This window comes from Papaver somniferum, chromosome 3, assembly GCF_003573695.1.
Source record: "Papaver somniferum cultivar HN1 chromosome 3, ASM357369v1, whole genome shotgun sequence".
Lineage (NCBI taxonomy): Eukaryota > Viridiplantae > Streptophyta > Magnoliopsida > Ranunculales > Papaveraceae > Papaver > Papaver somniferum.
This window is the reverse complement of record NC_039360.1, coordinates 124,280,842-124,348,262: the sequence shown is the minus strand read 5'-3', so window position 1 is coordinate 124,348,262 and position 67,421 is coordinate 124,280,842. Positions and strand designations below refer to the sequence as shown.

At 36.1% G+C, this 67,421-nt stretch overlaps 6 protein-coding genes and 1 long non-coding RNA gene across 13 annotated transcripts; 3 read left to right on the top strand and 4 right to left on the bottom strand.

Moving 5' to 3' along the window:
* Window positions 1–18,121: 18,121 nt before the first annotated feature.
* On the top strand, window positions 18,122–25,915 carry LOC113357269 (stress enhanced protein 2, chloroplastic-like). The gene is made up of 4 exons (XM_026600625.1): window positions 18,122–18,548; window positions 18,780–18,933; window positions 22,219–22,409; window positions 25,649–25,915. Exons 1-3 carry the CDS (start codon window positions 18,216–18,218, stop codon window positions 22,362–22,364), a joined length of 633 nt encoding a protein of 210 aa, XP_026456410.1. The 5' UTR covers window positions 18,122–18,215; the 3' UTR covers window positions 22,365–22,409; window positions 25,649–25,915.
* Window positions 20,390–22,211, bottom strand: LOC113357268 (glucan endo-1,3-beta-glucosidase 8-like). The gene is made up of 2 exons (XM_026600624.1): window positions 21,675–22,211; window positions 20,390–21,539 (listed from the first exon to the last, which is right to left on the bottom strand). Exons 1-2 carry the CDS (start codon window positions 22,031–22,033, stop codon window positions 20,408–20,410), a joined length of 1,491 nt encoding a protein of 496 aa, XP_026456409.1. The 5' UTR covers window positions 22,034–22,211; the 3' UTR covers window positions 20,390–20,407.
* On the bottom strand, window positions 22,538–30,123 carry LOC113357267 (tRNA (guanine(37)-N1)-methyltransferase 2-like). 3 transcript variants are annotated; one of them, XM_026600623.1, is made up of 12 exons: window positions 30,027–30,123; window positions 29,737–29,864; window positions 29,518–29,615; window positions 29,305–29,409; window positions 29,038–29,100; window positions 28,818–28,891; window positions 27,729–28,254; window positions 27,406–27,657; window positions 27,080–27,186; window positions 26,799–26,873; window positions 26,121–26,272; window positions 22,538–22,850 (listed from the first exon to the last, which is right to left on the bottom strand). In XM_026600623.1, exons 2-11 carry the CDS (start codon window positions 29,832–29,834, stop codon window positions 26,153–26,155), a joined length of 1,518 nt encoding a protein of 505 aa, XP_026456408.1. In that variant the 5' UTR covers window positions 29,835–29,864; window positions 30,027–30,123; the 3' UTR covers window positions 22,538–22,850; window positions 26,121–26,152. The 3 variants fall into 3 exon arrangements, with proteins under 3 accessions (XP_026456408.1, XP_026456407.1, XP_026456406.1); XM_026600622.1 differs by lacking the exon at window positions 22,538–22,850 and adding an exon at window positions 23,406–23,721 and having other exon boundaries at window positions 26,128–26,272; XM_026600621.1 differs by lacking the exon at window positions 22,538–22,850 and having other exon boundaries at window positions 26,060–26,272.
* Window positions 30,124–30,300: 177 nt separating this feature from the next.
* On the top strand, window positions 30,301–32,286 carry LOC113357266 (fatty-acid-binding protein 1-like). The gene is made up of 4 exons (XM_026600620.1): window positions 30,301–30,695; window positions 30,847–31,093; window positions 31,186–31,277; window positions 31,842–32,286. The coding sequence occupies exons 1-4, from the start codon at window positions 30,317–30,319 to the stop codon at window positions 31,979–31,981; spliced, it is 858 nt and encodes a 285-aa protein (XP_026456405.1). The 5' UTR covers window positions 30,301–30,316; the 3' UTR covers window positions 31,982–32,286.
* A 2,273-nt stretch (window positions 32,287–34,559) lies between these two features.
* LOC113357265 (uncharacterized oxidoreductase At4g09670-like) lies at window positions 34,560–38,512 on the bottom strand. The gene is made up of 2 exons (XM_026600619.1): window positions 37,974–38,512; window positions 34,560–35,334 (listed from the first exon to the last, which is right to left on the bottom strand). The coding sequence occupies exons 1-2, from the start codon at window positions 38,442–38,444 to the stop codon at window positions 34,714–34,716; spliced, it is 1,092 nt and encodes a 363-aa protein (XP_026456404.1). The 5' UTR covers window positions 38,445–38,512; the 3' UTR covers window positions 34,560–34,713.
* Window positions 38,513–47,287: 8,775 nt separating this feature from the next.
* Window positions 47,288–48,480, bottom strand: LOC113359928. Its single transcript, XM_026603489.1, has 2 exons — window positions 48,439–48,480; window positions 47,288–47,632 (listed from the first exon to the last, which is right to left on the bottom strand). Exons 1-2 carry the CDS (start codon window positions 48,478–48,480, stop codon window positions 47,288–47,290), a joined length of 387 nt encoding a protein of 128 aa, XP_026459274.1.
* A 962-nt stretch (window positions 48,481–49,442) lies between these two features.
* LOC113357262 lies at window positions 49,443–56,681 on the top strand. 5 transcript variants are annotated; one of them, XR_003363549.1, is made up of 8 exons: window positions 49,632–49,809; window positions 49,971–50,719; window positions 50,850–51,472; window positions 51,592–51,677; window positions 51,837–52,179; window positions 53,870–53,923; window positions 54,555–55,054; window positions 55,441–56,680. It is a non-coding gene; the product is annotated as an uncharacterized LOC113357262 (long non-coding RNA). The 5 variants fall into 5 exon arrangements; XR_003363546.1 differs by adding an exon at window positions 49,443–49,514 and having other exon boundaries at window positions 49,689–49,809; window positions 50,850–52,179; window positions 55,441–56,681; XR_003363548.1 differs by having other exon boundaries at window positions 50,850–51,677.
* Window positions 56,682–67,421: the final 10,740 nt, after the last annotated feature.

Sequence of the window (67,421 nt, the reverse complement as noted above, 5' to 3'; positions counted from 1 at the left end):
TCACATTTTGACGTATATGATATGTACATAGGAAATTTTGTGCATCCGGGAAGACGTCGGATATTGCATTCATTAATGCGTCATCTTGATCGGTTATGATGACCCTCGGAAGATGATTTTCCCGGAAGAGTAATTTCAATTGTCGTAATGCCCAAATATAATTGTAATCCCTCTCGTTTTCCATTAAACACCAAGCCAGCGTGAGTGATACCTTGTCCGATGTTTGCCCCACGATGTTGAACAACGACATATTGTATTTGTTTGTCTTGTAGGTACAATCTATCATAAGAACACCATAACATGCATGAGCCAATTTTGCAAGCAAAGGATGCGAAATGAATATTTGAAGGGGCTTGTTGTCTGACCCTCTTTTAATGATATGCGTGTTGTTGTGATCCCAAGCAATCTTCTCAAATTCTTGCATAACGCTCGTCCCTTCCCATTCCACCCTTCTAATACTTGCTTGTGCGCTATAAATTGTATTTAGAGAAGACACGTTCGTGTCATCCTTTTCCTTGAAGCCTCTGAGAATTTGTCTTGGTATGATACATGCTTTGGTCAATCTCTTCACATCCTCCAATTCATGAGGTTTTAGCTTCGCAACTAGGGAGTGACCAACAAAATCTTTCGGATCCGGGTGGTTATGACGGACGAACCACACAATACAATCCCATTCATTATCTTGTCTCTTAAATGGAATACAAGCTTAAAGGGGCAATTATCCTTCCTCGTACGAGTCTTGTATACCCTATTAGTCTTCTTTGGATATACATAACCCTTTATCTTGTGTCTATTTTTATCCTTGTATACCCCACTTCTCTCGCAAGCCATCTCAAAATGGAACTTTGAACCTTGGGTATTCCTCACCAACACACACATGTTCTTAAGAGCCGTCTTTTTAGCCCAAGCAATTGCTTCCTGTTTAGATTTTATTCCCTACATAAGGACAACAAGGGGAGATTATAAGGAGGTTCATTACAACCAATCCATTAATAGATTTCAATATACTAGGTGAAAGTATACTTTGGTAACATACCAGAGGAATTTTATAGTATTCCGACGTATTCCGACCAAGCGGCCTTGCATTTGTTGGATCAATATATGTCACAACCTAAGGATCAAACGAAAAGAAAATAAATTAGTTCCAAAAAAAATTAAAACACTATGCCGGAGGAATTTTATAGTATTCCGACGTATCCCGACCGAGCGGTCTTGTATTTGTTGGATCAATATATGTCACAACCTAAGGATCGAATGAAAAGAAAATAAATTAGTTCCACAAAAAATTAAAACACTATGCCGGACCTCAGTTCCGACATGGTCGAACTGAAGACCAAATGTGAAACTCTTCCCGGCATTCGAATTTCATTTGAAATCAATGCCGGAAATGTAGGTGCCGGCATGTACGTTATCTATGGTTCCAAGCCAGTGCATAGTTCCGGCGTAGACCATAATTAAAATACCATGCCGGTATTTAGATTTCGAAAACTAATTGGTTCCTGTATGTTTTTTGGGTGGTACCGACATGGTAACGTTAGAATTAAACCATGCCGATACTTGTGCCGGCATGCTTGTTATCTATGATTCTACGTCGGTACACGGTTACGGCGTCGTAGTTAATTAATTTACCATTCCGGTATTTAGCTTTGGAAGACACTGCTTCCTGTATGTTTTTCATGCAGTACCGGCATGGTAACTTTAGGATTAATCCATGCCGGTAGCATATTCCATAGAATATTCCGTGGTAGGTAAAAAGTAACTTTATTACCGACATAGTTTTTTGGTTGAGTACTATGCCGGATTGAATTTCAAAATGGGGGATATCGGGCTGCTGGCATGGCCGTAGTATGAATACTATGACGGTATCAGTGCTGCCGGCATTGTATTCATACCACGTCCATGCCGGTAACGAGCTTTTTCAGCTGCAAAAATGGTGGATTCAAAGAAAAAAAATCAAATTTTCAACCTCTTACCAGCTTTACCTGTGTATTGGGTGTGCAAGTTTACTTTCTTGTGTAGGTTCTTCAAAAACTCTCCAGGCTCGTAAAACTCATCATTCAAGGTATTGGCTCAACAAAGAGTTGCAATTGTGAGTTGTTTTCATTAGCTGAAGATTCAAGATATACTCCTTGTTGTAGTTGATCTAAAGATTCAGCAGCATCAATTCTCTCTTCACAATCATCCTCCATTTTCCCCAAAAAAAGTTCCCTCTCAAATATTTTTTCCCTCCTTCGACTCTCACCTCACTCCCCAAATACAAATAAAAACACACACTAATATTTTATCAAATAATCTTATGAATTTACTAATTATAATTAAGCACTAATCCGATTAGTGAGGGGTAAATTAGGTATTAAGTAAAATACTTAGATAAGGGGTGACCCTGGTTTGATATTTGGATCCAGTTTTTGTCCCTTTCCTCTATCTCCCAATTAGTTTTAGTATCCCCAATCGCGCGTTCTTAAATTATTAATTTTTTTTATTTTCCCTATTTGATAAACCCATGTAATTGGATAACACAGAAGAAAATAGAAATCTAATACTGCATTTTTTTATAATAAGGATATTTAAGTCCAAAATTACAGTTTAAGGAGGCAAGTTGCACCTATTAATAATTAAAGGGGGAAAAGCTCAAACACCATTTTATTTAGGAAGAAAGCTCAAAAACCCCTTCAGTGTTAGTGCTCAAGTGATATCCCCTCCGTTTCGAAAAAAATAGACTGGTTATAATATAATTAATAACTTAATTATTAAAAGACCGTTTCTTCCGTTTGTTTTTTTAAGCATGGACTTTTTTTTCTATGTAGGGAGCGGATCTCCTAACTTAACTTTGTAACTTAATTTTTGACTTAACTTTCTAGCCGCAGATCAAATCATATCTCTATGTTATATATATAAGCCATAATACACTTACATTTTAATTTAGCTTGGCTTAAGCCGAGCCGATATTAGCTTATAATCTCTTACGGAGTATAATCTTTTCAATCCTGGAAAAATATATTACGAAATATCTTGGTCTTCGATGTAGAGAAAACATCGAAAAAATATCCAAATGGTGCTCATATATATTGGCATGGGTAAAGTGTTAAAATCAACTATTTTGTAATATGTAACTCAAGAAGCAAGAACAACAAGTCCTTTTTCTACAAGGAAGTAATGGATATCTCAGACTTCAATTTTTGTTTCATCCTGGGATTGATCTAACTTCCATATTTATCAAGACACCATAATCGTCTTTCATGAAATCCATGTTCTGAAACGATCCAAGCAAGAGAAAGAATATTTAATAGATCTTTGTTTCGATGTTTCATGTAACAAAATTATTCTCTCAAAATATCCTGGCTAATATGGGGCCTAGGGTGATTATTTTGGGCCTACGACTACAAGACAAAAAATATATTTTGAAGTAAAATAGATAACTCCTTATCCAACTATTTTACTTAATGGCAAATCTTGTAATACCATGTATTTTTAGATACTGTTTTGGGTCGGGTTATATCCGGATTAGACCTTGTGGCTTAGGTTGTTGTTCATTAACCTTAGCCTAGGTGGGTGGATTGAACTAGAAAGGCTACAAGTTATGGTGGAAATATAATAATCAATAATAAATAAAATTAAGAGAAAATGAAAAGATAATTAAAATAGTTGAGAAAAATAATAGTTAATATATAGGTTTTCTATTCATCTAAATGGAAATAATTTTGGAAGTTGGAAAAGAAAGGCTATAAGAAAACAAGGAGATGGAGATAGGTTTATTTTAGAGAATAGAGTATGGAGAATCAAGAGTATCAAAGGAGTTGAGGTAGAATGCGAAACCCTTTCTCTTTAGGTGTGTTTCTTTGGTGTTTATTTTATATGATTTTGTATTGTTATGATTCAGTAATTTATTTGAATAAATATATACCTCTTGTTGATGATCAGGATTCTCTTATTGATAACAAACATGGTTAGGTATCTCTTGTTAAAATTTGAGAATTTTCCTACACAAATTCATTGTTGAATGTTCCTTGTAATTTGGATTATGATTTCTGAAATCCTGGACAGTTTCGTTTTGCTGTTGTTTTAATGTTCTTAGAAAGTCTTAATGATGTTAAAACGATTTTAGGTCTTAACAAAAGTTGTAGATAAATGTCTTATCTTTCATTGTGATTTGGGTTTGATTAATTTCAGGTTTTTATGAATTTATCATGAATTGTTTGGTAAAGACATGTAATCTGTCAAGTTTTTGGGATGTCGTTGTAAATTCATTATCTTTTGATTGAGCCGTAATTTTAATATGAAATTTGGATATGTTATACATGATAGTGTCAGGAATGTTCAACAAAATTTTGAGGTAGATCGGACAAATTTATCACTTGAAATACATAATGTATTATGACTGCAGTTAACTTGTTTAAATAAATGCTTAAAAGAAATTCATGTTGTTAAGCCATGGTTGCTTGTGTTGTTTGTGAAAATGATTTATAAAAGGAATTGAGTTCATGTTTTACCGTTATATGAAAAACAATTCGTGTTAACGGCGGGTAATGATCCCCGAGAGTTAAATGGGTAATGATCCCCATGGGAACTTGTGTTTCCCGACCATCGATGGAGGTTGTCCGTGCCGATAAACGATAGGTGGGTGTACGAACCAAGGTTTTCGTACCGTAAACTCATGGCTTCTCTGTGACTATATTAATACATGAAAATATGTGTTGAATCATTGATGAATGACTTGTTGACAATTACTTCGGTATTGTAAACTTATGGCTTGTTGTGAAAATATCAATTTGTGAATCATTTGTTGAAATCTAGAATGATTTGTTGGAAACATAATCGGTGTTATGAACTCATGCGTTGAAACTTAAATGGATGAATTGTGAATTGATGTGTAAAATTCAAATGGATGAATTGTGTTACTATCAATGATGTAATGAATCGTAAATTGGATTATTTGTTTGAAGTATTATTGACATTGTGAGCTTGTTAATTGAACATATAATTTAATCCTCGAAGTTGTGCAAAGTCTCCTGTTGTATGCTCTCTTTGATTGATTGATATTTATTTTCACATCTTTAGAGAATGGGGTGCATTCTATTGAGATGTCATCTCACCCCAATTGACATCCTTGCAGATTTATCAGAGTGGCACAACGAAAGCTAGGAAATGATTAGCTTAGGGATTGAATTGTTTTATTGTATTGCTTGAAATGTAATTTGAAATAATATGTTTGTTGAAAATGTTGTTATAGATGATTATCGAATTCATATGTTTAAATTCATGTTAGGAAAGTTAAATTACGTTTGTTGTACTAAATAGAAGAGTTATATGCATAAGTCTCTTTCCGTCCAGTAACGCTTCGAGTTCGGATCTCCATACGGGTTTGACCCTGGTCTGGAACTTGGGGTGTTACAAATCTACCCCCGATTAATTAGTGCTAATTTGGATGTTAACCCTAAAGTCAAATACCACTAATTAATCATCAAAACTTGAAAAAGAAGTCATTATTTTTTTTTCAAAAACTCGAGCCAGAATCGGTGGATGTTAGTGCAGTTGTAAACCTATTCTGGGTTGAGTTTTTGAAAATCACAATGTAAACCCAGAATCGGGTTTTTTCAAAACTAACATAAACCGATTGTCAGAATCAGTATTTAGGGATGTCCACATAATCCGATCCGATTATACATTACTTTTAAAAACAAAATATTCATTACATAATTTAGGGAATTAGCGCATTACATATATAGGATTCAGTACGGGAATTCTCGAATTTGACACATCAAATGTTCGTCAATGAACCTCCGAGCACGTCGGTACAACGTCGTATATTCTTTATGGTGAATGAACTTAGTTTCCCCGTTACGAATTCTCCAGATCCCATTGAAACATTCCAACTGAAATTCAATGAATTCTTATATGTTAGTATGCGAACTTCTACCGATGACATAAGTATATATATTATCGGATTACTCATTTTTTCCCTAAGAGGATCTTGTGGATGATGTTGGTACACCATATTTCTAACTTTAACATACTCTCACATTGTACTTTTTATGTAGTTGAATCGAAATGCTAAGTCTCTCCATTTGCGGCTATTGGGATTCCCGGTACGCCCGTAAAAAAACTCTTTAACTCTCTTCCAAATCATTGAATAAATTTCATTCGTACGTTCACGGAACGTATTAGTAAACGATTCATCGAGACAAAAATCTTCATACGGTTCCCATTCCGTTTTCTAGGCTAAGTGTGTGATGCGGGTGTGGCTCAAAGAGATTGTCCTTATATAGATAAAGACTCAACGAATATTTTTTCAAATTTAATTCACACAATCGGATCTTAGGGATGTCCACATAGTCCGATTGTGTCCTTGAAAAATCATATAAAATGTGCCTCTCAATAATCGGTTTTTAAGATTGCACATGTAATCCGATTCTTGGCAAAAAAATTTACAGAAAAACTGCCACTTTTCCTTGCAAGAATCGAATTACATGTGATGCCAACATAGACCAATTATAAAGGTTATCAAAATTCGCCTCTTAACAATCGGTTTTTAATATTTCACTTGCAATCCGATTCTTATCAAAAAAAAAGATACAGAAACATTGTCACTTTTCCTCACAGGAATTGGATTACATTTGATGCCCACATAGAACGATTCTTATGGTTATCTAAACCCTACATTATTTTGTTTTATCAGAATCGTACTTTAAAATTTTATTTATAAACCGATTCTGAACACCTACAAACCAGGTGAAGGAAATTTTCAGAATCCGTTTATGTGGCGCACCTTCAAAACCAGATTCTGAAATTATATCCCTGGAAAACTGTCAGAATCGGATTTTATAAAGGTATATATATACCAATGTTGACAGAAAAACAGCCAGAATCCTGTATTTTTTGCACACACATTGTAGTTGGTTCTTTTGTCGCGTCTTAAACAAACACATAAAATTTTCACAAGAAACCAGATTCAGTCATTCATAAACTAGAAATATAAGCAAACATAATTCGACAATAAGTTTAAGACATAAGTTTCTTGACTCCATAATTATCCATAGTTAAAGACATAAGTTTGAAACCATCCGTTCATGAACATCCCCACCACGACCACGTCCACGACCACCTCGTCCTCGTTTAGCAGGTTGGGCGCTGCTCAATGCACCTTCGGAATTCCTTTTTGTGGCGATTCTCTTCCTATATTTCACATATAATCAATTTACTCGATACACAAATAAATCCCGATTCCTAACATAACACATCAACAATCGGTTTATTTAAGTGTAATCCGATTCTAACAAAAAAAAGATACAGAGAAATTGGGCATTTTTTCTTACAAGAATCGGTTTACTCGACACACATGTAAAATCCGATTCTAGCATTACACATCAATAATCGGGTTTTATAAGTGCTCGTGTAATCCGATTAAGTGCTTAGCATATAATAAATCAAAGGCTACACAATCGGTTTTTGTGGACACATATGTAATCCGATTCTAACGAAAAAAAGTTCCAGAAAGACGGTTATCCCTACAGTTACTAAATCGGGCCATGTGGACATTAACATTGACCGATTCTGGTCCAAATTTCTCGAACCAGAAAATACATGCAGCACAATCGGGGTATGTGGACATGATCATCAACTGTTTCTAAACACAATCGGTTCACAAGTACATTAACATCGTTCGATTCTGGGAAACCAGGATAATTTTGATTTCAAAATTTTTTATTTTTGAGCGATTGCATGTTACTAAAACCTAGTTTAGAGGATTGGGTTGATAGAAAAGTACCTGATTTGACTCATTTCCTCCTCTTGTGCGATCAAAGATGGTTTTTCCTCAACCATTTTCTTATTCGGTTTGTTTCCAATCGCTTGAACAATTCCTGGATTACTCGCACTATGATAGTTCTGGTTAGTAGCATGCTTCATTCGTGGTTGTTTCGTCATTATATAGAAGAAAAAAACGCCGATTAATCGTTTTCGGATCGTCCATGATCGACGATGTTTTGGTTTCAAAAAAAAAGGGAGAAGAAGAGAAGAAGAATCGGTTTTTAAGTTAGAATTGAAACTGATTTTAGTCTTAAGTTTTATTATTAAGAGTTAATGGGGATAAATTGGTAGTATTAAAAAAAATTTGAGGGTAAATTGGTAGTTTCATCAGCAAATCAATTTAGACACCCCTTATCATTTCTTATTAGGTGGATGATAATATATAGGCCCAAAATAATCACCCTAAGCCCCAAATTAGCCAGGCAAAATATCCTACCATAATTTTTTGACCATGGATAAAGATTCGCGAGATAATTAACATAATGGAAAGCAAGCCTCGGCTTGGCTTGAGCCATGAGTTACATCAACAATTTTAGATTCTTAAGGGTTTTAAATTGTATGGTGAGATCTTAAAAGATCAATGGTCAAAAACATGTTTTTTAAAAGCGTACGCTTCGCTTCAAATTTCAGCATTTCGCTCCAAAGCGGTCATGTGAAGCGCATCTTTCATAAAGCGTACGCTTCACGCTTCAGAGAGTGCGTTTCTCTTCAAATTTCATCATTTCGCTCTGAAGCAGTCATGTGAAGCGCATTTTTCATGAAGCTTTAAAAATTTCGCTGCTTCAAATTTCAGCATTTCGCTAAATTTCGCCTAATTTTTAAAGATTTGAAAAGAAAAATATGAATGTTTTAAGGGGAAATTAAACACCCACCTCCCACTCGTCTGGAGTAGGTTGAATTGGTGTACACGCATTTTGTTTTTGATAAAAATTAGACTTATATAAAATTTATATAGATATTATCTTCCTAATAAATTTATAATTACTAGTTATGACTAATTTATTTATAAAAAAAATATGTTTCAAACATCAACCATGAAGCGACGCTTCACGCTTCGACATACGCATCGCTTCCTAAAACTGAAAAACGCTTCACGCTTTCAATACCTTGGTCAAAAATTTAAGTTAGGGGATCCATTCCCTTTTTGTATTGGACTACTTCCATCACTATATTATCATATTCAATTCTCTGACGAGTGATAAACATTTTTTACTATAATTCCTAAGTTGTGCCTCTGTTAGTGTACTATACTTTTTTTTTTGCTAGGAAACAAACGATTCATTGACAAAGAAGATGTTTACAAGCTTCCACAATGTTTTTATCCCTTTCACAGAAGTTCAAAAAAAGGGGGAAGAGAAGGGCAAGAAGCTTTAATACACAACTTTCGAGCACGGCATGCAAGACGGTCTGCCATTTTATTCTTAACACGCCTAATATAAACAAGCTTACAGACACTACTACTAGACATAAAATTTCTGCAGTCAGCAAGAAGATCACCACATCTCCACCCGGCCGAGCAACTACCTCCATTCACAAAATCTACCACTTGAATACAGTCACTAACAAAAAGAACTTTGGACAAGTTCAACTCCCTGACCCAGGAAATCGCCAAAATTAGTGTAGTAGCTTCCGCACAAACTGCATCTGGAACTATCCCAAAATCCGAACGAGAACTCTTTATTCTTCCTGTAACATCACAAAGAATCATTCCAATACCCATGTTGAAAATTTTAAAAGAACCATCTAAGAAGAGAACATGTGGGACTTCATTAATAGGAGTTTTAATATCCTTTCTAACAACATGCTCAGTGGGAGGAGCTATATATGTATTAATCATTCTTCTAGTATTGAAAATTACTCTATCCCAGTTTACAACTACTTTTTGAAACACTACTTCACAATGCAGCTTCCAAATGCACCACATGACAATTGCCCCAATACTAGGCCATCCGACTGGAAAAGGAGAGGGACCAATCCTAATATCAAACCATCTAAGAAAATAGTCATCAGGCCAAGGGAAATCTATCGAGATTAAATGTTGCAGAGTGATAGACGCATTTATGTGTCTAATTTGACCTCAATGTTTCGTATTGTTAGTACTCTTTTTCGTCCTTATTATGGTGTTTTGTGTGTTTGTAGGTATTTTTTGAAATAAATATTGTTGGAAAATTCGGCTCGAAAAGTTGCTCGGAGCACCCCGGGAGGACATTTGCTATACGGACCCCCACTTTTGCTATGTGTCATCCACGGCTATGTGTAGCCCATTTGTCCACATCACCCATTTGTTATTTGGCACCCAGGACGTTGGATAAGGGCTAACCATCTTCTTCATTTCAAAATTTATGTTTTGGCGGGAAATTTTTGGTTTCAATGTCAGAACTAGGGTTGTGAATTTGAGCTTGTTTCAGTGAGACTAAAGAGCTGGAATAGTTTGGCTATCTTCTTTTGAGCCTAACTGGATTGTTTTGGGTCTTTGGTTCGATGGATTTTGGCTAGAACTCGAGTTAGAAGAAATCAGGGAGTTACGGGTTTTGCATGAGAAAACCCGAGAGTTGTTGTTTTTGATCTTGGAGACTTATGAAGTGATTCAATCACTCAAATGGATTGATATGGTCCTGTTACATCTAAACAGGACTGGTAAGTCCATAAGAACCGGTGAAACTGGGCTGTAATTGTGGATAGAAGAAAACAGGGAGGTTTGTTTGGCCGAGAAGACATTCACGGGAAATAACGTGAAGATAATGTTCTTGCATGAGTTTTACTTCACCAGGGACTCATTCTAAGCGTGTTTGGAGCATGACTGAGATTAACAAGGAAGGTCGGACAGCTGCAGATGCATGATTGTGAAAGAAAGGAAAGAAAATATCTCCAAAATATTTTCTTTTACTGCCGAATATTGAAAGGATTTTCCGGAGTAATGAGCGAATATTCTTGTCCCTGTTGAGTATAAATAGCCTATTAGGGTATCACTGAAGGGAACGGAGAGAGTTGGGACGATTTAGAACATCTCAAAGGCGAGAAATTGAAAGTTGCAGAGAGTCACCATTTCTGCTGCTGCATAGCTGAAGAACACGAAGAACATCGTTTTTCTACAGTGATAACGACTCACAGGTGAGGGTCGTACATCAGAGGAAGACTTACTCGCTACAGTATCAGTGACACATACCGTGTATCGTTCTGGTTTGAAACACATATAACTGTTACAAACCCGGTTTTCATTATATTTCTCCCTTTTCATCATTTGTAAACCATTTTTGAGCAATAATAATGAATTTCGAGCGTGTTTCCAACATGATGATGTGTTAATTCTCTCACAACCAAGGCAATGAGGAAGCTATTTACGCATGAATAATTTGGTAACTATTATATTTTCTCTAATATTTAATTATAATTCACTCAATCACTGCTTTTGCAGAGTTTTTAATTGTTTGCATAATTTTCTTCATTAGTTGTGATTCAATTAGATAGGTTATGCTTTGATTAGATAATCTATGCTTAGGGGATACAATTAATTTTTGAGAATTTGCCTGATTATTTGTGAGTTAAGAAAATAAGGGACTTAAAGATAATTAGAGTTTTGGGTTATTTACCATCATTCATTCATATGTAATAGTGGAATCAGTGTCTTGGTTATTTTCTCATATCTTGAAATCAAATTTTTAGTTAAGTTTTCTTTATTTTAAGTTTTATTAAGTCTAGAATCTTTTGCTTTCACAAGCCTCAACGAACCTATTACTACAACTCAATTGAAAATCCCATCACAGAGATAAAGCAAACCAAATGTGAGTGGCCACAGGACACTGAAAGAAAAGGTGGAGAACTGTTTTCGAGTCATTATTGCAGAGAGGGCAGGAAGAATCAATGGAGTTATTATAAACATGCATAGTGGAGTTAACAGGCAACATATAAGCAAACACCTTTCACATAAAAAAACCTGATCTTAGGGAGACAGTCAATAGCCCAAACCTTATTCCAGAAAGAAGATTCCTCAGCAGAACAAAAGTCATTATTATAAACTTTATAAACATACTTAATGGTAAAGTTACCTTCATAGAGTAAATTCAGATGAATAGTTCTAATCTTAACTACATCTTAAGGACAAAAAAAATTATTCAGAAGATCAATATCCCAAGTACCATGATGTTGATCAATAAGCTCACTAACAAAAGTACAATTAAGAAAATTAGGATTATTAGACAAAGGGGGGGCATCTAAGTACGGCAACCAGTTAGATAACCAGATCTGAGTAGATTTTCCATTATTTATCTTGTAAACAATGTTCCTCTTTAAGAAGCTAATACTTTTAACTATTCCTTTCCAAATCCAAGAAGAGGAATCAGCTGTTTTATCAATTTCTAGCAAGTTTTGGTTCGGAAAGTATTTGTCTTTCAAGAACACAGAGATTAAATGATCTGGATACTGAGAAATTCTCCAAGCTATTTTAGTAATAAAAACCCGATTCAGAGCAAAAGATTTGCGAATACCCAATCCTTCAAACCTTTTAGACTTACCTATGTCAAGCCAGGAACGAAAGTAAGCCGCTTTGCGGGGGTTTTTCTTTGACCACCAAAAAGTTCTTTGTATGGAATTGAATTTAAAGTAAGCTGTTTAGGAAAAGGAAAACAAGACATATGATAAGTAGCGAGGCTAGACAAAACATGCTTCGTAACAACTGTTCGACCGTCACCATTCAGATTGTTTTTTTTTCATATTACCCAGTCTGGCATAGAATTTGTCAGTCAGAAATTGAAAAGATCTCGTCCTATCTCTATTGATAAACAGGGGAATTCATAAATACTTTTCAGTACTAGATAGGTATTTGATCCCTAGTGACCTAGATAATAACTTGATGTGTTTATGATGCATATTATTACTGGTAAAAAAACCTGATTTATCGAAATTAATGGTCTGCCTAGAAGCTCGAGCAAACTTGTTTAGAATCTGCACAAGATTACGAGCATAAGCGATAGAAGCCCTAGAGGAAAGCATACAGTCGTCTGCAAAAAATAAGTGAGTGATAGAGGGACTATTATTTATAATCTTAAAGCCCTGAATAATTTTATCAGATTCCTCTTTTAGAAGCATTTGTGACAGGACTTCCATACAAAGAATGAAAATATAAGGGGAAAGGCAATCCCCCTGCCGAATGCCTCTAGAAGGAGCGAAAACCTCACTTGGTGAGCCGTTGATAAGGACTGAGTAAGTGTCAGTGCTAATACATTGAAAGATGATCTGACACCAGTCTAATGAAATCCTAGTTTCTTAAAAACTTCCATAACAAAGGTCCATTCTAATATGTCGAAGGCTTTCGATAGATCAAGTTTAATTTCCATATAACCTTTCTTAGCTCCTTTTTTTATTCTTTTAAAAGAGTGCAAAATTTCGTGACTAATAATAATGTTATCTTGTATCTGCCTATTAGAAACAAAGGCCGACTGGAAAGGAGAGATGATAGAGCTAAGCAATGGCTTAAGACGATTTGTTAAAATCTTAGAGATGATTTTATATACTGAGTTTGCTAAACTGATGGGTCTAAAATCATTAGTTGTCGAAGGATTATTCACCTTCGGAATAAGAGCTATGAAGGAGTAATTTCTGATGCAATAAAAACTTAGTTTTGAAGAAATTTTGAATATGCTCAATTACCTCTTGAGACATAATGTCCAAATTATCACGAAAACCCCCCGCCGGGAAACTGTCAGGACCGGGAGAGTTCTAGGGTTCCATATCCTTGATAGTAGAGTAGATTTCCTCAGGGTAGGGATAACCACAAGAGAAAGATTTAACTCATCAGAGATAATGGGCTGGACATCTTTCAGAACATCATGAATATCATCAATATTAGGGTTTGAAGAGTGAAAAACTTTCTTGAAAATACTTTCAAAATGTGTAACAACCTGCTCTCTGGACTCTAACTAATTACCCTGCTCATCACGAACTGTGTGTATAGTGTTATACATATTTCTGAGCTTGATTGAGTTATGAAAGAACTGAGTGTTCTTGTCATAGTGAACTAAATACTTAATTCTCGATTTTTGCTTATAGAAAGATTTCTCAATTTCATACCAAAAGTCTAGCTGCTTAGAATAATTTAAAATGAAATTGCCTAGAGCAGGAGAGTATAACATGGATTGAAGTTTCTCGATTTCAGTGTTCAGCTTATGAATAATATTTTTAATGTGTCCAAAAGAGTTGACATTCCAATGGCAGAGGTCAACTTTAACATTACGAAGTTTGCCCGCCACTACGTAACTAGGAGAACCCTTTAGACTTTTGGACCAGGAGTTAGACAGAACCTCTTTAAAATCTGGACTCAATTGCCAACATTTGAAAAATTTATAAGGAATATGAAGCTTTTTTTCCAGATGAAAACAGTTCACAAGGATTGGGCTGTGATCCGAATAAATTCTGCCTAAATTGGTGACTCTAGTTTGTGGCAGGAGAGACACCCACTTATCATTCATAAACCCTCTATCAAGTTTTTCAAAGATCAATTCCACCGGGTTCCTAAATCTACTATTGCACCAGGTAAAAGGATTTCCAAAAGAGAAGATTTCATTAAAGATTAAGATCAATTATTTTGGATCTAATGAAGTCAGGTACCAATGAGTTTGCAGCAATACCACCTTGATTTTCAGATTCATGCATAATAATATTGAAATCGCCTAACAACATCCAAGGACGGTTAACATCATCACTAATACTACTTAAGATATTCCATTGAGCTCTCATACCAGAAGTATTCAAAGAACCATACACAAAAGAAATCAGACAATTTTTGATCCTAGGAGTGATATCACAGACAATGTGGATCATATTAAGAGAAGAACTAATAACTTCTAGATTTAATTTATCAAAATACCCAAGAGCAAGACCTCCCGATTTCCCCACCGTAGGAACAAAAAACCAGGAATCAAAAGGCAGATGATGACAGTATTTTTTCACAGACTCATTATCAACCATGGTTTCAATCAAGCAAATAACATCAAATCTATATTTCCTATAGAGGCTCAAAATATGAAGCCACTTCCTATTAGAGCAACATCCATTTATGTTCCAACTTAAAAACGTCATGATTATCCAGTAAAGCACAACTCACAGTACCAAGCAAAAAAGAAAACGTAAAAACAGACTTTAAAAGGAAAAAGAATGAAAAGAAACAAGTTATATTGATAAAAGCAATCAAAGGAGGAAAATATAAAGGGGACTCACTAGGTTATGAGCTGAGGAGGGTTCCGCATCCATAGAGGGAGAGTCCATCATCATGAGATTGATTTCTTTGCCAAATTCTTCATCAGTAACAACGGGTTCCGGTGGAAGCATATCCAGCGGCATGGGCTCAATAATTAAAGCTTCCTTAAGATCACTATTCTGAACAGAGGAGCTTCCAAAGTCGCCTTCTAAGTTAGCACTCATAAAAATCTCAGAAGAATAGTTCAATTCAGTAGCCGAGTTGAATGCAAAACCAGAAGAAGTAAACACAGCTTGAGAGAAAGAGGTACAGGTGGCAGACCAAATAACATTCGCCTCAGCAGAACCAGCGCTAGAGGATACACCTAAACTACCAGCATTGAAAGAAGTATCTCTAGGTGGAGTGAAGGGAGGAAAAGAAGTCAAAAAAGGCCAGGAGAATGAAAAAGAATTAGATCCTATGTAGGCCGATTCAAAAGCAGTCCTTGGACGTTTTCCTTTTCTATCATGCACAAGACCATCTTTTCCGAATGATATATTATCAAAAGGTGAGACAGGGTAGATATTGTTTACTAAATTATGAGTAATGGGTGCAGTAGGTAAAACGGGATTAACAGGTTCCTTGATTGACAATGATGTAACTGCAGGCATAACTGAAGAGATAACAGGGAGAGATAACGAGGAACCTCTATTTCCGAGAGCCCCATCCGATTGGAGGCTAACCGAAAAAGCAGTAGGCATGGAGGACCCATTTGAATCAGCAGTCCCTGAGTTAGCTTTTGAGGAGGCAGCTGCACTCGAGCATTCACCCTTATCCAGATTAACCATCTTATTCGTGACCGCAACATGGGTAGCCGGCAAAGCACGAACAAAAATCCTCGACTGGATTTCCTTACACAAAACCTCATCATGGTAAAGTACCCAGCATTTCTTGCAAGCAAGAAATGGTAGCTTAGGATAAAAAGCCGACATGATATAGGTACGCTTACTAGTATTGATAACCACCTTTCTAGTTAAAGGAGAGTTAAGAGGTACCATTAACTTCACTTCACAGGAATTTCCAACAGGGGTATCCACAGTGACAAAAGTGCCAATCTCCTCCAGAACTTCTCTTGCCTTTCCTTTGTTGACCAAATCTGAAGGAATAGAAATCTGCACAAGCATTAGAGTTTTGTCCCAAACCAGATCAAAAATTGACTCCAAATCACCAAGAGGCTGGACTGCAAACAGTTGACCAAACATCAAAGTTGGTCTAGCAGCAAAAGCAATTTCCTTATCTCGATTTTTCTTAAACATAACCACAAAGAGATTTTGAATACCCATTCCCTGAACATATGGCTTTGCAAGCTTGAAATCAGAAGAGTTTATAGTCCATATTTTGTTCAGGTTATGCTTGACTGAGGTTTTGTGGTAGCTATTATACTCGTTACAGATTAAAGCAGCAAACCTATATGGGAATTCTTCAACATCCTCTTCTAAATCTATAACTCTAACTTGTGTTGCTGAGATAGACATGAGAGACAAAACACAGATAGTAAAGAAATAACAGGTTTGAACTTCAGAGCTAGAATGGAGTGTCATTAAAACCAGAAGAACAACATAGTATAAATAAGAAGGTAAAGTAGCAGAGCTTGCAGAGTTGTCTAGGAAATGAAAGATTACAGGCCTGCAGTAATGATATGGACAAGTCATTCAATTCGGAATTAACCACTGAGTAAAGGAAACTGAAAAGCCAAATATACTTATTCTTCATAACCAGAAACCTCAAGGGAGAATAATGTTTCTGCCAAGAATCTTTGCCAAGTATAGGAGAAAATCTGAGTAAGCCGCCCATTATTAAGAGAAAACTTGGAAATTGTAAAAATTACAGCATCTTATTATTAAAATAATCTCTCTAATGGGTAATTAAGAATAAAAGCTCAGTTTTTAATAGCAAATCAACAACTAATTAACTCATACAAGAAACCCCAAGATGATTAAAGACTATAATCCCTATTAGACCTATTTTCCAGTTCATCATGAAGAGAACAAAATTCATCACCTAGAAATATTCCCGAGAAGATAAAAAGTGATATCCTCTAAGATAGGATCTCCCATAATCAAATCCCTACACTAGGTATGATCTCAAAACACCCAAAGATACTCAGAATGACTCTTCTTCAAAGATCAGTATGAAGTTTCGATGGATTCAAAAAAAATTAAAGAAAACTTTCTTGGAAACAAGAGCAAGAGAGCAGAATGAAGCTTCAATGAAGATTATCCAACTCATAAAGAATATAACTTCAGACCCGTTTCAGTTGATTAATCAAATCTCATGATGGTGTCCCCAGATTCTCTATGTATGCACCTCCATCAGCTCATAACCTAAAATAGAAAAGAGAAGAAAAGAAACTGCAACAATTATTATTGGCAGATGATTAGAACAATAAGGAAAAATAAATTAATATTCAATAGGAATCATCATGGTTAAAATCTAAAGAAAAGATTAAGAATTAAAGGAAAACAGAATCACAACAAAATCAAAATTAGGATAAAAATAGGGTAACACAGTATCTAAAAAAAATATCATATAACAATAAAATTAGATTGAAATCAGATCAGAATTCGGTGAAGAACATGATTTTTTGCGAAAAATTGTAGATTAGGTTCCGAAATTGAACATGAACTCGAAGAAGAATTCAATGTTGACTAAGTCAACGTCGCATGAAAAATCGCCTCAAAATGGCCTTGACTTTTCAATTACAACTATGGTTACTCTAGTGGACTATACTAATTACCAACCCAAAAATCATCATGTGCTACTACATCATGCATTGCATACCCCCGATCTCTGGTGCACACACGAACCAAGTTCAACCCCTCCTGTCCAAACATTCCGCTAAATGTACGTACGTCGACACATGAACCAAGTTCAACCCCTTAATTTTATTTTCTCATGATATTAATAATATCGTAGATTCCTTATATCTTACGCTAGAGTCTTTTAGTTGGCTGATAAACTTACCCAAAGAAAGAAAACAACGTTAACGACGAAACCTAGTGCCACTTAATAGATGTGGTTCCCACATTTCGTACCACATATGAATGAATACATAGAGAAGACGTGGAATCTTAACTGACACCGAATATTCATTCTTAAAACCTTTTCAATCTCTCAGGATTCCGTCAGATACCTTTCTTTCTTTCTTTTCGAATTTCTACTTCTTCTATTTGCCCGAATGGCTACTACAGTTAGCTGCAGGGCCATTTTCTGCCAGTTGAAACCAGAGAAACTACCGATTCAGAAGCTGAAATCGGCTAATTTATCGTCGACTGACGATGTAAAGATATTTTTACAGCCAAGAGTCTGTACTCTGAGGTCATATGGTTCAGAACGAGCTGGACTGATCAGAACAGCAACACAACCGCGTAGAGTTGTCGTTGATAACGGTGATTACGCTGAAATTGATGAATACGATGGAGTATCACCGTTTTTCTCGAGTTTATCGGAGTATATCGAGAGTTCGAGGAAGAGTCGGGATATTGAAATGATCTTTGGGCGTGTCTCAATGGTAATTTTTACCTGTTGTCTAAGATTTTAAACACGAATATTACCGTTAATGCCAAAATCCGGAAAAATCGATATTTTTTGTCTGACCCAAGGTCTGAAATATGGCTCGGGTTTGACTAGGATCTGCTCATGTTTTAGAATGTTTTCTCGTACTTTCATCCATTATCGTCTGATTAGGAGTCTGCAATCTCCTAGAGCAAGATTTAATTTGCTTATTTTGCTTTTACTGTAGGTTGTTTTTGCTACAACATTGACAGTAGAATATATCACGGGGAACTCGCTATTCCAAAAGATGGACTTACAGGAGATCACTGAAACAGCCGGGGCTTGTTTGGCTGCAGTAGTATTTTCTGCTGCTTTTGCATCTCTCAAGTGCCCGAACCAAGGTGAATCGAGTTTTCAATGTCAAGTGTAACTCATTCATTGATCTTTTCATCGATAATCTAATCGAAGGATTGTTTTTCGAAAGTGAACTTAGCGACTGGGTGGATGTGTTAAATAGTACCACATCGCCTAGGGCAACCTAGGATCCATGCTTAATAAGCCATGGGCAATCCTAACCTTGCAAGCCGGTTTTCGAGGTTAGTTAGGCCCGGAGATTTCTAACATGGTATCAGAGCTAGGCCCCTCTCAACCTATCCATGTCCATTCGTGTGTCCGTGATTTTCGTATCACCCATCAGTGTAGCCCAGTCAACGGCTGTCATACCCATCAATTCAGTGTAGCCCTAGTCGTTGAGTGGGGTGTTAAATAGTACCACATCGCCCGGGGATTTCTAACAGGACGATCTTTAGAAACATCCATCCATTACCGGATTAACTAGATAATATTAATTACTATAGATTAGTACTTGAAGAAAGAAATTAAGTACTGTATAGATTAGTGAGTATATGTCATGTTTGAATACCATAGAAGAAGTGTGTGTCATGTTTCATACAGGCAGTAATATTATTATTGCACGGATGCCGCTGGTAGGTCTCCTTTTTGTAAGATGTTCTCTAAGAGCGTCCACAGTGGTGCGAGCATAACTAAAGACCAAAGACTAAAAAAAAGATCAAATTTGGGTTTAGTCTGTCCTGTGGCGTAGCGGGTGACGAGTAAATTTGGTCGCGCGTTGATATAAAGTCCGCTTCATCGTCCAGCGTAGATAAAGATTACGCCTGGCATGGGGCGTTGATAAAGATAACGCCTGGTATGGGGCGTTGATAAAGATAACGCCTGTATGGGGCGTGAACTATAGCAACGCCTGGTGTGTGGGACGGAGATTATACGTTCGCCCGGGTTCAAAAAATAAAAAAAAAAAAATGGGGCGTTGATAAAGACAACGCCCCAAGCAAAGTTTTCAAAACTTTGTGAAGGTGGGATCATGACTATATCAACGCCTGGGTGTCCGGCGTTAACTTTACGTACGCCCCATCCAGGCGGACATTATACCAATGCCCCATCCAGGCGGACATTATACCAACGCCCCATTCAGGCGGACATTATACCAACGCCCCATCCAGGCGGACATTATACCAACGCCCTGCATCAGGCGTTAACTTTACGAACGCGCGGCTACAGGCGGACATTATACCAACGCCCGTCGGGTAGGCGGACATTATATAAACACCCGACTATATTTGGATTTGGTCTTATTCGCCGACCAAATTTGGTCCGAGTTTTACTCTTTGATCAAATTTTGATCGATGGTCCGTCCCACTCGACACCAAATTTGGGTTTAGTCCTCCACTGCAGTTGCTCTAAGGATATGTTGATTCAAGATTTGTGTAATTTCAAGAAAATCTTAACGGACTGAGTTAGACCTGGTTATGCAACAATCAATCAAGCATGCAATTCTCCATTACAATTTATAGTACTTTATATTGCACGCAAAATCCCTTGAATTAAAAATACTAGTACCAGCTGTAAGAGAGTGTCAGGAAAACCTCTCTTCAATGAAACTGAAGACCCATAAGCTATCATAATTGGAAACCTGCAAGTCCCAGCAGATGGATCTTCATCTGTAACTATCGCTGCCCCTGCAAAATCACAATCTGAATGCTTCTGATTTCCTACCTGATAATACATATTGAACGCATACGAAACGTTCCCGCGAACATCCAAACGGTTACAAGTAGACCCATAACCAAGAGCTGTGCAATCAGAGTGTTCACAAGCGTAATCAACACTTTCACGCAAATCAATAAAATCAGTAACTAAGAAGTCATCATTGAAAACACACCAAGCTTTCGCCAAGTATTTAACATTTTTCGCTCCGACCAATTCCTTTTTGTCTGAGTTCCTTCCTGATAAATCTAATTGGTATTTCGCCTTCCCGTCGAACTCAAACATCCCCCAGTGTCTCTCGAAGGTACCTGGTGCAATACTTTTAGCACTTTCATCGATTAGACTAAAGAGATAAGCGTCGATCTTGCCTTTTCTAACGGGAGATCCTCTGCCGCTCAGAATATGTTTAAGCAATCCCTGGTTGAATCTCTTTGCATTAGCAACATTTGCATGCTTGTGACCATCAGTTGGCCATCCAACTTCACCTATTATTACAGGCATATCAGGATAACCAGCTTTTTTCAACGCCCATATAAGAGTATCAAGATTTGCATCGAACACATTTGTGTAGTTAACATGCCCGTCCCGCAGAGGCTCGCTTGTTCCATCAAAGAAGGCGTAGTCCATCGGAAAGTGCTCGTCGCTGTAGAGACTAAGGAACGGGTATATGTTAACAGTGAAAGGTGCTTCACTGTCATAGAGAAATTGGATAATTTGGGTTGTAAGGTTACGTATATCTGGTCTAAAATCTCCGGCCGAAGGAACTGGAGCGGAGTTTGGTGAATTGTAGATATCAGCGTTGAAAGGAACTGTGGCTTTGATTCGAAAACCCAAACCAGCATCATAGAGCGCTTGCTGGATATTCTGCAATGCAGGCATGGTTACATCCAAGAAGGTGTCGTTATAGGTTGCCAGAAATGGCTCATTTCCTACTGCAACATACCTGCAACGAAAACAAGCAATAGTAGGAAATTAGCTTAAATTTTTCATTCAGATGCTAACAATAACACCCCCGCAAAAGATTTAAAAAGAGAAATGTAAATATCCAAGCAGAGTAAAAGAGAAAGAGGTAGATTACTTGATATTGACACCACCATCAAAGCTATAAATGGTGACATTCTTTTCAACCCATGCAGCAGCGGCTTTAGAATTTCTACTAATAAGATCCAACATATGATTAGGTATAGCGACCATAACTTCTAAATCTTTACCAACTAAAGCTCTCATAATTTTTTCTTCAGCTTCAAATAGTTTAACTTTCTTAAAACCATTATCTATAAGCATTTCAACTACCGTTTCTGGTGGTAATTGATGAGTTGCCATTGTACCCCAATTCACTCCAATACTTGTTACATTCATAACCATGGTACTCATAAACCATAAAAACAAAATCAACAACACATTTTTGTTCATCATAGCTCTTCTTGAACTTCCCATTTTCCTGCTTTACTTAGTTATTTTCTTTGTTTGTGTGCTTCAATTCTGATTTGAATGGATTCTTTCTCTGTTTCAACTTTTAAGTCTGTTCTAGGCTTCTAGCATCTTGTTCTTATTCTGGTCATACATTTTTTGCTTGAAAATCTTGTCAGATTTTTCTGTCAGTCTTTCTGACCTTGTAACAGATGTTCAGGTACTCTCAGTCAGGCCAGTGTCTAATTCGGTAACTTTGGTAGGACAGATGTACCACTACTACTTTTGCTACCAGTCAAGCTCCTCGGTACAAAAACTTTCAGGCACTGGAGCTTGGAACGATTTTTTCTTACTCTAGAAACTAAACGAACTCAAAATCTTGAATCTTGGCGACTTTTTGTTGGTAAGACGTTTTGGAAAATTTAGAAATAGGCTAAAAAATTGACTACATTTAAAACACAACAGCTTACGTTTTTCTTAGTAATGGTTCAACTGTTCAAGGATGAAAGAACTTGTCCAAAAGAATCATTCTTTCATTAAGAAAAAATTGGAAAGTAGCTTTTCAAAAATCTTCGCTCAAATGTGGTTGTTAAACAGAAAGGGTTACAGTCAGGCCAAACCCTGACACAAATTCTAACCCCATCACATGACTGTCTAGATTGTGCAGTTTACAGATTACTCCTTTTGTTGACCATATGGCCAGGAGAACAGAAAAAGCTGAAAGGGGAAAGTCATTAAACAATATCTTAACTTGACAACTCTGTTCACTTGTATACTCGGCTCAGCAATTTTAGTTTGATTTCCTCCGTCTCTCTACATTGCTATGATATGGGTGTAATCACACCTAGGCCTGTCAATGGAAATCCGTTAACCGTTAGCCGAATCCGATTACCCGGTTGCCGTTACGTTTAGTTCCATTATATCCGTTATCCGTTACCGATAATCTAGCGGTTAATTTTATCCGACGGTGACGGCAACGAAAGACCTATTTCCGTTAGCCTTAGTTCCGTTAACCGCTAACGTGTGCCTAGCACGTGTAACATTCATCTATACCTAGGTTACTATACTCGAATGAACATCATTTTCATCTTCTTCTGTTCTTCAACTCACAAACGAGAGTCATCTCCTTCCTTTCAATTCGATTAGAAAAGTCATCTCCTTCCTTTCAATTCGAGCAAAATCATCATCTTCATTCGATTAGAAAACTAGGGTTATCTTGTACTTTTTATTTCGAGTTTAATTTCAATCCTAAAAACTAAATTTTCAATTTAGGGTTTCTGAAAATTGAAATTAGGGTTTTCAATTCGTGAAATTAATCATGACCCAAAGCGAAAGAGGAGCATCCAATTGCGTTGGTTCATCAAAAAGAAGTCATCCCTCTCAATCACTTTCAGTTGCATCTGAATTACCTTCTGCATCTCAAGTTCAACAATCAGGAATTCAATCAACACCTGCTGCTGTTGCAACAGAAGAAGCAGTAGAAGAAATAGAAGTAGATGAAGATCCAATTATAGCTGAAGCAAAGAAGAAACTGCGTGCAGTAAGGTCTGATGTTTGGGATGATTTTGAAAGGTTAACTGAAAAGAAGATGGTAAAAGGTAAGGAGATTGGGATACTTGTAGCTAAATGCAAACATTGTAATAAGAGAATGACTTCACCCAGTAGCCAAGGAACCAGCAAATTGCATTACCATGCCAAAACTTGCCAAAAAAAGCCTGCAAACAAGAAAGGACAAACAAAGATTACTACAGTCAGAACAGGTAATGCACAAACTAAGCTTGCTAATTGGAAGTATGATGCTGATGCTACTAGGATACTAGTTGCCAAAATGATTGCTAAACATGGTTATCCAATCACTATAGTTGAGCATCCATATTTTGTTGAGTTTGTGAAGTCTTTAAATCCTGCTGCTAAACTTTACACTAGGAATACAGTTAGGGAAGATATCATGAAACTAAGAACTGAGTTCAAAAAAGAATTACAAGACCAATTTGAGAAAATTACATCTAAGTGTAGTTTAACAACATATATGTGGTCATGTAAGCATACAAAGGATGGTTATTGTTGTGTGACAATGCATTACATAGATGATGATTGGAAACTGATTAAGAAAACACTTGCATATACTTTAGTGCCATCACCACATTCAGGAGAAGTTCTAGCATCTGTAGTGAAATCAGTATGTCTAGATTGGAACATAGATACTAAGCTTTTTGCTGTTGCTGCTGACAATGCTAGCTCCAACAATGTTATGATGGACCATCTGAAGAAATGGCTTGATAGCAAAGACTGTTTAGTTCTTAATGGGGATATGTTCCAAATGAGGTGTAGTAATCATGTATTACACTTGATTGTAGGGTGTGGAATGAGAGTGGCTGCTCCATTTATAGATGTAGTTAGAGAGTGTGTAAAATATGTCAAAGCAAGTCAGGCTAGAAAACAGAGATTTGAATTTTCTATTGCTCAAGTTAAGCTTCCTTCTTCAAGGTCTGTGGGTTTAGATGTGGATACCAGGTGGAACTCAACCTATAAGATGCTAAAGGATGCAATCTTTCTGAGACAAGCTTTTGTTAGGCTAGCTGATTTAGATAATGACTTCAAGATACTACCAACCTCTAAGGAGTGGGAACAAGGAGTACACATATGTGAATGTTTGGAATTGTTTGATGTCATTTCAACCAAATTTGCTGGGATTAAGTATCCCACAACAAATTTATATTATAATGGGGTGCAAGAAGTTAATAGATGCATTATGATATGGGAATCAAGTCAGCATGAGTACATCAGAGACATGGCCAATAATATGAGGATGAAATTTGATAGCTACTGGAAAGAAAGTAACACTTTGATGGGCATTAGGGTTGTTTTAGAATCCTAGGTACAAAGCTAAATGGGTGGAGTTTGTTATGAAGAGAGTATATGGTGTGGATCACTATAAAAGTCACTATAACAAATTTGAGCTTGCACTCAATGCTCTTTTCTGTGCTTATGAAACAAACACTACAGCTCCAGATTATTTTGATACTGCAATGCATTCAACTGCATTTGAGAGCTGTGCAGGTACAAGTACAACAACATCATATGGATTTGGTTATGATGATTTCATTATGGAAAACAATATGTTTGAGGTTGAGAAGTCAGAATTGGAGACATACTTAGCAGAACCAGTTCTTCCTAAAGGCACAGCTGCTGAAGAAATGAGGTTTGATATCTTAAGTTGGTGGAAGAATCATTCTGCTAAGTACCCAATTCTCTCAAGGATTGCAAGAGATGTATTAGTTGTTCCAGTGACAAGTGTAGCATCAGAATCCATGTTTAGTATTGGTGGCAGAGTTCTCACATCTCACAGGAGTTCATTAGCTCCAGATCTTGTTGAAGCTTTGCTTTGTTTGGGTGATTGGCTGCCAGATCTCACTCTCAGTGAGAGCAATAGTTGTGTTACTGTTAAGTTTCCTTATATCTTAATATTTTACTAGCTTTTACTGATAGTTGTGACTGCACTGACATTGCCACTTTTATTGGCTTATTGCACTGACATTGCCGCTTTTATTGGCTTATTGCACTGACATTGCCACTTTGCCAACTTAAGTTGCTTCACTGACATCACTGTCTAACACTTTTCATTTTCCTTTCAAAATGCAGAAGTTGAGGACTAAGGAGGAATGCAGTTGGCATTGGCAGTGGAGAATTTGGAGATGGAGGAATGCAGTTGCAGATGCAGATGGCATCCCTTTGTCTTTTCTTTTGCAAAAACTTGGTTTTTTTCTTTTGATAGAACATGTGATGATCTGAACATGTAATTTGGTTTAGAACATGAACATCTGTATGTTTTTTTTTCTGTGTGTCATGGATTTAGAACTTGTTTGCTTGGATTTAGAACTATTCTATGTAATTGGTTTGTGTTTTAAACCTGCTTTTGTTTTGTCCTGTGACATACCGGTTAATACCGGAAAATTAACCGTTAGCCGATAAGTCCGACGTAACGGCAATGGTTTTGAATTTCATAATTCCGTCGGCACTTAACGGATATCGGTTAACCGCTAATTTTAATGGCAACGGTAGCGGCAGAGCCATTATTTGTTACGTTAAGTGCCGTTGACAGCCCTAATCACACCCCCTACCTGAATGCTGATACAAATGTATGACTCATGCAAAGGTTACTTCCGAGTGTAGACTCAACTGCACAGATGCATCCGTACCATCAGGCTTGAGTTCATCGACAAAGCATGTTTCTTCTGGCAGCCGAAAACTTAAGCAAAACATAGCCTGCAACGAATAACAAATCTTAATTACTTCGAAAATTTATAATTAAGACATAGACAGTAGTTTAATTTGTTCTCCTCAAACCCCTAGAGCTTAGAATCAAGAAACATTCAAAACTACTAGATGACTATTGGTCGAAATAAATATATTGCTGAAAATAAATATTGAATTTAATTCACTAGTTGCAGTCCTACATTTTTCTTTCACACCCAGGTTTTAAGAAAAGGTTATCCTAGGCTATTGTACCCTGAGGTAACTCTAACAAAACCAGAATTCAATGTGTAACATTTGTTGAATGCCTCGCTATATGTAAGTATTTTAAGATGTGAACCCTATGTACAACAAATAGACAGAAGAACAGGGTGAAAAAAAATTTTAATCAGGTATGGGTATTTTAGCAATTACGGGTGTCAATTAACAACATTTAGATGGTCAATGCTGAATAGGTGATTGATCACGGCCTAACAGCTGAAGTCAACAAAATGAAACAAAAAAATACAAGTTAAAGCACCCGCTGACAAGTTTGTACCTTATTAGGAGCAACATCCCTAACTCTATGAAATGTATAGTTTTGTATCTTAGCACCCAAATAAGACTCTGCTTCCTGAAAGAAAGATGAATAAAATAGGTTAAGAGTACATTAAAGTTAAACTACAGTAATTCTATCGGTGAAGCTGGAATCTTTCTTCTTGTTCCAATATTAAGCATGCTGGGAAAACCAGATAGTTGAGAATTAAAACAAGGCATATGGTAATATATTGACTGCATAGATTGTATGCTCAAACGATCTTATAACAAGAGGTAACTCACAGAAATTATTGACTCTTGTGTTTCAATTGAGCGTACGAAGCAATAACAGTGAATCAAAGGAAATGGTCCCTTCCAACATTTCTTTCGTATAAGACCCTTAAAAGCATCTGCCAGAATGTTAAATAAGAAGTCGTAAGGTACTTATCAAAAGTTCAAAAAGGAACTTCAAATAAATCAATTATGAAGTATCAAATTTGACTACGAAACAGTGAACCACTACTCCGCTAGGTATCATCACTAAAATAAAGTTTCATAGACCACATACTTAGTCCACAAAAGTGGCAAATTAAAACTACCGAAAACCATAAGTTAGAACACTGGCTTACCTAGAAATTGTAATGCAGAAGCAGGGAGATTCATAATCACATGGTCAACATGCTCCCACGTCTTGGTATTACACAATATAGAACTTCTCAATCTCTTGTTCCTTCCATGCTTTCTCCCACTGGGTGCACTAGCTTCACTATTATCCACACTTTCGGAGGGTCTTTTCGCAGCAGCAACAGTCTCTACATTCGTGCAAGAGCCTTCAACGCTTTCATGATTCTGGAAGTTGTTATCTAAGTTCCCTGTCATGTCTGCATCAGAGCATATGAATGTTAAACACGTTTCTTGATAGAAAGAGCAATAGTGTATGTAAACATACTACCTTGAGGCACTCCATTTTCAGAAGCTGCCCTCCCATTAAAGGTTACATTGTCTGCATCACCAGTTTCAAGCACAGAAACCTCGACTTCTGATTTTTTCTCACTAGCTGGAGCTGCCATTAGATCAGAAACAAACGCTCTTGCGTCCAGATTGTATGCACGTAGATAATCATCAACCTTGTTGACCTCCGCATTAATCTTCAAATAGCGAACACTATCTGGGTTTAAGTCGTTTGCAAATACTGCACATCCTTTTTGTGCAGCCGGAATGGCAAAAGGGCCGATACCAGCAAACATGTCACAAATGACTTCTCCTGCCTTGAACTGAGAAACCAGTCGAATGTGCTCATGTTCCAGCCTTGAATTCCAATAAACCAGCCCGTAATCAAGCTTGAACGTTGCTCCATACTGCTTGACTTCTGTATCCATATCGGCTATGCCAGCTAATACTTCAAACTTTGGTACACGGAACTCGTTCGAAATGCTGCCTACTTTATTAACAACAGTTCTGATTTTTGGCTGATTTTTCTGATGAAATATGTAAAATTCAGAAAACATGTAGATGAACAAGGTTGTTCAAAAGGATAAACAGTTAATAGAATAGTTAAAAAGGGCAAGTCAAATTAAGAAAAGACAAACATCCTCTCTCTCCTGGGAGATGCCATAAGTTGTATTATTGCTAACATGCTAACAGTTACCGAGGTTTAGGGCTGCCACAGACCAATAAAAGTTGGGTTTGAACAGGTAGCCTTCCGACTATGACTAGGTCAGACAAAACGAGGGACAAAATAACAAGTTTAAGCTGAATTCCTATGTGACCAAGCCAGAAAAGCCAGTGGGTCGTTCCACCACCAGCATAATGGCAGCTATATGAGTGGTATGATATGAGGGAGGTAATAGCAGAATATATCACTACTATTTAACAAAAAAACAGAATAGCAATGAATGTCAATGGAAAAACAAATTTTAAGGGTTCAACGTTTGTGACTGCATGATTCATACTAACAATAGGTTAAAAAATAATAAGATATACAAGCGAGAGATTCCTTTTTCATAGTAAGATACATGAAAGCTAGCAGGTTCAAACTTACATCATAGATAACTTTAGCAATAACATCCTTGTAAGGAAGCAAATCACCAGGTATATTCAGATGAGCAACATGACCTGAATGAACAAGAAAATTTGTTAGATTAGTTTATTGACTAAGACAGCCCTAAAGTACGTAAAGAACACAGCGCACATGAAGGGGGAGGCATAATAAAGATCCAGAAAACCATTAGACAAATAATAGAACGCATGAGAGTACTTAACTATTGTCTCAAAAGATGAAGGTACCTCCGCTCCGGGAGGAAGTATCTGCTTCAAAATATGATCTGGCAACACAAAACAATTTGGCTTTTCAAAAACATTAAACGAAAAGGGTAAATGAATCAGTAAACTAATAAAATTATTGTTGGTTACAACTACTGTTAAGGTCACAAGAGTTCAAACCTACTTTTCCAAAATGAGTATATGGTAGGAAGGTATTATAGAGAGAAAGAATCATGCATTACTTTTGAAAGAGAACTCATACTGACCTGCACCCCAGTAGGAATATCCTAGTGTCGTTGAGTAGGGTACTACTTCGATGTTACATAAGCTTTTCAATGCATTGAGAGCCTTTTCGGGAATGCCAGATAAGTCTGTTTCAAATCAAGAAACATTCCTATTAAGATCAACAGACTTGCATAGTTACATACAACACAGGAATTTCACAAACAGAAACCAAATGCATTTTAAAAATTTCTTACCAGGATTTTCAATCTGTTCAGATAATATCAAAAGTCTGCTCTTTTCGCAGGATGGGTCTTCTACTACTGGCTTAATACGCGGCTTATCTAGCATATATCTTAAAAACAAAATCCAAAACAACAACAATCATCAGATAAATGTAACTCGTCACTTGAAAATCAATGCAGCTTAAGGTTTTTGGGGGAAAAAATTATTGAAAAAATTTATTGAACTATTACCCATTTAGCAAGCGAGTAGCAGTCTTGCAGTGCTCGCGAGGAATTCGAAGTGCCCATAGTTGAAGTTGTACATTAAACTTACTTTCATCCAACACCATTGCAAAAAAATCACAGTAATAGTTTAATACCTGCAATTGCAGCAACCCATTCACTTATACACAGAAAAGATTAAAAACCCTAGATTAAAAACACAGAAAAGATTAAATTGCTTATCCAGTAAATCTAATATTAAGATTGAACCAAAAATTAGAGTTAACGATTGTAAGAAGAAGCAGATTGTAAAACAATACCTTTTTACTTATGTTATTGTAAACTTGAGTGAATCCGGTATCAAGCTTAGAGAGTAGTAGTCTATTAGAGAAGAAGCGGAAAGGCTACTGCTGCTCTACAGCGGGAAGTTAAACAAAGGCAAAACTGGATTTAATAGCACCCACGTTAATGAATAATAGCACCCACGTTAATGGTTAATAGCACCCGCGTTACAGCGTCCAGGCAGGGGCTGGCAGGAGCATTAACTCCTTGTAGTTGAGAAAAACTGTATCTTCTTTCTCCAAAGAAACAAAAGAGAAGAAAAAGAAAAATGGTTTCTCTGCGTTTCCCTTTCTCGTTTTCTCAGCCCCCAAAAAACAACCCTAAAAAGCCCCATGATTCTTTCTCTCGAGCAGCCATGGCTGCTGGTTCAATTGCAGCAGTGACATTAGGTTTTGGAATTGCAGCGGGTGCAGCCATTTCACTTGATAAGAAAAAAAATCCATTTGATGATTTCATCTCTCGCTTGTCTTCTTCTAATCCTTCTCCATTGTGGGGTTCTCTTTCATTAACTTCTGCTGAGACTATAACTGATTCCAAAACTGGGTTTCCATTTCCCGCCATTTTGAATGATGATAGACGACTCCTTGGAATTGGGTTACGAAGAAAAGTTCTCTTTGGGTTGAAGAATATTGATGTCTACGCTTTTGGTAAATCACCCTCTCTCTAAATGTAGGAAATTTTCACTGTCTATGTCGTGAATTTCTGTACACAATATAGAAATGAATTTTTAAGTTGTTTAAAACTAGTATATCTGCTGAATCCTTTGTATTGAAATCAAGTGTCTGATTACTTTCATAGGTGTTTATGCCGATGATGGTGAGATAAAGAAATTGTTAACTGACAAGTATAGCGAGTTTTCAGCTTCTGAACTCAAAGAAAGTAAACTTAATGAGGATATCATGGAAAAGGATATATATATGACTGTTAGGCTTCAGATAGCTTATGGAAGATTAAGTATTCGTTCTGTACGGAATGCTTTTGAAGACTCTGTTGGAAACAGACTCAAGAAATTTGGTGGTGCAGATAATGCAGAATTGCTTCAGAGGTAATTATCTCAATTTCAACGAGTTTATGCTCTTTCACTAAGTGTTCGTGTGGTTTTAACTTGGCTTTAATGTTATTGTCTTTCTATTGCAGCTTCACATCCCAGTTTAAAGATGAGTATAAGTTACCGCGAGGATCAGTAATTGATCTTTCAAGAGAACCAGGCCATGTACTCCGTACAACAAGTAATATGATTTCCTTCTCAATCCTATGAACTATTTCAAGCATTTCCACTTAACTTGTACAGTATTGTCTCTTTCTTTACTTGTTTGATGTGCTGTTTACTTCAGCATGGTGCCTTGCATTCATAATATTTTACTTGTTGTTTTATTTGCTCAAAATTTTGAAATGCATGATCACTCTGAAAATTAAACTAGATGAAGAAATATCTATAACACGGCATCTCGTTTTACCATTGAAGTTCACCTGCCGAGTATATCATCTTTGTGCTTGGTCATGTAATTGATATCGCTGAAGATAAACTTAAGAACACACAGATCCACTTTACATAGCAGCCTCTTCCCTTTGCCTCTGATGCCCAAATATCTCTCTTTAACAGCCAAATTTACTCAAAGAATCATTGTACTCTTTATAAAAAAACAAGTATCAAAGTTATGTTTTGGCAGTTTTGTCAGGGTTGCACTAATTTGAACGGCTCGGTTTAAAACTATCTATCAATGGACTTATTTGGTTCTCTTCACTTATTTGTAGCAATATCAATTGCCTTCTCTAAAACTTGTTTTCTATAGTTGATGGGAAAGAGGTTGGGAGCATCCAGAGCAAGCTCTTGTGTCGATCGATTTTTGATCTGTATATTGGTGAAGACCCATTTGATACACAAGCCAAAGAAGATATTAAGCAAAACCTGGCAGCTCTTCTTAAAGAGTAATGTTGTAGTCGGTGGTGGATAAGTGAGAGTCGTATGTTTTACTTGTCATGACAATACATTCTCCTCCTAGTTGTATTTCCTTTACATGTTGAAGTTTCCGATAAAAAGTGTAATGTCAGGAAGCCCCATGCTATCTGATCAATTCATCAGTCCGCAGGTCACTCCTTCATGTTTTCCCTTTAACTGATGGAAAGTTTCTGAGCATTTAAATTTTAAGTTTTTCTTTCATACAGCATTAAGGTTTTCTATTCTGCTACAAATTTGATATCTCCTTTTCATTAATATCAAGCTCTGAATGAGAAATTTGTCAGGAATCCTCTCTTTTCTAGCTCTAAATGCATTATGATCAGCTCCAGAAAACAGGTATGTTGTATCAACATTATGGTCAGCTCTAGAAGACAGGTATATTTTTAGCAAGACTATTTAATATACTAGAAATGGCGACTCACAAAATTGCAAACGAGAACTAGTTAATCGAGCAACACTTGTATTCAGAGGTGATTATATTTTAGAATCCATACACATGGTTATCTGTATGTTGGCATGCCAAGAAACAATACAAGGATATAAACACGGAATACACATTAAAATAACTGTTACACCCATATTAACAAAGTATAAAACCCTTTTTGGTTTGATACACTGTTGGAACTCCCCGGTCTGTAAGTCCGCCAACTCTGAGAAATTCAGAATCTACTTCGCCGTATCTTATTGTGGTTCATATAGTTCTAATTTCGATTTCAACCAGCTTAGCTCCAAACTGCTTAAGTTCCTTAAGTAGTGTTGTGTCTGATGTTCATTCAGGACTGTCTCTCTACCCTAGATAAACCTCATCTGATGAATGCCTAGACAAGATCTCTGTCAAGGATATGCCAAGTAACTTTAAAGCTGACTTGTGATTGTTTTCAGAAATTCAAAATCAGGGTTCTTCTCAAGCTCATCATCCTCAGGAGTGGCTCTGGCATGAAGCGGCTTATGGTTGGCGGTTTGGGAGGTAACATGCATAGGGATACCGACCAAAAGTAACAGCTGCATGATGATGGTGCATGATTGTTAGGTCTGAGAATGTTTGCATTTTGGACCACCGTGGTTCCTTTTTCTTTGTCCCCATGACTGACATCGCGAATCTCCGACAACCTTGACTGAAGCTCTAAATCACCTTGGATCATGCCATCCTTGGGATAGTAGTAAGCGCAATAATCATGGAACCATAGTCTTCAATCGCTAAGGGAAGTCCGTGAGGTGAGTACTTGTCCAGAACTGTGATCCCCCTGAATCAAGAAGTTGAAAGATTATTATGGAGCTAAGAGTTTAAATTAGGGAAACTTTTGTTAGGAAAGATTATTATGGTGCTAAGAAGTTGTCAAAAAACCCAATTTTTATAAACTGCAGCTGACATGCCATCGGATTTTGCAGAACACCAGTAGCATTGATGAGGATATGTCTATCCAGGGCATATATATTCATCGTATTACGGAAATGAGGGTGTAAGAGTTTATGAATTTTATGAAGCACGCTCAGTTGCCTGTTTGCTGCAATAACACATGGCTCGTCCACTGCGTTGTGTTTAACCTGCAATACGAACGAATCAGAATCATCCTGGAAAAAATAAATACTTTGTACTACATGCTTCAAATATCACCACGGGATCTTACAAGTGGCTGATGAGTTGATGAACACCTGAGTCATACATCGTTGCAAAAGCTTTCCCAGTTGCCAGTTGCTAAATTGAACCCTTGACATCTCCTTCAAGTTTGAGCAAGTTTTTGTTGTCTGTACGAATAAGGTCTGTAAGCATTGGAATGGCATCCTTAATTTTGTTTAGTGTGTTGCTGGGTAGTTGGAGCCCTTACTCTTAGAGGTTTCATGTCTTGAAATGTACTGAGTTCGTTCGGAGTGCTGTCACACACTTTAATCTGGGGTACCAAAACCTGAAGTAATGATTTCAGATTCTAAGCAAGAAAATCTGGCATCTTCAAGTGACCACACTGTTTGTCTGTTGGAACATAAATGCCTAGACTGAGAAATGGTAATCTGCTCCCTGAGCTAGGAATCCCTAGGATCTGTCCAAGATGTTTGAAACTGAATTGGTTTGGATACTTTGTTATGTTTTCACCTTTTCCTTTCTTGTGTTAACACATTAGAAAAGAATCTGAAAATGATGAATCTGTTTCTGTAGGTGCTCGACCCATTTTTCCTCTTGGAGGGTAAGGGTATTCAGTAGATCCTCCCAGAGCAGGACATGCGCATTTTGAACCCTTGCCTAAAATCATTGTAAAATGCATGGTCGTATACTCTCCCATTCCTTGAACTCCCATATTCCATCTCCTTCTAAGATTTAATTTACCAACTCTTCTTCTCTGTAATTACGTAATGACTCTGATGTATTATGAAAATTTTGACTGAAGACACAACAAGATATCAGGCATTTGTCAATATAAACATTCTCTCCATTACAGTCACTGCTATAAAACTCATAAATGATGCAGAAGGATATATGCTCGCTCCTAAGTGATGCACAAGGATATATGTGCGCACCAGAGTAATCATTACTTAGATTAAACAAACCAGAAGCAAATTGAAAACAATAAAACTGGTTTAACAACAAATTACTCTATCAGATAATAACAAAATTCAACGGTGAGAGTAAGTTCCATCCTAAGCTTCAAATGAAAAATGCAAGCATATTCAATACAAGCGTATGATCAAATACAACAGAATTTTCGCCCAATTTAGCTAAAAATTTCAATTGTTTCAAACCCCTGATCGATCGACCTCTTAACTGCATCAAGAACGAATTGCGTCTTCCTACTAATACTTGGCCATTTCTTTTCTGGTTGTGAACCAGATTCTTTAATACTTAGAACCAAACTTGAGAACTCCTTAACCATCCGAGCTTCTTGTGGAAGATCAGTTGAAATAATGTGCTCGCTCGGCAATGGTACCCACCCAGTCACAAGTTCTTCGAAACCAGACTCAGAGGCAAATGTAAAGTTACCAGAGGTTTCTTGGAAAGGAATAACAAAATCCCTAAGGTGAAGAGTGCCTTTTGTTCCCAATGCAGTTACATCCATGGTGAGATTAGTAAGGAAGGAAGCTTGGAATGTGGCTACTTTACCATCCTCCCATTGCAAAGAAGCGCCACATGCAAGAATTACTCCTGAGTTGTTAAAAATAGGTCCACGAAGTGCAGTAACTGTTTTAGGCAATTCATAGTCGGCCACCCACAAGATTGATCTGATGCAGTACCATCCAACGTCACCAAGTGCTCCAAGCGCATCAAGATCCGGCTTCACTCGAATGTCATTCTTGAGAAAATCATCCCCAGCAGTAAATGTAAAGATGCTGTGAACCTGCAGCCCAAATAAGACCATCTTTCTTAAGATAACAGATATGCTGAACTGGTACAGAGAAAGAGCGAATTGCTCTTTTTAAGTTTGATTCTATGTGGATGTTCATGATAAGCAAATCTCTCTCTGCCCGTGACCCTTCTGTCTACAATTACTAAAGATGTGCAGGAACCTGGAATACATGTAAACTTAATTAACTCTTGTCAAACCTGTAAAGAAAAGTTATGTTCCCGGCAATTATTGAAGCATGGGAATGTACTATTCCCCTTAAGTATCATGTATTGTACTGAATGAAGTACTGCCACAGTTACAATTCCAGTTTTCAAGCTTGAACGCTCAAAATAATCCCACAACATATGTATTTCTAAGATATGACTAAATTAGTGTGCAGTCCAAACAAATATTTCAAATGCTAGCCATCTAATATGCCACAAATAGAGCAACATTTGAACCCTCAAAACCGACATGAATGATATATGAGCAGAATGCACTTTCTCTTGCTATTAGACTAATGTGGTAAGAAAACCTAACATTTGTTCGTTTCAAGTAAAACTAGGGTGTAAATCAAACTTGCAGTGGGGACTTATTTTGCTAAAATCACTGCTATATGCAGATGCTAAAACTGAATTTAAGATATCAATTTGTTGCAGGATATTTATCTCTTTGGATAAAGGACTTTGCCCACACAAACTTTTTGCATGCTTCCTGAAACTTAAACATACCTGCCACTGCTACTTGGAACTTCCATACAAAGTTACAATGAGTTTGCAAGATTGCAAATTCTTTGAGACGACTCACTTGAATTTTAAATCTAATAGCACGATGCAGTACATTTGGCATATGTGCTTGTATCCATTGCGAATGTATTTTAAATAACTAGTACTTGATATTGGTGCTCATGACACAGATTAGCCATGGTTATTGCTATACTCAAATGATTAGCATGTAACTGGTATTAGCGACTCGTACCTAACTCTATTCACAGGATAACAAAAACAGCTGCAGAGAATAATATGAAGAGGGGGGTATATTATATTTTGAAACTGATCTGAGAGAAAACAAGGAAAAGTACACTATTAAGAGCATCCTTTCCTTTTACATAGACGTAACACAATAGTTTGAAGAAAACTAATTCCTGAATGAGTAAGTAAATTGTGGCCCGAGATAGATTTTTGCTGGAAACTGAAGAAATGGATGGGATATTGGGATCAATGCGGAAACCTGAAGACATAAAGACGACTTTTACATAAAGAAAAACTAACAAGATGAAGAAGGTGAAACTTTACATAAGTTCCTCGGAACTAGGCCCGAAATCAAGAAAAAACTATATCATGTTCTCTCAAGCTCCCTACGGACCCTACCTACTGTTCCTCAGATCTAGTTTACTATCATACATGACAAAGCATTGGTTTCCTCAAAATTTACACAAACTATTGGTGCCAAACAAGCCTTAGATGCATTGACAACCTTATTAGTTTGATAAATGTATTGACCCTACACACAAAGTAAGACATACAAAGATTGTTTGATGGTTGTATGCTGAGTAAAAGTTGGAAAAATGTACAGTATATAATATGTACACGGACAGAAAAGGAGAGGGAGTTTTGTGCAAAAACTTTGCATCTTTCTTTCAAATTGACTGCTTTCAACAAACTTAAAACTCAAATTCCCAATGGGTAAAGTGAGAACATGAGGAAAAATGCATGAGTTTAGGCCATGGATAACGCATAGACAGATTAAATGAGCTGGGAGCAGAACAAGAATCTTTATGATAGTACCACTATACATTTAGGATCTAAGAAAACAACCAAAAGTAACAGTTGTTAAACCCAAAGAAAAATTATTTCAACCCCACCCTTAGAGGATACGTACATATATTAACACCTAAAAACTAAAAGTCATCTGAATGAGGATGATAGGACCTCTGATGTCTTTCCATCAAAAAGAGTTCCAAAAAATACCACCTGGAAATAGTTGTTTTCATTTCCACTTTTCCCTTGTAAACTACTGATAATAACTACATTAACTTTTCTATGATGTGTATGAGCCATATGAATAATGGACACAAGTTTATTATGCACTCAGCTCATGAGGCTCAGCCGCCAAAAATAAAAATTAGTTACATGACATGCAGATTGTGACATTATTCAACCAGCATTCTACTGTTTAAAACGCTTAAAAAAGGGTAACTAAAAGTTATGGGAAATCGGCCACTATCAGACTTGCAAATTCTACAAGTAGCTTTGATTCTAATAGTTTATTCTGGTACTGAGCACTAACGGTGACCAAGCTTCTCTTTCTTTCCCTTGCTTATTCTGAGGAACCAAACAACTAGACAAAATAGCCAATTCCTAGTTAGGATATTCCAAAACTCCACATAGTACCATCTGGTTGTTAATACACTTCAGCACAAGTTACCATATTGTCGTTATTCCAAAACTTGGCATAGTACCACACTGGTGTTGATACACTTCAGGAAAAACTAATTTCATTTAAGCTTTTGTCAGCTAGACCTAAAACTATCTAACAAAACCTAAAAGGTCTGAGTGAAACCCCAAATTTTCATCAATCAAATCACTAAATCCAAATAATCAAAAACATATAGAAAAAATTCAAATCTTTGAGAGGAAAAGATTACTTACAGATCTCAATTCACCAAATTTTTCAGAATCATCCAGAAATTCTCTCATCTTCAAAGTCCTGGGATTATGCATCCACATGGTACCATCCATAAACTGAACACCGTTATCTTCACAAGCTTTAACAATAACATCAAACTCCTTGACATCCAAAGCAACAGGTTTTTCCAATAACAGATGTTTCTTTTTCTCAGCAACTTTTACTGCCCACTTTAGATGTAAACTCGTTGGTAGTGGTACATAAACAGCATCAATATCTGGGTCATATAATAACTCTTCATAACTTCCATAAATCTTTGCAGTTGATGGAAATCCATTAGCTGAAGCAAAGTTCTTAGCCTTTTCAATAGAACGACTAGCTACAGCATAGAGCTGTGAGTTTGGTGATAGCGTAATTGCTCTTGATACTTTTCTTGCTATTTCTGCACAACCTAGAATTCCAAACTTGATTTTTTTTGTGTTTTCTTCTGCCATTTTTGAGTGAGTGATGAACAGAGGAGAGTGAAAGATGAAGTTGGTTTAAGTTTGACATTTGAGAATAATGTTGCCATTAAAGGTGGGAGGAAATTACGAGGGTTGGGACTTGGGAGTATGGAAAGAATCTAATTGTTTGTTTAGACAAAGGTCTGAGTTGGAATTAGAAAATCACGGGTACCAACGGAATTTTCCCTATAAATTTGAGCCTCGTGTCTCATGCTACAGCAGTCAACGAAAATCTAGCGAGAAAAAAGCCAAAAGATAAGGCATATGCAAAGGGCAAAGAATGTCTTTGGCTTATTTGTCGTGTCTGTGTATATCCGTCCGTGTAAACAAAAATTGGGACGCTAGGGCAACCGTTGGGCCTATTCTCAAGGCACATGTCAAACAACATAGTTTGCTTTGACACCCATTATCGGTATAACAAAATGATAAACATCAACAACCTAAACACCCAATCACATCTCTCACACCACATCGAGAGTTATACTTACCTCCCCTCCCATTGGTCGGTAAACAAAACCCTCGTTCTAATTGGCTGAAAAACAAATTAGCCCCCTTACATTTCGTGGCCGTTAATTTTAAATCGAGTTGATTTGATCTTATATTCCAAATTAACCGGTAGCGTTCACCCTCTTTTTGTGTAGGGAGTCGACGAAATCTTTGATCTCGATTGGTTGAAATTTAGCAAAATTCTTACACCATGTTTACATGATTTTAATAAAATCTAAATCATCAGATTTACTTCACAAAATTCGTACGACAAAAATAAAACCATATTATTTTTACAATAATTCTGTTTAGCCCACTAATAAAACCCACTACTGATGTGGCACTGGTTTGACTTGACTTTCTAGTTTTCCTAGGTTTACACTTTTGCCTACGTGTTTTTTTTCACTTCCTCCGTTTTCTTTTGGCTTGGATTGAGTTCTCGGGCAAAATAATTTTTAGTCACTTGGTGATAGCTAAATGTGTTTGTAGTCGACAGAAGTTCTATTTCTGACTCTGTCATGAATCACATATATAGCTAATTGCTTGTTTTACAGATTGAACTTTTCTGTTTTCACTGTTTTCCATTTCTGATCATCCTTTCTTAGCTTGTGAATCTTTGATATCAGTTGGTTGTTTTACAGATTGATCGAGAAAACATATTAGTGAACTTATTCTCCTAACCAACAAAAAATAGTTATTAACCATCCAAATAATTTACATACAGAGATTTTCATCTTCATGGTTTTAAATGACAACTATCGCATTAGCAGATTCAAAAGAAAAAAAAATAATACGTCGTACTTTTGTAGTTCATCATCAAATCTAGTTTTTATACCACTATAGTAATTTCTCTGACATTCAAGGATTTTTCTCCGGAAATATGTCCAAGCCTCTGGTATGTTGTTGACTCGAGTTCGCAACGGATGGTGAAGGACTGGCCTGAATGTGTCTTCCTCTAGTGGCTCACACATTTCTCTCAGAAGTACGTACTCGGACCTGGAATAAGAGTTAATCAAGTATGGGTATGAGTCAGAAATTTGATATTAAGGATTTCTTAGTGACACATATGTTTAAGGATTTGGAGCTGGTAGACAAGTTTCGAATTATTACCTGAACAGGAAAACGAGTACCTCCTTAAGTCCTTGACGTATTTTTTCCTCCCAAGCTATTGGATCAGTGTTTGCTCCTGCAAAGTGATCACTATCTTATCGATAGAAAGAACTACTATGCAATTGTTTTCCTTCATCCTCTGAACTCTCTTTAATTATGGGATTTGTAGAAATTGTAACTAGGATCAAGTTAACAATGTTTCACTCAATTGAGTATATACCCGAGTCATAAATTGTGGAAGCATCAGCCATTATATTTGGTCCAGACTTGTGCTCCATATACCATAATTCAACTGCCTCTTCCGGTATTGGTCGAAAATAAAAAGGGATACCAAGGGTTACCTGGATCCTATTCAACAATATCAATGTAAACGAAAACTTCACTATCCGATTAAACACATGATATTTTAAAGCTCAAAAAGATACTAGTAAAACTAATTTAAAACTACCTCTATCTTGCATCTGAACTGAGTTGCTGCCAAAATCACCTTGAAGATGCATTTCCTATGCCAAATCAGTGTCTAAAATAACTTTTGAAAAAAATGAATATATCAAGTATTAATTCATTCTTTCCCATACTAGTAGAAATTGTTTCATGAATCTAATATAATTGAATATTAAGAGAATGTTGGTGAGACTTGAGATAAACATTTTCCCTGAATTCTTTCATCTCAGTAACCCTCTCATTCTCCAATTCCTCCAGCGCACTCAATGCACGATTCAAAAACATAAATCCAATAATATTCTATTATACAATATAAATCGAAATCAACAGAGACATAAATTTTACCTGATTCAATGAGCAGCAGTTCGATATCTAAGCTTCTACGGATTACGTATCAGATTAAGCTAAAAACTTGAACTTTGATCCTGCATTGATTCAATCTATTCTTGTATAACATCTTTGTTCCACAGATGGTAGTTTCCCTTTGAAGATTTCATACACTTCAACGAAACGAAATATGAGAAACTGAAAACCTAAAAAATAAAAAAAGCAAAACACGTCAGCCAAAATCTACTGAGCCAGAAAAGGTAAAGTCAAGTCAAATTGGGCTCCGGATCATCTACACCAAAATTATTCTGCACCTCTACACCCGCCAATAAGTAGCTGCCACATGTTCACTTTTAAATACCAAAATCAAAATTTTTGAGCATTTTAAAGTTATTTAAATTGAAAAATTTTCAAAGAGATAAAAAAGGAAAACATCTGCCTCCCTTAATTATCTCTTACTACTCAATACGATATTACCTATACCATACCATTGTTAAGGTATACACTATTGAGTATTGACGAACATTTTCAAATCTCTCTTTTAATGGTGGCATGAGCTTTGGATGCTTTATTAGTAATGAAAATTAAGTTAATAATCTTGCATATTGAATGCTTGCATAGTATAAATCTCTCTTTTGTGGCATGAATTATGAATGTTGTATTAGTAATGGAAATTATGTCAACGACTTGTCGACTTCGCATACAAAATGCTTCCCTGGTAGAAATCGGCTACTATGAATATCAAGGATTTATACATCTATAGAGATCGATAGTCTTGCTTAAAATAGTTGATCTCACTGTTTTTTCATGGTAGATCATGATATAAATGTATCACAAATCCATTAAACAGTTGTTAATCACAAATAATCATTTCATATTATGGTGGGAAATTGGTGTTAACCTTCAAACTTTTACTGATAGGTCGACAGTTGCTTTTCGAAAGTTCAAAACATCCTTGAGAGGGAAGAGATAATTAAGGGAGGGTAAACGTTTTCCTTTCTTATCTCTACGAAAATCTTTCAATTTAATCAACTCGAAAAATATGATTTTGGTATGTTAAAAGTGAACACGTGGCAGCTACTTATTGGCGGGTGTAGAGGTGCAGAGAAAAGGCGGGTGTAGATGATCTAGAGCATCGGCAGTGGGTTTGACGGTGGGTTAGACTAATTGGCTGAATAGAATTACTGTTATTTTTAACGAGACATTAGATATTTTTAGCAAGACATTAGGCGATTGATGGTAGGTAAATACGTTCAATAAGACAACAAAATCTGCGCATGACAAGAATTCCTTAAATATGAGAAATTTCCTTTGTAACAGAATCTGAGGATGCTAGATATATGTGAATGCCAAAAATAAAATTTCCTACCTTACCAGTAAAATGAATGATTACGTATATGGCAAGTATTTTATTAAATCTAAGAACTTCCAAAAAAATATGGCAATTTAAAACTCCTTAATTAGTTAATATATTTTAGTCGAAAAATCTAAGAACTTCCAAAAATATTTTGTCATAGTCATATTTAGCATTTCCTTAGAAATTCTTACCATTCTAAAAAGAAAAGAAAAAATTACCATAACTGTTAAATTTATTTTCAGAAAGAAATCTAACTCAATGCGCCGATACTTACCATTCCTATTAGATAAGGTTTCCTGTTTTAATCATCGATGATTCTGTGTATAATAAATCGAAGTATTTCCTTATTCGTTATTCACCTTTTTGCTTTTCTCACATCTCGCATCTTAGAACCCTAGAACCCCAATTCGCTTGTTGTTAGTTGTACTACTCTTTTTCTTCTTTAGTGTTTGGTTGTTTTCTCTTTGATGATTTCTTTTTGTTTTATTTGTAGGTGAAGAGAGATAATTCGAAGAATGGGTGTTTTTGATTCTGGGTAATCTCTTCTCTCCGACTTATGTTATTATCTGACAGAAATACTGCAACAATTGTGACGATCTATTTTACTGTTTGCATGGATGACAGGAGTATGTGTAGTCACCATTCATATGGCTGCAGAACCTGTAGCTTCTCCCCATTTACGTGTTTATGGTGTGACAATTGATTCTTCTTGGCGACTCCTTCAGAGAAACTCCTTCGCCTTTAAGATGTCTAGCTTTCTTTGATATGGCTTTCTTTGCAATTAAATCAGGATCAATCAGCTGCAAACCACATGATCAAGTATAACAATTATCAGAATCTAGGGCTGCACAACGGGTAGGGTGGGTAGAATATGGCCTATACCCGCCACCCTACCCGTTTACTGGCGGGTAAGAAAATTTTTACCCGCCACCCTACCCGCCATTAAACGGGTAAGATCCTACCCAACCCATTCTCTGGCGGGTCGGGTAGGGTAGGGTAGGGTGGCGGGTATAACCGTCTATATCACCTGCAATACAAAATTTCAATCCTGCTCCTGCCATCTCAACAGAGCCTCGACCACAAGTATAAACATGTAAAGAAGACCAATGGACATGCGAAACACAGCAATGATGGTCCATGGTACTGCTAATAGACCAACGATGAATTTAGAAACAAAAGCATAACCATAAAAAATGTACAAACAAAAGTATTCTCAAGAAAAGAGTTGTATTCTTCATATAACAGTATCATCACCAAAAGCTCTTCATATTGACCTTCTTCTTCAATCATCATCTACGATGATGGAATAAGTACTAAGATCACCAAATAAATCTGCATACAAGTTATCTCTTGTTAGATTCAGTCATAATAGTGAACGATTTGATTCAAAGTTCAGTCATAATACCAACATCAAGTAAGAGATATCACAACATCCTACTATGGAATACAATATCACAACAAGTTCAGACTTTTGGTTCAGTCACAATATCAAGTAATATCACAATATCAAGTGTTGTTTTAGAGATATTTATAAGTATACACATGCATAAGTTTTCCAAATTTTAGTGAAATATCACATTGCTGCTCTCGACAATTTCTGATATCATAAAATCTAAAATTTAGGTTGGATACACCCTAGAGGTTCCATGGTAGGCTAGTTTACCCCGTATTGAAGCTCGATTTTACATAGACCAATATGGAGGGGAGAATGACGTCTGGATTGCCAAAACACTATACTGGTTTTTATATAAATATATTTACTACTAACATTTTTGTTTGTTTGTTTGCTTAGTGAACTAAGTACTCATTCAACATATATAATCACTAATCAGGTTGCCAAATGTGAGTAACAATACTAATCTGGAGCTGGCAAAATTAGACTTCAACACATGCCAAGAACAACATCAGCTTGAGTGGCTCAACGTACAAAAGTAAGCAACTAAAGTTGTGACAAATTATCAACTGAGCACGGTAGCGTGTTTCCATTTAACATGCAAGTTCCTTGACTAGAAATGGAAAGTTCTAAACAACATTCAAACTTCCACCAGTACTTCCCATAAAGAAGCACAAATGGATACAGATAGATAAAGAAAATGCCAACTAAGTCGTTTCGCAAACATACTGAAGACAGATTAAGAAAAGCAAACAAAAGAGTAAGGAAACCCAAATGTAGGAAAGTTGTATACCTGATTCTAAGACGTCATCCTCCTTCTCTTCAGCTCCAAATGTAGATGGATCCATATCAATCGGTGTCCTTAACCAGTTTTGTAGGAGAATCAATGCTTCCACAGTTCGGGGTTTTAAAGAACTTCGGAAATGACCAAGTATTCGCTTTCCAGTACTGAAAGCAGATTCACTTGCAACTGAAGAGACGGGAATAGCAAGTATATCTCTTGCTATAAGTGATAGAATATCAAATCTTGCAGCATTGATTTTCCACCAAGTGAGTATATCAAACTTCGAACCATTTTTGTTGTCTTTTGTTGGTGAGTAAATCTGTTCCGATAAGTATCTGTCCACCTCTGATTTGTCAACATCCTCCGTTATAGATAACTGTGTTTTACGTTCTTCTCTATGGGACTTATGTCTTCTCTTTCTATGTGACGTAGAACTACAACTCTCTTGACTAGGACTACCACCAGTATCACCTACAGACTCCGACGAGGCTAACACACTTCCTACACCTATACATTCTGCCTTATAAGCTGTGAATAATTCATTAAAATCATTTTTCACTTCATCTAACCAATTGTTTACCAATCTTTGTTTCGTCCAAGGAATATCATGCACAATCAGGTCTTCTAGTATTACTTGCAGTCCACGTTCTTTTTCTCTTGGGTCAAGAAGCACAACAATAAACAATAAAGGATTCATGTTCTTATGCTCACCCAAATACTTGTTGTATTTAAGTAACATCTTCTCACCCATATGGCTTAAGTGAGGATCATGATGAGCATTTTGCCATTCTTTTAACTCTCCACGTACATCACAAATTTCCCCCAAAAATGTATGCGAAGTGACATACGTAGAACCAGAAAACTCAACAGTGGCTTCAAAAAATACCTGTAGAAACAGTTTTAATTGTTATTGAAACTTCATATACAGACCATATTAACTCGTAAGTAAAGACCAAAACATCTAGACAACCAAATATTATTGCAAGACCAAGAAAAGCAGTTCATCTGAGTGAAAGAATTACCAAGAACATCAACAACAATGAGTACATATAACATCCTTCTTTACACTATAGAACAAAAGCATCGCCCAACAAAACTCATGAAGAAGAAACCTATGCGTGTTACTTAGCTGTAGAATACATGAGCACGAAACAAAAACGAATTTGAGATCACTCTGCCTGTAATGACATCTAGTTATTATAAACCCCTTCCATTTGTAACTAACCAAAATAGAGAAAATAGTCCAACCAATACTGTGAACTATAACCTTGTTTATGTTTTTTAAATGTTTCTGAAGCCAAACTAATTTTATCATGCCAAACTCCATGCATCCATTTTTTGTAAAGGTTTGTGTCATTTGATATCCAAGAACTAAAACATAAACCTAACAAACATAACAGCGTCCAATGTTTGTTCTTACAGTCTATATCAGCAGGGTAAAATTGTAAATAAATTTTTGCTCAGATATTCTTATGGATCATTGAGACCTGACATCTGGCAAATACTTACTCCTCATTGCAACAAATCCGTAGAGTTAATGGCAAATAGACATCACATATATGAAACGAAATAATTGAATTCCAGCAAAGAAATTTTAAGGCATTCTTATAATGAATAAAATTGGGGTGTCGGGTCGAATTGTGCGAATCAAAAAATCCAAAAAAAAACGTAATTTGGTTAGTACTACTCCCCGAAAGACGACGCCGACTCGGAACGATTCATATAGAGGAGATGATATAAATGCTCCACAATCTTCATCACATCAGTTGTTAGAGGTTTCGAGAGGAGCTCAAAATCTAAACCATATGATTGATTCATGGTCAAATGGGAGCATTATGAATGGGCAGCATTCAGATGATATTGCAAGAGATCTTTTGAGAGGTGCTTTAGATCTTCAAGACTCTCTTATCATGCTTTGCAAGATGCAAGAAGCTTCGAAATATAAACCACTGATAAACTAACCAAAGAACGAAATATAAACTACTGATAAAATCTTTAAAATACATGTAGAAACTGAACTAGGACTCGAGCATTAGCCCAGTCATACTTTTCAGGAGCATGCACGCGAGGCTTTTTCTTCTTGGCTTTTCTTCGACCAGATAAGGGAACTTCATCAGCATCAGAATCAGAAGAACTGGATTCATCAAGAAAATCAGTACTGTCAATATCATCAACATTAACACCCATTACTGATTCATCGGGAATATCGAAGATAAACCTCTCACGAAATGATTTATCAGATCGTCCTAGCCTTATAAAGACTTTTTCGTATTTTTCTGCTGCATCCAACATCAAGTAAATGGAGTTCCATCTTGTTTTTACGTATAACACTAATCCCTTTTTGTATTCCATTCTTTCAAGAAATAAGGCATCTAAGAATTTCTTCATTCTAGCAGGAGAGGCCGTGACGTATTTAACCACCGACCTGATTCTGCTCACTGAAGTATGATATTTCTTCAACCCATCCTTAACAACTAAAGCTAATACGTGGGCAGCACACCTTACATGTAAATGTTTACCTCCTACAATTGACGATCCCCAACTTACAACTTTCTCTTGGACATATTCAATTGCTTTTTTATTTGCAGATGCATTATCGAGCGTGATGGTGAACACTCTCTCAAGACCCCACTCTATCAAACATTTCTCCAATGCTCTTCCAATATGCTCACCTCCATGACTAGTAATTTGACAGAAACATATTATTCTTTTGTGTAACTTCCAGTGGTCATCGATAAAGTGGGCAGTAACCACCATGTAGTTGTAGTTCTGAATGGATGTCCATGTATCGGTTGTGAGACAAACTCTAACCTTGTTCGACTTGAAATAGTTCACCAAATTGGCTTTTTCACTCAAAAACAGTCCACAGATATCACGATAGACGGTCATCCGCGATGGAAGTTTGAACCTCGGCTCAAGATATCTACAAAATGCTATAATCCTTCTCCTTCAACCATTCGGAAAGACTGTTCATCTGTGATGATGAACTTTATCAAGGCTCTCCTACATCCATCTTGACAGAACGTAACCCCAACTGTTTGCTGCTGATCTCCCAGATTGCTAGGCTGACCGAGAGAGTCCAACTGCGCAGCTTCTAGTAACTCCATATACTTCCGACACTTGGTCAAATGCCAGTTCAAATTTGATGTGCCATACTTCTTACCACCAGCCCTATATTTACCATCTTCACAGTAGTTACATTTCCCCCATTTAATACCAGCTTCATTAACACTCTTTTGGAAATGCTCCCACACCGAAGATGTTCTCTTAAGAAATATCTGTATGCATAATCAAATAGATAAAGCAAAGAGTTAATACACAATAAATCAGGGCAGCCACATAGCAATCTAATTCAAAACACTTACATTATGGAAAACCAAGTATAATCAAATAGATGAAGCAAAGAGGGTTTTATATAACAAAGCAAACAAACCCAAGAAAAAAAATACAGAGAAATCCTAATTCCCACGTTCTATTTCAGTAGTATAGGGTTTTTCATAAAAATTTCAAAATCAGTTACTGATATAAAATAGAAAATCTAGGTTTGTACTAATCAACGAAAGTAGTAATAGAGAATATCAGTGTGTACTAATCCAATCAAGAGTTGTAGTAATGATAGCAACAACTTAAAAGTGGACGGATAATAAACCCCAATAGTTTCAGGACCTTATTCTCTTGCAACCCAAAGGTACAATGAGCAAAAGACAATGAAAGCACAGTGAGTCCCATTATAACCTAGAAACTCTACAAGGTTAACCATGGTAAAACTAGTATGATAAGAATCACCAATTGAGTGAAAGAAGACAAACCCACTCCAAGTACTACTAGACCAGTTGCCACAACAAGCACAGAAACTTGAAAGGGTTTTATTCTTCTAAAAAAAGACGAAATCACCACATTTTACACACAACACCGAACTGACATAATATGTGGAATAGAAACGAACACTACAAGATCCTAGTTACTGAATCATAGCATACAATGAATCTATTAACAGAAAGAAGAAAGATGATTTACATTCCAAAAGAAAACGAAGCAACCAGCATGTGAAAACTAATATCATAAGAACCTTATGACATATTACCTTCACATTGTACCATGAATGACCTTTAACAGTTTTACTCATCAACCACTATTTCAAAGGATCCATAAGTAATTACTAGAAAGAGTAAGATACAATATGATCAGTAGACATCCTATATCATCAGTAGTAGTCTAATTAGTTAAAAAGTAACCCCTCAATCCCAGAATCGTAAGCTTACTCATAATTGGGGATTACGTGATAGCCGTTTTTGATAACATTAGAAGATCACTAACTAAATTAAAATCAACTTTTAGTAAATCCCAAAATCAATTTAGAAAAACCTAGAAATTACTTCAAATAACTTTGCAATTAACTTCGAATCAGAAAGAAACCAACCTTTGATGAATTTGGAATTGTACTTCAACTCGAGGTCGTATCCTGCCACATGCATGAAACAGTAAAAACCCTAATATTTTTTCAATCAATTTAACGAAAAAAAATAAAATGAAACAGAATCAACTTTGCAGTTGGATCTTACCTTGAACCAACCGATTAAAGGGTTTTAAACGAGACCCTGAAAGATGAACATGAGATCGAGTAAGGTAGAGGAAAAATGGTTGAAGGAGAATACTGCAACCAAATTTTTTGATAACGAAAAGTTTATTTCACAAAAGAAACGCAGTAAGACATTTTGTTTGTTGAAGAAAATTCATTTACTTTGTAATTTACCCCATTATGTTTTAAAATAACAAAAAAATAGACAGGAGGAGAAAACAATACAAGGGTTACTTTGTCTTTTCAGTATTAGACGGGTAGGCGGGTAGGGTAGGATAATTTCGAGCTTTATCCGTCACCCTACCCATCTAACGGCGGTTAAGAAAATCTTTACCCGTTACCCTACCCGCCAAATAGTGGGTAGGATAGGATACGGTTAAAACATGGGCGGGTAGGGTAGGGTTGGCGGATATGGGTAGGGTATGTGCAGCCCTGTCAGAATCCCATAGACAGAATTCCTAAACCTGCAAGATTTAATTGCATTGAAACATTTGTGTGAACGGAAAGATGGATGATGGAGCCAAGGATGTATCAGGTCCGTGCTACAGAAAATCAGAAAACAATAGAAATCCGTGGACAAGGTTTGTAAGCCTAACCAAATTACCGATATATTACCAATTTTTTTTCTTTTGAAATGATGCACTGAATATGTTTGGTTGGTGTTACATTCATATTCTGGGATACAATACGTCTCCAACTTTGCACTAACTTTTTTGTTTTTTATATTGAAAGGATATCTTTGTTTTCTTCTGCAGAAAATCACACCAACTGAGAAGATTTTTAAATCAAAACAAAATGGGAGCCTAATCACATTAACTGTGGATCTGAGATAGATTTTTGGGGGGCCTTCTACTAATTTTTTTAGTGTACATCCAGGTAACCTTAACTTCTGTTTTAGAGTTTCTAACCAGATAATTCTTAGGGTTTATTCCAAATTTTAGTTTTCTCTACTCTATTTTGTTTTTTGCTTTCCTAGATACTCTTAGTTAATCCTGCATGTTCTAATCTTTTCTCTATTCTATTTTGATTTTGTAAAGGTGGCTTTGTTGTGGCCAAGATGAGAACACGGAGAAGAACTAAGGCAGGTTGTGTTGTTAAACATGGAAGAATTATTATTGTGGCTGAATTACTACTACCATGAATATGTTTGTGATGTAGATGGTACTGCAGCTCGCTGTGGATATGAAGAATTTGTTGGAATGGTCCACTAATGCGAGTAGATACATGTTCTTCTTTTTTAGTTTAATCTTTAATGTATTTTTTCTTAAAAGCGTAAGTTAGATTACTTTGTTATATTGTTTCTATTAGATGCTAACTAATAATGTGCAGGAAACAGATTTGTGGCAATGATGCATCATTGCAACAATCTTTCAATCAAATGAGAAAGCACGAAACACCTAAGTCTGTCAATGTTGATGACTTTTGTCTCATACTTTCCCATTTGTTCCAAAGGTTGCAATGACCTAATATACACGAGATACAAAGTACTAATACTAAACAGGGCCTCAACTGATACTAATGGTGGTGAAAAGATTATAGTTGAAATGGGGTTCTGCAATGAGAAAGCGGATTACGTATAATATGATCAAGCAATCTTCTTGACAGACCAATCTATAGTTTAATATACAAATTCATTCCATCTCGGGTATTACTGAGTTTTTTTGTTTTTTTTTTGATACTGATATAGTATTTGTTTTTTGGACTGCTTGCAGGACATCTCTGTGATGCTATTCTGAAAAGAAATTCAGCTAATGAATTTGGTTTGAGATTGCAGGCTTTGAGATTGGTTAGTGTACAACCATTTTCTGAACCGTTTTTTTTTTCTTTTTATTTCGACAGGTATTGATTATGCAGTGGGGTTTATTGTTCTTTCTTATTCTCTTTTGATTTTTGATTTGTTGCTTTCTCTTGGTCAGGAAATAAGAGAAGAGGTAAAGCTAAGCTGCAATCAACATTCATGTCTCTTTTTGAATTCGATCAACGGAGGTGCTTAGTATGGTAAGTTTCAGGGTTTTTCTTGAACAACAGGGAATTTATAGTCATGCTATTTGTTTTCACAATTGTTGTCTTTATTTTGGTGAATGTTTTTGTTGCAACAGTATTTAGTTTTTTGTTTTCATTATCCTAGAAAGCTTGGGCATCAGTTATGGCTGACTTTATAAAATTTTCGAACAAGCGTTGCTTTGATAAAATGTGTGTTCTGTAGAGTAACCTTAAAATGTGAACTTTGATTTAGTTTATCATGGTTCGTTATCTTGGGGTTAGAATTATGTGGCTGCTGTTTTAGAGAGTGGGTAGTTCAGAGATTAAGGATGCAGTGGTTGGCTTCTTAGTTTAAGGCTTTAATCACGTTTGGCAGTGTATTTCTTCTCAAATTGCAGCCAAACTATATTCTTTTAAGAGCTCAGAGTAGTGTCTGACCAATGTCACAGTGACATATTCGATTGCTTTCCTATTTTTTCACTGGGAAAGGGTGGTGTTACCTTGCTTGGAGATTATGTTCGTACTAAATTGCCTATCTGGATGCATGTCTTTTGAGGTACGCCATACTAAAACACTTAAAGTAGAGTTGGAAAGTTATTGTCTCGTCCATGAACTATCTCTTAACGGCTTACAATATGTGTATCTTGGGATGCTGGTTTGAACTTAATCTTATAGGATTGTAACCAACTTGCTGTAAAGCTCGAAAAAGTAGGAAAAAAAATGTAGATTCTGGTATCTCGGTTGGTGTCTACTTTGAAGTGGTAAGTTTACTATCGAAAGCTTGGCCGAAGAATCATCCTCAAATCTGTATCGTTTCTTCCCTCTCTGTCAATCACTCCAAATCAAATAACTTCACCTTTTTTTTCATTCTATTTTTGTTAACGTCTTCATTTTATTTATTTTTGCTGCTGTTGTTGTAGGGTTTGGATATCATGAGTACTTTTCTCGGCCACAACTTTTATGAGCTCATGCAATTTTATTGGCATGTTCTGGCCCTTCTGTAAGCATATGAGGCATGAATTCTCATTGCAACCCACCAATTATTCGTCACGATTTGAAGTCATCCAATTTGTTGGTGGGTAAGAACTGGATTGTGTAAGCAAGCAGATGTCAATGTACGGACAAATAATAACTGGTTACCATGATGATTTGGTAAAGGATAGGATGTTCCGTCTTTATGGGGTCCGGAAACATCGTATTACGCCCCAATGTTATATTTTGTGCTCAGATTACTCGGACCGCTGATTATTCTGCTGCTCTAAGGTACGAATTGCATCACTTAACACTTGGAGGTTTCTTAATTAACATTTCAGGCTTAATCACTCTTGCTTGGTACTTTGGATTTGTTAAAAGGAATTAGGATATTTACAAGTTGAACGAAGGACATGGTCCGTATTATACGAAGGTCATTTATATTAAGCCAAGAAACATTCACAATGAATACTTAATGTTCAACTATTTACGTGAGTCGTAAAGGTTCATTTCTAATTATACCGAGTTCTGCACTAACATCACATCGAGACTTCATAATACTTATTTGGTAACTTTCTTAATTTGTCACAGTAATTTCTCCCTTGCCACTTTCTGATCTCTATTCCTATTTCTTTCCAGATAAACTAAATCAGGAGTAAATTGTTTTTAAAAGTTGAGTGTATTTTCGAAAATAAGACTGAATTTTCTTTTTATTATATCTCCAAAAATGTAAGAGTTTTCTTCATGGTAAAATTCTTTTAGGTCTTGGTCTATGTAGAGGATTCAAGGTAATGTTGGATGTTCTACAGTTATGCAACCGCGGACATAAACAATGTTTTGCAACCGTTCTAGGTAACGTTGCAATCATACGTTCTAGGTAACATTGCAATCATATAATGGTACAAATGGTATGTAGACCCCGTTTTAATGATTTTTATTAGTTTGCAAATAATTAATTTTATGTTAGGTGTTTAATTAACTTTAGAAATCCTAAATTAGTACTCCCTCCCTTTTTTTTAATAGGCTGGTTTTGTTTTTAGAGAAAATTAAGGAAATTAAGAGAACTAACCATTAAAAGTGGTCCTCATGACACTTGTCAATAAAAGAAGTGAAGTGAAATGGTCCCCATGACACTTGTCAGCAAAAGAAGTTAAGAGAAAAGTGTTCCTATAAAACTAAAGTAACATTAGACTTTCCCAATTAGGAAACCAGCCTATTTTTTTTGAAACATTTATTTTAGGAAACCAGCCTATTAAAAAGGAACGGAGGGAGTAATTAATTTTATGTTAGGTATTTAATTAACTTTAGAAATTCTAAATTTGTTTTCAAACGGTTCGTCTCTTTTTTTTAAAAAAAAAACGCTTAATTCATGAATCTTTTGCAATTCAGTTGTCTATGGAGATTTCTAATTGACGAAACCAACTGATATCGATTGCTGGGAATTGTGATTGCCCGTCTCAATAAACAGATACCTACGGTAAAAATTTACCGGCGCATTGCACGAGTAATCATATACGTTTAGAGACTATATATCATTGATTATGTTAGTAGATAGTAGGGAAAATCATAAAAATCTTATTTTGTTCTATATAGTTTAGTATTTAAAATTTAGTGTATAATTTAAAAAAGCTCAATTTATTCTGGGAAATCATTGAATGACCATTTATCTTCGTCTATACGTTGAATATAGTCGCCCTCATCAATTGTAAGGCATGACTTTCTACATTTTCTGACGGACACACCTTTGTTCAACCACAATGCATATGGTTGGTCTTTGTGTGTTGTTTCCAACTTGCACAAAAAACCTTTAAATGAGAAAGTACGAAACTCTCAAGTCTGTCAATGTTGAATGTTGAATTCAGTTTCGTACTTTTTATTTGTTCCAAAGCTTGCAGTAATTTAATATTCACAAATACAAAGTATTACTACTAAAGAGAAGGACATCAGTTGATGCTAATGCTACCAAGAATCCCTCCTTTAGGTCAATTATTGGATAGCAGATTATGTGGATGTCACAGGTGGAGATGCCTTCTTGGTAAGTTTCAAATCTTATGTATACATTTTTCTGTTGTGTATTTGCATGAAATAAATATGTAACTTTGTAAGTAATACCAAGGCAAGTAATCTTAGTTTGGATAGTTTGAGGGTTTGTTGATTACTATTAGTCATAAATGGAGTAGACTTGAGTATTTCCTTTTAGATTACATTTCACCACGATCGCCTCCAAAACCAACAACACATCACTGAAACATCTCCACAAATACCATATTATGTGGTGGTTTAGTGGTTGTAGTTTTGGGTTTTGGTTTTGGTGGTGGCTGTGGTTTATTTGTAGTAATTTTTTCTCCTTAACAAAGTTGTTTTTGTTTAATGTACAAATCAGACGAAGGGGGTCCATGGAACAATTAAATTGATGCTATATATTTCTGTGCTATTTTATAATTTAGTTTTCATATGAAGTTTAGGTGACAATTTCTTGAATCACAGCCCAAACTTACGGATTATGAGAATTTAGTAGTGATAGTTTCAGGATTATTTTTTTCAGGTCATAGTTTCTATCTAGCGCCGTCCATTTGATATGATTGCAAAACCTATATTTTTTCGGGGTTCATAGCAACCCATCATTAATTGATGTGTAAATTTTTGGATTTCGTTTGGCTTCGCAGGTGGTGATTTATAAATGTTGCGGGAAAAAGCATCTGTTAAATTTCATCTCTCCATACAGAGTGATACAAACCGGCCATTAATTAGACTGAAACTCTAATTTCTGTGTGGTTCTGCTTTATTATTTTGGATTTAGAATGGTTTTGAGTTTTCTTCATATCTATAAGTAGAAAAACCTAATTTTGCCTAACCAAAACCTAATTTTGCCTTCCTGCCTGCTCCTAAAAAATATTTGCCTCCCCTTGGAGGATTTTCTGGCTCCACCCCTGCGACAACCTCTCCACCAACGGGTACTGAATTCCCAAAGCCAGTTACATAAATAAACCCAACACTTTGCTTTTCGTAACAAATCAACAATAAGTTTCAGATATGCGGATGAGGAAGAATGGGGCATGGATTGTTCTACTGCACATGACGTTAAGATAAATAACAAGTTCAGTTAAACCGGTTTTCGGATTTACTTATCATGTTTTCTCAATTTGTTTATCTTTCCTGTATATATGTAAGTATTATTTAGTTGTTTTATACTCTTCGTAATTTTGAATGACAAAATGTTTTCTTTCTCTGTCTGATACCTCTACTAACTTCTTCATGATAGCTTCTTGGTGTTCATTTTTTGGTCACTAATTTTTATGCACTGTCATTATAATTAATAACTTCATTTAGCCAAAAAATGCAGAATTGGAGACTGAAATGACATGACATACGGTATAAAGTGACCGTGTTCATGTAGTAAGTATCACACAACTAAGAATACATATATGCTAGCTTATGACGTCAGAAGATGATATTCAAGCTAGGCAGTATATAGCTTTGCGGTTAATTATAATAATGGAGATCATGGAATTGGTACTTGGAAAATCGCATGATTTTTTCGTTTTATTTCAGGAATTAAAGGAGCTCCAGGCACATGCAACAGGTGCAGTAGAGTTGAAAGTATGGCTGACAAAAGGTTGAATGGGTTTCGGAATGAATGACCGAGAGACTCCACGGTGTTCTTGGACATCATATATTATGCCGATAAGAAGCATACTAAGTATCAAACAAGGTCATTCAGGTCTTTTCATATTGAAGAGGTTAGATTACCTGTTGAAGGGATTTTTTCTAAAAAATCTATGATTACTGTCAGTCTTTACCCGCCGATGTTAGAGTTTTATCCAGTTTAAGATTTCAAACTTCATGAACAAGGTAAAGAGAAAAAGCTCAAGTGATGCATACCCTACCTAAAATTTTAAAAATTTGATAATATAACCCTACCCAAATTGTGATAAACTCTTCCATTTTTGCGAGAGTGTTATCCGAAACTGTGTTAATTAGATAGTGTCTCACTTTGAGTCTTAAATGTCACCATTTTACTGCTTGCCAACTTTGAATTTCATTAGATTAATTCACTGTGAAAGTACTTTTTGTGAACTATAATTATACCCTTATGTAAATATATGGTTTCCACTTTTAAGTGTAAAGGAAGAGTCTAATTATTGGGATGATTCCTAAAAATTACATTAGAGCTCATGTTGGGATATTTTGAAGTGTAATTCTGCACAGAACGCCACAAAAACTATTCAAGAAATCCGTGTGAGTGGGGTGAGTAGGGTGGGCCGAAAGGGAATTATCAGGAGGGGTCCACTTATGTGTCAGTTGGGCCCACCAAATGTGTCACAATGGTTTTTGGGTGGTTTCTGAGTATGGTCGTACTTTGACATGTTCATAGACTTATACAGTCAAAGAAAGTTGATTTTTTCTCCAACCATGTTTAATCTCTCATCTTAAATATTTACCAAGTTTTAATGGGAAAAATCTAGGTGGATATAAACTACCTATACCTGTCACATTTGCATACAACACGGGTGACGAAAAGGAATCGGTGACCTATCTTAAGATACCAAATTAATTCTCTTAGTGAAAAGGGGATGTGAGACTTAATTAACAGTTTAATAAGTGGCCGCAACTAGCATATTGTCCCGGCTTTTTGGGGAAGCCAACAATATCCTGTTTATATTGAAGACGACAAGGTTCGAAGGCCATCAACAAGATGGACTCACTGGAACTAATATTCATCTCTCTGTCCTATATTTTTATTTTGGTCTGTCTTTTTTATTTGTCCGTTCTGTTTATTAGACATATTTTTCCCTTAGGCTATAAAATATATCCTTTATTTTTACAATCATAAAATCAATCCAAAATCTTAAATATTATCACCATATATAAAGAAAAAAATTATTCAATATCTTATATATTAATCGTCATTTCCTTTTTAAATAAATTTTTTTTATGCATGGACAACTACAAAATTCCTAATAAAGATTCTTCCTATTCGTATAGATTCCATAATTTTTTCCAAATATAATTGATTTAATATTTAAAAATCAATAGAATCTAAAGACAAAGAATTGGTCAGTAGCCTAGCGACAAGCTGGGCACCAACACCTTTCCGAATGAAAATCTTAATTCTATGAAAGAAAAATTACTAACTTTAACATTGAAATCATGGATGGCTATGCAACATCTCAAACTCTTCAGAAAAGCCACCATACAATTCCAATTCTATAAAACCAAAATATCTTGACTTTTATTTTCTTAAACATTTCCTAAAATAATAGTATCACTCAATTTATATTTTTAATATATTAAATTTAATTTTAGGTAATAATATAACATTAAATAGAGTTAGTCATGACATTTAGTACAATTTCATTAGTATTTTGACTTTGTCAATTAGGTACTCCCTCCGTTCTTTTTTAATAGGCCAGTTTTGTTTTTAGCGAAATTTAAGAAAATTAAGAGAACTAATCATTGAAAGTGGTCCTCATGACACTTGTCAATAAAAGAAGTGAAGTGAAATGGTCCCCATGACACTTGTTAGTAAAAGAAGTAAAGTGAAGTGGTCCACATGACACTTGTCATCAAAAGAAGTTAAGAGAAAAGTGGTCCCAAAAAATTAAAATAACATTTGACTTTCCCAATTAGGAAACTGGCCTATTTTTTTGAAACTTTTATTTACAGAAACTGGCCTATTAAAAAAGAACGGAGGGAGTAATTAATAGAAGACAGAGGGAGTATAAAATTTGCAGGTAAAATAGTTAATGGCACCCATGGAATTGATAAGAGGAAAGGGTTGCTCATCAAGTTATGGCTCTCATATTTTCTTGCAGAAATTTGTTGTGTATTCTTGAGCGCCTGAAATAAAATGTTTTTGTATCTTTCTGTCGGTATGTTTGTTCTCATGTTTTAATTGTTAATATAATATACTATCACTTTTTTATTTTAACCTAAAATTAGAAAGATTATTTGTTAATCAATTTAAATGGCAACACTTTGGGATCATAAATCCAAGGGGTTCATGCCAATAAGAACAAGGGAAACCATCACAATCCATAATAATTTACCGTGTAGTAATGTAAGGGACCATTTATAATTTACGGAATTATAATATGAATTATGATGACCCATAAACTAAAATCAATTTTGACTCATTTGCATTAACTTCCACTCCAGAATATGCAATATCATCATAAATTCACGAGTAGATACATTTAACAACAATCTTTACGGATAGCAGATTGTACACTACTGACAAATAATAACTATAAACATCGTTTAAGGAAGATTTGGTGATCGAATTGACAACGCGGTGATGACATGCCTCCATCAGTGGAGTTATATGAGAATGGTAATGGAGTGAATGATGAAGTTCAAAACCTCAGTTAGGTGACTAACAAAACATGAAAAAAATAAGAAACGGATATCACAGATGGATACACAGAGGTTAGCAATAATAACAGATCATGTAGGACCTAATAAGTAGCAGATTTTCGATGATGTTATTATTTGAGTTTATTTTTGTTTTATTACAATACATTGGATAATTTACATGCATTTTTTTTTGGTTGAAAAATGTATGAAAAAATCATTTATTTTAAATGGATTTCTTTAAGGACAGTTTCTTGATCTCAGACAGTTTAAATAGTATCTGGTGAGGTTGGTTCCGACTATTAATCCATAAAATATAATCGTCGCGTTGATATTATGAATAGATGAGCAAGTATATAACTCTAGAACCTACTAAGAACGACTTGGTAAAAAAATGAGATAATAGAAAACGATGATGACATGCCAACGTTAATCGAACAGGATGAACATGATGACGATATGGACGAGATTATGGAGAAGGATCCTGACATGTCACCGTTGGTCGAGATAGATGAAGAAGGAAATGATATGTTTACTTATTGATAAAGATTATAGATAGCATGAGTATTTATTTTTAGGTACACCGCTTTTGAAACATATTATTATTCTCCGAAAATATATTAGTTAGTTTTTTAAACAATGACATTTTAAAATAAATGGATGCGAATTTTATAATTCATTGTGCTACCATCACGTTCTTTCCTGGGCACCAGTGTCCATCTTGGATAATGCTGACAACGTGCTACACAAATTTGGACTCAACATAGTATTGTTACAATGATCGACTTCTAAATATCGACATTAATAAAGATGCAGTAACGCTGCATGTGCACTTCTAGCATTTCACATTTCTTTTTGTTTTGTTTTGTTTTGAAAATTTCATTTCACAAATTTGCACGTGATATATATATTTTCCAAAACTTTTATGGATAAAATTGTTGGATAGAATAATTTGTTAATAAAAAGACAAGGTTCAACAAAAAAACGTATAATTATGTTTGATTGCAAATTATTCACAGGCTTATAAAATATAGTTATTTTAAATCCAAAATTTATGAAGTCAACTTCTTTTTAATTATTTTAATATCTTCCTATAAAATTCATACATGAATTTAGGTTTATAATATCAAATTTATACCATCAAATCATTAGATATATAAAGGGTGTCAATTTCCCTATCCCTTTAAAAGATCTAATTAATTGAAGACTGTTCAAAAATACTTTAACGCATTTAACCACGGGCGCGAGGCGAAGCCCCGCCATACCAAATTAACCGATCCCACCGATCCCGATGCATAGCACGGCTTACATACTTACCATTCCTACTAAATATGGATTTCAAATGTAAGTATCGGTGATCTCCGATTGAAGATCTTTTACCAAAAAAAATAAAATAAAAAACTCTAACCATAGGTCTTTACTTTCTCTCTTCTTTTCTTTCTTCTTGAGTTTTCTTTTTCTAAGGTTTGATGTTTTTAATTTTGATTTCGTCCAATGTTTAATGTTTAGTTGATTTTCTTTTTTGGTTGAACAAACAAGTCAGCTAACTATATATGGGTTTCGTTTTTATTTTTTACTAATGTGATGTTTAGGTTTTCTGTGTACAGAATATATTCCCAATTCAATCCACGGCAAGGTAACAATGTTTTCTTCTTCCTTTTTTCATTCATGTAGTGAGGAATTTAGAGTTTTTTGTTTATTCTTATTGCTCTTTGTCGTGCTTCTCGGATTTTTTGGGTTCACTGATCACTTCTTTTGCATTTCATGATGAATTATTGGCAAAGAACTCTGATATTGGTGATATGATGTTATGAACGGGAGGGGTTTGAAGATACATCGACTAGCAGGTTTCCCATTCTGTCACGCACTTGACCTGGTACCTATTTTACTCGGTTAGGCTGGAGATGTATATTTATCGTTTCATCCAAATCAGTAGGAGTTGGATTCCCAAAGATTATGAGCTGATTGTTCATTGAATACCACTTTTTTACCGCTCTGCTGCCCCCTAAAAAAGAAAGACTTGTCGGAAATCGCCGGTTGGGTTAGTTCAACCATGATTTTTTTCTTCAAAGTTTGCAGTATTTACTGCAATAATATTAGCTGGTGAAATTGGGTATCTCTGATGGCTGATGCTCTAGCGTAATATGTTGGATCCGTTTTTTTTAAAGTACTATAGGGATTTAGTCAGTAGCTTCTACATAGTTTGATTTATATAAGTGAACAGTCGATGAATCACAATAAGTTCCCTTTGCAAGAGTATATTGCTTAGTATTCGAAAACATGGTGAATCTATTTTATGGTTTTTTATTAGAACGACGAGTTCCGGAATCTATTTTTCCCTTTCCATTTTACTTATTTCTATCAAGAGATATATAATTCATAGTTAAAAAATGGTTGGTTTCTCCTGATGTCATATGTTAAATTGGATTTTTCAGGTTTACCTCAGCCAAAGATTAATATGATGAATAATCTTTATAATATATGATATGCTCACCCCTCTATGTTGTGTGATAATGAATAACATGACGCCTTTAGGGGAGGCCCCAGAAGAGTTAGGGGCGGCTAATAAGACAAAAAAGGTTGGAAAACACTTATATATCCCTTCATAATCGATAGTTTAGCATGGGTTTTATCAACCGATTGTGATTATGTTCTTCTCTTCTTTGCTTTGTTTTGAAAGAATTAAATTCGGAGCTACTACCACAATCGGTAGATAAATAACATCACGAGACTACATATTAAAATCGGTAGATAATAAACGTCAGGAAACAACCGATTGTGAAAATAGAGAAATTCAAAATTATTTGTTATTTTTTGTTTTATACTCTTCGTAATTTTGAATGACAAAATGTTTTCATGTCTACCAACTTCCTTATGAAAGCTTTATGAAATTAATTTCTAGATACACTTCTTATCCTCAAAATCTTCTTTTGACGTCATAAGCCTTTATGTATTCTTAGTGGCGTGTTACTTACGACATGAACACTTTTATATTGTATGCCATTTCGGTCTCCAATTCTGGACTTTTTGGTTGAATGAAGTTATTAATTAATTATAATAATGGAGATCATGGAATTAGTACTGGAAAATAACATGACTTTTTCGTTTTATTGCATGAATTAAAGGAGTTTCAGGACGCGCATGCAATAGGTGTAGTAGAGTTGAAAGTATGGCTAACAAAAGGTTGAATAGTTTTTGGAATCAACAACTGGGATCGTGGACATCGATATTATGCTGGGAAGAAGTATCAACTTGGAAAGGTGTTCCATTCTTCGAGCTGGAGTTAGGAGAATTGATAGAAGTTAAAGGAGGGACAATATAGACTGGGTATAGAAAATATAAATACTGAGCAGGCTAAGTGTTTCAGGTCTCTTCATATTAAAGAGGTTAAGATTACCGGTTGAAGAGATTATCATTTCTGCCATTCCTTACCCACGTATATAGGAGTTCCATCAAAGAAATATCCAATTTAGGACTTCAAACTTCATGGAGAAGGTAAACACAAAAAGCTCAAGTGATGCATTCCCTGCCTAATTTTTTTGATAATATAACCTACATCGTAAATTGTGATAAACTCTTCTATTTTTGCAAATGTTATCTGAACTGTGTCAATTAGATAGTATCTCAATCTGAGTCATAAATGTCACGGTCGTAAATGTCACCATTTTTGCTGCTAGCTGATGAGTGCTAAAAAGTGCATATTTTTATATATTTTTCTTGGCATTTAACTCATCTTTTGTGCATTAATTCTACATTTTATCCCATATTCTGTATTTTCATTGTTTTCAAGAATAAATATTTTTATTAATTAATTTTGCATTTTTAGGTAATAAATAAAGTTTGGATGAATAGCGGAGCGAAAAGAGCAGAAAAGTAGTGAAAAGCCGGGAGGAATTACACAAGGAAGCCGTGAAGAATGTTGTGCACAAGACCAAAAGGCTAGAAGTGGGCTTGAAGAGGAAGAATTGTTCTTAAAGAAGATATGGGCTTGGCATACCCAAGGCCCAAAACCCTCACCCAAACCCATTTCCAATATCCATACCCGCATTCATCTTCAACCGTCAGATTGGATCATCTCAGCATCATACGGTCGCTTCATCATAGTGCATCAAAATCTGAAGCTCCTGAAAAACACTATAGCACCTAACTCCATCTTGAGCCGTCAGTTTCGTTGTACTTTCGCATCCAACGGTCGCTCCTCGCTTCCTTCCATCTCGTCGTTAGATCGATCCATCATCTCCACATCCCACGGCTCATCCTCGCTGTTCATCCAATTTGCTACAACCGCCCAACACCCGAGCACTAAATATCTATACCCAAACCAAACAACCCCCTTCTCTCTTCGTTCATCTCCTTCTTCCCCTCTTCTGCAACAGCGACGCTGTCTCCATCACCACCACCATAACCCACAAATCACTCAACCACCACCACTCGAGCCATCATCACTTCTAACAACCAAGACCTACTTTTCTAGCCACTTATTACATCACCTCCTAATCGTTTCATCTCACAGGAACCCTAGGTTAGGAGTTGATGAAATAGGTGAGGTTAGAGGATAAATCGAAGGCATGGGTAGCATCAGCAGACGACAAGGAAGCATGGGTGAGAGCTATCAATCGTTTTCAGAGATTAGGTAAGGATTTTTTGTAAAACCCTAATTTCACTGATTTGGGGATTTTGGAATTTTTTTGTTGTAACTATAAAAGGGTGTTAGGGGTTGTAAAATTCGGCATCTCTGGACTAGCCAGTAGACATTTGAAGAAATTTTCATTACAATTTCAAATTCAGTCCCTTTATCACAGTTGATTTTTGAATGTTGTGTGTTGTGTTTGAATTATCTTGTATGATGAATGCTTGTGTATGTAATATGCTTGTGTAGCGTTAGATCGAAACTTAGCTTGTCACACACAAATAAAATGTATTCATTTAGGTTTGAGTAACCGTACCTAAACGTGTACATTGGTTGATTCACAAATGGTTGACCAATGGTTAGCCATATGAGTGCTTTCATATTAACAGTACTCATCTTTCTCATAACTATTTCAAATGACTCATAAGAACTAGTTCAGGAGTTGTTCAATTGCTTAGGTCTTTATACATAGACACAATTGAAACAAAATCGGTTTGATTCATTTGAATCAATTAATGAACAATATAACCAAGGTTTGCAAAGATTGCACTCCTTATAATTTATTGGTTTAAGTCCATGAACTACCGATTTGAGAAATAACTAGCTTGGGTAGGCGTACGGGTATGCGTACCTTAGCTACCAGATTTTGAGTTGGTTTTAGTTTCCAAACTCAGCAGACTTTTTCGGGTGAAAAATTTCCGCCAGTACGCATACCTAAGGTGACTGGTTTTTGAGTTCGTAAACTTTAAACTCAGCAAAATTTCACGGACGTGAATTTACGTCAGTACGCGTACGGGTACGCGTACCCAACCTGTCTCCTTCACCAATACCGCATGCACACATATGCACGCACTTGGTTTCCGGCACATGGATTTATACACTCATGTGCGAACACACTATATGCTTACGTCCATAGGTGGTTACATATTCTCAATTCTACATTTCAATCGCTGAAACATTCTTCTATAATGTTATAACAGTCGTTAGACATAAAGAATCGACTATCGTCATCAAAGCTACTTTCAAGATTGAAATGTCATCATGATTTTCGTCACGGGTAAAGATAAAGATGGTTAAAGCAAAAGCTTACCAACATGTATTTCGAGAAAAAGATAGGCGAGTAAACTCGGCTCGAAATAGCAAATCTGTATGTATGAAAACTATCATACTTATACGACTTTTGTCTCAAGAGTAGGAGATTGAGTAGATAGACTTTTGAGTGAAAAGATGAGTTCAAGTCTCCACATACCTTTTGGTCGGATGAAGTTCCACTGGTTCCTTGAGTAGTTCTTCGTCTTTGCAAGATAATCGCCATGGAGTCTAGAGCTCAACTATTCCTAACTATCTAGACCGAGACTTAGTCATAAGCATATTACAAATCAAGACATATAGTTTTGATCACTAATATTGACAAACATGCTTGACATAGCAATGCATGCGAGTTCGACCGAGAAATACTCTAACAATCGCCCCCTTTGTCAATTTTAGTGACAAAACTATCAATACATATGGATTACAAAATAAATAAAACTTTGTAGCTTCTCGTCCACATGCTTGATCTCCTTGGTGCTTCAATGTTACTTTAAAACTTCGTCTTTTCCAAGTACTCCCATGATTCCATAGATGTTCAATTCAACATCATAGTTGTTGAAGTTCCGTAGCCATAACAATGAGAAAACAAAAGCTCTTAATCATTGTTATACAGTGTCATAGTATTATTACACAGCATAAAAGTTCTCATATCACAACTTCGACAAAAATAATATGGTGATATGTATCACTCCCCTTTAGTCAATACTTCGTCTCAACATGAAAACCACTCCCCCTTACATAATGACCCGTAAAGCACGTAAATCATATGTATTTGTAGTGTGAAACACACATTAATTCTCCCCCTTTTTGTCAATAAAATTGGCAAAGGTACGAAAACGGGATCCTAATGAAATTTCCACGAAGACGCCTCAAGACCAAAGAAAAGTACATATCAACTTGTTTAGATGCAATCATAAAGCCGAGGCTAAATGCATTCATCAAGAAGTTTATAAAGATACAAGATAACCCCTAAATAATTCCACAGTCGCACTCCCTACAAAGATATGGAAATTAAGCGCAAGTTCAAAAGAACTCTCCCACATTTGATGTCATTCCTGATGAGTGCTAAAAAGTGCATATTTCTATATATTTTTCTTGGCATTTAACTCATCTTTTGTGCATTAATTCTACATTTTATCCCATATTCTGTATTTTCATTGTTTTCAAGAATAAATATTTTTATTAATTAATTTTGCATTTTTAGGTAATAAATAAAGTTTGGATGAATAGCGGAGCGAAAAGAGCAGAAAAGTAGTGAAAAGCCGGGAGAAATTACGCAAGGAAGCCGCAAAGAATGGTGCGCACAAGTCCAAAAAGCTAGGAATGGGCTCAAGAAGGAAGAATTGTTCTTAAAGAAGATATGGGCTTGGCATACCCAAGGCCCAAAACCCTCACCCAAACCCATTTCCTATATCCAACCCCGCCTCCATCTTCAGCCGTCGGATTGGATCCATCTCATCATCCAATGGTCGCTTCATCGTCGTTCATCGAAATCGGAAGCTCCTGTCCAACACTACAGCACCTAACTCCATCTTGAGCCGTTAGTTTCGTTGTATTTTTGCATCCAACGGTCGCTCATAATCTGTCTCCATCTCGCCGTTAGATCCGTTTCAGAAGTTATCATCCCACGGATTCCCTTCACAAAACATCAAATTTGATGATCCCGTTTAACACCTAAGCAACCTAACCCTATTACCCGCACCAAACGCACCCTTCTCCCAAATCCATCGAGTTTCTCTTCCATCCCTTTCTTCTTCTCTGCAACCATCTTCTCCCCCCAAATCACTCAACCATCTTCTCCCCCAAATCACTCAACCACCACCACTCGAGCCATCATCACTTCTAACAACCAAGACCTACTTTTCTAGCCACTTATTACATCACCTCCTAATCGTTTCATCTCACAGGAACCCTAGGTTAGGAGTTGATGAAATAGGTGAGGTTAGAGGATAAATCGAAGGCATGGGTAGCATCAGCAGACGAGAAGGAAGCATGAGTGAGAGCTATCAGTCGTTTTCAGAGATTAGGTAAGGATTTTTTGTAAAACCCTAATTTCATAAATTGGGGATTTTTGGGGGAAAGTTAGTGTACGTCTAATTAGGGGCATGGGTGAAAGTTTTCGAGTAGTTTTCAATGTATTAGGTGATTTAATCTCACTTTTTGTCAGACCCTAATTTCACTGATTTGGGGATTTTGGAATTTTTTTTGTTGTAACTATAAAAGGGTGTTAGGGGTTGTGAAATTCGGCATCTCTGGGCTAGCCAGTGAGCAATATTTGCAGTTCAATATTAATTTCAAAATTCATTTTCAATTCATCCATGTTGAATCTCTCTTATGCATAAAGGTTGTATGTGAATTGTATGCTGTGTAATGTGGAGCATGTTTATACCTGTTAGTATCATGATTACAAGCATGTCCATGTTCTAATTCACTTGCTAGGGTTTAGAGGAAGCTCTTGATCATATGCTAGGAATGTTAATGTATTTGTATGTTCTTTTATTGAGCTGAATTGCCTTAGGATGAATGCTTAGCCATTTGGGCTACCTGCTTGTGATCACCTATGTTGTTAGAAGACAGCTGATACTAGGAGTGGAGCTAGGTCTTTGGACAAGAATTCAATCCACTAGAGAGATTGCCTTAAGCTAAACTAGCTAGAGGAGCTAAATGCCTGTGATTAGTTGTGCTGATTAAAGACAACTGATGCTAGGGGTAATTTGGTTAGGATAGTTAGTAGAATCCTCATTGTAGTCTTTCATGAAAGAACAAGACATACATTGCATCATAATTTCCTTAGCCTAGGGTCAAGTAGTGGAATCAAAAGCCTTAGTACCTTCTTTTGAATTCAGATAACTTTAGAAATTTAGAAAACTTTAGCAAATCCTCCAAGTCCCTGTGGAAAAACCTCTATTTACATTCTATCTTCATCAAGACCCTGTATACTTGTAGGTAAAACATAGGTTGTAGTTTTTAGGTCTCATTCCTTGAGCTACCAAGTTTTTGGCGCCGCTGTCGGGGACTCGGTAGCGGTTTGCTTGTTTTCTGTTTTCTTTCTTGTTAATCTTGCTTGTTCCTGACCTGCAACTTCCTTGTTTACTGCTACTGCTGCTGCTGCTGTGAAGCTGCTGTTGCTGTTGTTGTTGCTGCTGCTGTGAAGCTGCTGTTGCTGCTGTTGTTGCTGTGAAGCTGCTGTTGCTGCTCCCTCCTGCTTGCTGCTGCTGTGAAGCTGCTGGTGCAATTCTGCTGAGCTGTTGATTAAGGTTTCTAAGGAAGATCCAAGCCCAACTGGGCTAGTGCAACAAAAAGGGATAAAAAGCCCAAATTTGGGCTTCCCTCCAAAAATCAAGTAAGCCTAACCCATGAGCTAACCCAACTGGGCCTCATTAAATTTCTTTGGGCTTGTATTTAAGTATTTATATTTGGGCTTGTAATAATTTTTCTTTTTCTTTTTCTTTATTTT

Excerpts from the sequence above, each read along its gene's own strand:
- LOC113357269 (XM_026600625.1), top strand. The coding sequence starts at position 18,216 with ATGGCTACTACAGTTAGCTGCAGGGCCATTTTCTGCCAGTTGAAACCA. Across the intron at positions 18,549-18,779 it reads TCTTTGGGCGTGTCTCAATG|GTTGTTTTTGCTACAACATT; the intron begins GTAATTTTTACC and ends CTTTTACTGTAG. Across the intron at positions 18,934-22,218 it reads TCTCAAGTGCCCGAACCAAG|ATGTTCAGGTACTCTCAGTC; the intron begins GTGAATCGAGTT and ends ACCTTGTAACAG.
- LOC113357268 (XM_026600624.1), bottom strand. The coding sequence starts at position 22,033 with ATGGGAAGTTCAAGAAGAGCTATGATGAACAAAAATGTGTTGTTGATT. Across the intron at positions 21,540-21,674 it reads GATGGTGGTGTCAATATCAA|GTATGTTGCAGTAGGAAATG; the intron begins GTAATCTACCTC and ends TTTTCGTTGCAG.
- LOC113357267 (XM_026600623.1), bottom strand. The coding sequence starts at position 29,834 with ATGGTGTTGGATGAAAGTAAGTTTAATGTACAACTTCAACTATGGGCA. Across the intron at positions 27,658-27,728 it reads TGAAAATGGAGTGCCTCAAG|ACATGACAGGGAACTTAGAT; the intron begins GTAGTATGTTTA and ends GCTCTGATGCAG. Across the intron at positions 26,874-27,079 it reads CACAAGAGTCAATAATTTCT|GAAGCAGAGTCTTATTTGGG; the intron begins GTGAGTTACCTC and ends TCTTTCTTTCAG.
- LOC113357265 (XM_026600619.1), bottom strand. The coding sequence starts at position 38,444 with ATGGCAGAAGAAAACACAAAAAAAATCAAGTTTGGAATTCTAGGTTGT. Across the intron at positions 35,335-37,973 it reads AATTTGGTGAATTGAGATCT|GTTCACAGCATCTTTACATT; the intron begins GTAAGTAATCTT and ends TTTGGGCTGCAG.
- LOC113357266 (XM_026600620.1), top strand. The coding sequence starts at position 30,317 with ATGGTTTCTCTGCGTTTCCCTTTCTCGTTTTCTCAGCCCCCAAAAAAC. Across the intron at positions 31,094-31,185 it reads AATGCAGAATTGCTTCAGAG|CTTCACATCCCAGTTTAAAG; the intron begins GTAATTATCTCA and ends TTTCTATTGCAG. Across the intron at positions 31,278-31,841 it reads CCATGTACTCCGTACAACAA|TTGATGGGAAAGAGGTTGGG; the intron begins GTAATATGATTT and ends TGTTTTCTATAG.
- LOC113359928 (XM_026603489.1), bottom strand. The coding sequence starts at position 48,480 with ATGAGTAAAACTGTTAAAGGTCATTCATGGTACAATGTGAAG. Across the intron at positions 47,633-48,438 it reads ATTCATGGTACAATGTGAAG|ATATTTCTTAAGAGAACATC; the intron begins GTAATATGTCAT and ends TTATGCATACAG.